Source organism: Trachurus japonicus, chromosome 20 (assembly GCF_045865225.1).
Source record: "Trachurus japonicus isolate A0001 chromosome 20, Traja_1.0".
Taxonomy (NCBI): domain Eukaryota; kingdom Metazoa; phylum Chordata; class Actinopteri; order Carangiformes; family Carangidae; genus Trachurus; species Trachurus japonicus.
Genome location: NC_140926.1, coordinates 11,382,712 through 11,452,934, shown reverse-complemented (window position 1 = coordinate 11,452,934; position 70,223 = coordinate 11,382,712). Strand labels below are relative to the sequence as shown.

The following is a 70,223-nucleotide window of genomic DNA, read 5'->3' as shown; positions in this document are numbered from 1 at the left end:
TCTTTGGGTGTCTCTCTCCCTCCCTCTCTCCCTCCCTCTCTCTCTCCCTCTCCCCTGTCTTTCTCTCTACCTCTCCCGCATAGACAATCGCAAACACACACATCTCTGTCTCCTCACCCCGTAATGGGCTCTGAGTCAGGTGGAGATTGACACTTTTCTTTCTGCCGTGCTCCTTTTGTGTCCAACATTGTATTCATTCCACACAAACCAACGCTGGCCTCTCCCAGAGCGCGTTTCTGCGCACATCAGCTACATTTTGTATCACCAAACAATGAATCTGTGCTCACAACTCGGCATCTTCATCTTCAATTAACTCTGCATTTATGGGAGGCGGGGGGAAAAAGTGGAAGGAGGAGAAACAGAGCAGGACATATTGTGTATTTATTATGTGCGTGGCCATAGCAGCCCCCTGCACCAGCACACCCATGGTCAATCCGCACTGTAACTGTACAAATGATGTTTATAACCAGCGGTCTTTTCTTTCACAGCGTGAGAGGCCTTGAGTGTCTCTGTGTAAAGGACCTTGCATGTTTCATAATTACATTTCCTCATATCATCTCTTTCACAGAGAAAGGAGCGAGAAGCTGTGGAGACCGGTCTTGATACAACAAAGAAACATCCTTCTTTGGGAGTGCTTGCATGAAAGTTGATCCTCTGCTAAGACCCCCTGTACGAGGAAACTGAGAAGCCTCAGGGCCGTCCTTCACCCTGCCTGATTATAAAGCGTTTTAATTTGGGCTGCAGTGGACGCCTGCCTGCCTGCCTCTATGTCTGTCTCCCTTTCTCTTTTCACTACTGCCCTGCCTGAAAGCCTGTTCAGACACCATGAGAGAGCAGTATAATTCATATTTTTTATATCTTCAGACACTATTTCATTTTTGTTATCAATTAATTCTACATAAAAATCATTATGCATAGTATTTGGTACAATTTTAGATTTTTCTTATCTATCTATCTATCTATCTATCTATCTATCTATCTATCTATCTATCTATCTATCTATCTATCTATCTATCTATCTATCTATCTATCTATCTATCTATCTATCTGCCTGCATTGAAGTCTTTCCTATGGGGGCTCTGCTGTTTAAGTGACAAGTATGAGTATATAGCACCAACTTGTTTAACACAATGTTGACAATATACTACATGGATATTATTTCTAATATTCACAGATATCTCGGTGAACAAGGCTCAGGTCAAGTCCACATAGAAGTGTAGTTTTCAGGGCTTTTGTCTGAACGTGCAGAGGTGTTGAAGAAAATAATGATTGGTAGCCACTCAAAAGTGTAAACCGAAGCATTGAGTTTGCTTTCACATCATGTCAGCAACGTTTCACAAAACATCCTCTTAGGTCCTTTTTTATAACATTGTCATAAAAAGAATCAGGAAGGGGAAAAAAACATCTTATGTTCAGCTGTTATTATTTACGTCTGTTGCAGTTATCAGACTGACCTTGAGTTTAAATGTCTCTATTTCCCACGGACTAGAACTGTGCTGAAAGAAAACAATTATATAGCCTATTTCTTTTTCTCTTTTTTTTTCTTGAGTAACAACTCCACTTTGGGCTTCAAAGCCTTGCCTGCCTTACCCCTCCCCTTCACTGCTCCTGGAGCCAAAGCAAATGAGCAAAAATGAGAGTGAACGTGTGGACTTTAAGATGTTGCAGGAGGAAGAAGAAGGAGAAAGGAGGAATATCATTAGTGGATCAATGACATTTCTGCACCTATTGCAGAGCCTCTCCTCTCCATTGACTGCAGAGAGAGAGAGAGAGAGAGAGAGAGAGAGAGAGAGAGAGAGAGAGAGAGAGAGTCAACTTGTGGGAGCTGAGGGACACAGGGGAGCCCGCAGATTTTTCTGGCAACATGTCAGCCGAGACTATAACCTTTCTAACCACAAAGTTCAATTACTCACTTAACTGACTTTGATCCAGGGCTCTGCCTCTGATTGAGGCTTTTACATGTGGACTGAGTAAAATGAGCCTTCATCAAGCTGGGTCCTGAATAAACCATCCAGCAACAGCAACAACAACACACAGCTATAGCATGGTGTTGGCAAATCCTTGTCTGATGGGCGCATCATGAGGAAAATGTAGCCTAGTTACAACTTTGAAACCAACAGGAACACTGTAAGCTACACTGTTACACAACTGGCAGGGAAAGTAATTAACCTAAGTTTTTAAAACGTTGCAAAAAATAAAAAACGAGGTTCATTTCAAGTCGAGATGCATTTGTATAACATATAGAAAGAAAACGGTGATTTAAATATCCTAATTTAGGCACAAGTGCTGTATTGCAAAGGCAAAAATGTGGAACTGAAAAAGACCCTAACCGCCTGCCGTCCTCACACACCGGCAGCAGGGAAAATATGGCGGGTCCACAGTGAGAGTGTGTGTGTGAAAATAAGTGGTAAATAGTGGTAGGAAATGCGTATTAAATGCACTTTAAGCCCGTGATATAGTCGCTAAACTACTTAGGCTGCTCGGTTTGTAGGACGACTCACCCGTCGTGCTCAGTTCGTAGCCGTAGTCCCGCTGAGCCGAGCACGATGTGAGGGGAAGTCGAGCTCCTGGCAGCGGCCGCAGCAGCAGCAGCAGCAGCCGGCAGGAAGCTGCTTTTCACCGGCAGGCAGAGCGAGGAACAGCTGCCCCTGTGCGCGGAGGGAAACACCGACCCTCTCGCCATTTAGGGTGCCTACTAAATACAATATTTATTATAATAAATTAATATAATTTAAGTTAGGCTATATGACAGACATTATAGATATTGTCGTCCAAGCCAACATAGCAAAGATTGACTTTATATAATGTAAGATATTTATTTTTTCATTATTTTCAAAATAGGCTGCGTGTCACCTGGAATCAGCTGAATAGCTATTTCTGACATGATGTAAATAAAATAAAAATAAACAATAACTAATAATAGACTATTATAGACTTGCTCTAATTATATGTTTTAATTGAATTTAAATTTTTAAGTGTTCATATAGCCTACCTAGGTTATATGTTTGTGTGTGTGTTATAAAAGTCTATTTCATATAGCCTAATAATTGCTATTTACAATTTCAAAAAAATATTCAGTGTTTATATTTAGGCTACTAGCATATTAGCCTATTGTTGTATTAGAATATTAGCTGGTAGCCTATGTATATTAAAAAATATTTTAATATGCACTCAATGGTTCACATATGAAAAGGTGAACAGCAGGTTAAGGATTATGAGCCTTTTTATTGAATTTTGCGTCAGGTGACATTTGCATTTAATATCCCTCCGCCACACATTGTAGCAGTGATAGACAGGCTTAAAGGACTGTAATTGCAATCACATTGAACCCCAAAAGAAAGCTTTTATTGTCAGAGTAGCCTCGGAGTGGGCCACACACGCGCGTGCACACACCCACACCCACACATACAGACACTTGATGTGTATAACCAGCATATTTCAGACTATAGATGTATTTTAGGCTATAGTCCTGCACACCACGGAGCTGTAATCGCCCATGCATCTGTCACCTTTAGGTACTTCTGCCCCAGTCTGACCAGTGACGCTGCATGGCGCGCGCCCCCCCAGTCATAAGGTAGGTGATGGTGGGAGAGATGGTGAATTAGAGCGAGCATGCGCACTGCGGTGGAGGTGAACGTGAGCCATTCAAATTTCCATATATGTCCTGTCACAAGGGAGACCCCCCCACACACACACACACACACACACACACCACCACCACATAACCTACCCCCTAAAACACACACACACACACACACATAGAGAGAGAGAGAGAGAGCCTCCCCCCTCTCGCTCTCCCTCCTTCCTTTGTTCCCCTCCGATGATTCCCTGTATGAGCTCCCCACAGGACAGACAGACACACACCACACCACTGCCCCCCAGCGGCCAAGGAGACGCGCGTGCCCGTGCGCGCGTGCTCTTTGTTAAGTTGCCCCGACCTCCATGAATTTCCATCAGTGGTGTTAGCCTGCAAAAAAAAAAAAAAGACACACAGAGAGAGAATAACAGACCCCGGCGCCTGTTCAACTTCATCACATTTTACAAACACGTTCATGTAAAAAGAAAGAAAGAAAGAAAAAACGCCGCCGTATCCCGCCATTTTGCATCCAGGGTGTCGGCTGCAGCTGCGCCGCAACTGACCCGCGCGCCCTGCTGGAGTGTCCTTGAGCAAGACACTGACCCCGGCCTGACCGAGAGAGGAGGAGGAGGAGGAGGAGGAGGAGAGGGAGGAAGAGGGGGGTCTCCTCTACAGATTATCATATTATCATCAGAGTGATGCTTCTGCGCTTCTTTCATGTCATCATTTCTTTTCACCGTCGTCTCTGAATGACTGCGCATCTAAATGATTCAATAAAGCGGGGATATAGGCTCTGCAGGACAATAATTTAATTAGCTCTATATATAACCTGCTTAATGAGGTACTTAACAGGGAGACGTTAATTACAGATTCTATAAGGCCCCTGCTTATTTCTGCAGGGCATCCTTTCTTCTCAGCGCCTGTAAGTGGGATTAATCAATTATATTTCTGCACAATTTTAATCCATCGGCTCCAATTCGCTGATACAAACAGCTTCATGTATTTCTCGCTCGTCTATTGGTTGAGTTTCATCCCATAATTTGTGATTTATGCAGCAAGTATAATCTCACATAAGTGCTGCGGCAGCCAGAAGTGTCAGGAAATGTGTCAGTGAACATGAGAATCAGTCTGCTGGTTCAAAACTGATTAAAAAGCATTTAAAAAAAGATTTGGTATTCAAGGGATTGGGGAGGGTTTTTTTTCCAACAGGGGGCAGAATCACTCTGCAGGAAAATCTGCTTCCCTCGTGGCTCTTTCCCTCTATCAAAACTACACACATGCTTAGACAAACACACACACGCGTTTCCACATTGCAGGCATTGCGAACTGTTGTTTTTCTCTGCAAGCAATTTTCACCTCCTACCCAGCTGCCTTAAAAATTACCTTTAAATAGCCTTGTACAAATCTGAGCCCAGCGTGTCTGCCCCTTGTTTGTTTAACAAATAAACTTCAGAACCAGATCAGATACGTGTGCATTAGTTTCAGAGTTTGTAACATATTTTAGTAAATGAAGCTGAGAGCTTGGTGCCTGTTTTCTCTCGTGTTGAAAAAAAAAAGAAACGTGCCAAAATGCTTAGACTAAATGTGCTTGACAAAGTTTTCTCCCCTGGGAACTGAAATCAAGTTCCTGTTAGAAATGAGTTGAAAGTTTCAGAATAATTTCCTGATATGAATCACAGTGATTTTACGTTTTTGTTGTTTTCTTTCTTTTTCTCCGAGGGGCCTCATTGTTACATCGAGGTCCTGACCCTATCAGAGCTGCAGCTTGCTTGGGACTTGTGGTTTCATGCTCCTCCATGGTTAATTAAGGCTTAATTAAAGCAAAATCTGGATGTGTGGAGCTCATAAATGATGGAATAAAACATGACAGAGCAGATAGGCTGTATAAAGTACTAAACATGTTTGCATTGCTGCTTTTATTTTCTCAGTTTGGTAAATTGTTTTAGACAACAGATAAGTGCCAGCAGCTCATTGCAAGTGTAGATCTGTGTGTATTTGACTTTCTACATTATTTTTTATATACTGTCTCTGGATGAATGTGTGATTTGCTCCACTGATTGAACACAGGCTTGTTGTAGTGTATGTGATTGTGGGCAGTTGTTAAATTAAGGGGAATCTGTAAGAGGGGAAAATCTGCTTTAAAATCCACTTCAGTAAAAAATATCAGTGCTCAGTGAATTCATATAGACATGTGGATAGACACACACATTCATTTTAAATGGATCAGCCACATAATCAAAAATGGCAGGATGACTGTGCAGACAGACTGTTCTGAGTCTCTCTGGACCAGACCTGCCCACTGAATTACACTGGAGCTGTTTTCTAGTCAAACCTGACTGGACAGGGATTAATATCGACATGTCATTCAAAACGATCTTATTGCACGTAACGTTATTTGTTGATCAGAAAAAAAGTGTAGGCTACATTGAAAAGAAGCTCTTCACACTATAGGCTATTTGCTTTTATGTCAAACGTAGCCTATGCTTAGAAAACTATTTAAAAAAAACAAAAATAACATTTTTTGTTCAAACACGTATTTGCAAATGATCATGATTTACACTACAAAGTATTCAAATCTTTTAAATGAAATATTTTTCCCAGAGGCAGATTTAAGTAGGATTTACTTTAGATGCCAAGTAGACAAATGAAGAAATTCAGTATTTACATGTCACAAAAATCTACTTTGATATTAGGCACTTTTATCTCACTAACTACCAGTCACTGCATTGGCTATAGACTGTGCAATGGAGCTATTGAACTTTTATTTTTTATTTTTTATTTTTTAAAGGAGACCAATTATATGACACCACTGCCTTATTCTCTCGATCATACATAACTATAATTTACACGACAGCATGCTGAGCCAAGTTGCCACTGTTTGTGTGCAGTGCAGATGCTGTGCAGCGTTATTGGCACGCGAGAACAATCCGGGTTGAGGTGGGTCCAGCAGGTGGCGGGTCAACCCCCGAATAAGAGGCCACTCAGCTCCTCTGTTTACATGTAACTCCTAAACAAAGATGGAGAGTGTTATGGGATGGACAGTGGAGTAGATTGCAACAGTGCGATGCAACAAAGGTCAGTTATGGCTCATTAAATCTTGAAAACTGATCCACACCCACTGGGAGCTGCTTTGGTTCAACCCGTGGATTTTGACGTGCATCTTTAACTCTCTGGGAGAAAAAAGAGGAAAAAAAAGACACAGACAAAACAGAATCATTAAAAAGAGACCAACTCAAAGTTGTATCTTATTTTACAAACCGTGTCTAGACATAACCTTCACTTTTTAAACGTATTGTGTTGGAAATAAAAAACAAATCAAGCACAAAATCGATATAAGCTCTTGTTGATTTATAATCCCAATGGCAATAAATCGACATCAAACTTTGACAGGGCTTTTGAACAAGTTAAATAAATCATTGTCACACGTGCATCTTGCATGATGTTGCTTTTGAAAAATGTTTGCTCCCTCCTTGCTGACAATGCACAATTCCCAAGGTCATATTACTGCAGCGTCTTCTTAAAGGGATGATCAGTGAGACAGAGGAGGGAAATTATCACTCAAAACAAAGTGTCACTAGTCATTATATCCCTCTCACCTTAAGATAAACTGAACACTAAAAAGATGAGTAAAAAAAAACAACCGACCTAATGAAACGTATTTTAATGGAGGAGCAAATGAGTGTCTCAAACAGCAAAACTTTATTGATGCAACAAACAATGATACAGGAAAAGTTGTCCATATTTGTGTCATATCACGTGTCATTAATAGCCAAATTTAAACTTGGCGCAACTCAAACATTTTCGACTTTTGATAAGGTTTAAAGGTTAAAGGTTATCCATGTTTTTGAATGGGATAGGTAGCAGCCCCCTCGATTTACAATATACCAGTTCATGCTGACAGTTTGATTGACTTCAAGAGATTACAGATTAACATCTTAATCACGCTCTTTCAACAAGTCTGATTTGTGCCAGAAAAATATTAAGAAGAGTAAAAATGTTGAAGGTGGCGTCAGGAACAGAGGCAAAGAAGAAGTTGATACAGGATCACAGAGAACAGAAGAATATGTGTTTACATCTTTCAATATTTAAAGAAGCGACAAAATAATGAAAACCGAAGTTGACCTGAAACCAGAGACTTCATCAGTTTGTCTGCATTGTTTTGGGGATTCGCGTCGTCAGTTTCTCGGGGTGAGTTTTATTTTGAAGGAATTACATCAAAGTGTAACGAGGATGTAAATACTTTAGGTAACGCAACGGCAGCTTATAGGACCAAGAGCACTGAGGGATCCGTGGATTCCTACAGCTGCTGCCTGCGCGTCAAGGCGCGACGGTCTGTTGCAACTCAAGTTTGACGTCAGATCGGTGACGCATGATCGCGCTGGGAAAAAAATATGATGATGTGTGCGAGAAGTGAGAAAGAGGGAGGTGGGGATGAAACGCCGCGATGGTGGAGGAGGGATGCAGTTCGCGATAAGAGACGTATAGACTGTATCTAAAGAGCAGCGAGAGAGTGAGGGGTGATCTGTTTCCCAACCCGACCTGGAGCCAGAGTGGACTTTGGACAAAGCGCGGAGTCAGAGGTCACTCCGATAGCTGCAGCGTGTGTGGCCGCCCTCAGTTTCTAGATAATGAACGACGGGCTGCAGGAGATCTCATATGAAACAGTCTGGAAATTACAATCAGTTATTTATTTATTCATTTATATTTTTATTTATTTAAAGCGACGTTGTTGATGATGCGTAATTGCTGCAATAGAGGTCGAGGAAAATTAAAGACTATATGCAAAAGCTTGCATAGACAATTACAGTGTATAAAAGCGTGTAAAAAAACAGGATGAAAAGAAACAATTGTTCATCAATTTTCTAAAACATTTCCCAAAGAAGGGGGTTTCCTCCACTCCTCTCTTCTCCACATCTTTATTCTAAAATATGCCCCAATATAACCACCCAAAACAAAGGATTAGTAGAATATACAATCAAAACACATAGAGTGCTATAAATGCTGTTATATTGGTTACCATACAAAAAGGAATTTCCTGTCTTTGCAGAGTTAGTTGTCATGCCGTTCCAAGTCTAGACAGCTTTACACACTGATTGCACATATTTTACCCTGACATAATGGAAATTTAAAAATGACCTACTCTGCTCACTAACACTGCCTCATGACTGCCTCAAGACTCGAGCCGGGGAGTTCCCCACATGAGAAACAACTGCAGCAGAGGCACAAATAGTAGAAAATAGTACCAACAAGATGACTGCAGATTTGATGGGACGCTGGGGTGTCATCTAAAGTCAGTAGCTACAGAGCGAGCTGCATGGACAGAGTTACTGAGCTCACACTGGATAAATAGTGCCCTCAGTTTCCTCAAGTCACACGTGCAAACAGTGTACAAAATTTGAAGATCAGATAGTTGACACAAAATCCATTATTTCAACTGTTCAATCAGTAGCCTAAAGGCCCTATGGTTTCAACTCTTCAGTGTATTTTCTGATAAGAGAAGCTAAAACTGAATGAAGAAGACTGATGACTGAGTTGAACTAGAACAGGTTTCAACAGGAGTTGTGATACAACCATTGTTGGCAAAACTGTAAAGACAACATTTGAAATTAAGTCAAGGAGTCCAATGCTGCCTTCACTTTCAACAGCAACTGCACAGTCCACATGTCTCAGCTGTCTTAAATTCAATCTGAAATGAATTTGAAGTCAGCTGGGCATCTCAAAAATCAGACATTTACACAGATTTTAAATCTTCTGACCAAGTGAAAATGTAAAATGTTATTTTTCACAGCCTACTGTAATGATGTTTTGTGCAGCAAAGCTGTAGCCTAGACAAAACTTTGGGAACTGGTCTCTCTATACAAGAGGAATATAGCCTATATTAAATGGACAAAACAGCTGGATGTTGTGTTGTTCTACACTTCACATTTTAACTGTCTCAATTAAAGAAAGAAAAACATAACTAGAAATACCTCCATCTGTTTTTGTCTGTATATGGCACAGCTACATTTTAATAGGGGAACTGATAGAGAATCCAGTTTTCAGATCTTCATTGGACTCAATGAGATACAATCTGTCCAACAGATTTAACATCTGCTGTAATCTTATCTTTATTTGGTGCAGGGCAATAATAAACCAAACATTAAGATATACTAGGCTAATTATATGGTAACAAAGATTTTCTAGAGGTGAATGTGTTGCTGCTTGTGTGGATGATTGGAAGCCTACATCTAGCTATTCTATATTTTATTAAAGACCAGGTGCATTTATTTAAGATGCAATGAGTTCACAACCTCACACGTTTCATTTGATTTATTTATTTATTTATTTGGGAAGTCAACAACCAAGCGTCACCGTTTCAATGACCTCTTTGTGGCCCCTGAGCCCCCGCTGCAGGACTTTGTGTGCAGCCTCTCTGCTGCTGTGCACAGCGGTCGGAGCTGCAGCAGCAAAAGGCTCCGACTGCATCAACAGTAAAAAAAAAAACCTCGATATAGACCAGATCCACTGCTCCCTGCACGTCCTTCCCGGTGATCCCCCAGTGGTTTCTCGACATATGCCAGCAGCAGCAGCAGCAGCCCTCTCTCTCTCTCTGCATCAGAAACCGAGCTCCTCTGCTGACTGAGCCAGCCCCCCCCCGTGCCTCTTTCCTGCTGCTCCACACGCAACATCAGCTGATCCGTCACGTGGTCTCGTGTCGTGGGTCACCCGTTTTGCAAAATGGAGTTGTCTGAGTCTGTGCAGAGAGGGCTGCAGTCTCTCGCCGACCTGTCCTCCTTCGACCAGAGCGGCTTCCAGGTGCTGCTAGACGCGTCTTTCCGGAGCCTGCTCTCCTCTCACGCAGACCCCGCGGTCCTCGGTGAGCTGCCGCCTCTCCCCTCCGCCGCACACAGCTTTTGTCTCCGCCGCTGCTTCCGGTTTCTCTCCGTGTTGGATGTGTGGAAAACATTTGCGGAATTTTTTTATTTTTGTAACTGCGCTTCCGGGGTCTCTTCACCCCCTTTGGCTCTTTCTCGCCGCTCTTCGAGCTTCTCTTCTCGGCATCGGTTCTCCGGTGTTTGTGCATATAGCTACGGTCTCTCGTGGGGAGCGCGCAGCCGCCTATAGCCTAGTATCTATCCACCAGCCGCACCACAGCGGTCTTAGCTCTTTTCTGCTGCCTGTTTAACATTCAGCAGCGGTCACACAATCACACGGCCACTCGGGATTCCCTTTGTCATTATAACTGGCATCAGGTCCACTCAGCATATTGAGAAAGACCATGTTAGACCATTTAAATCCACATCAGTCTGGACTAATATCGCACCCGATCGCTCGTTCTGAACCCGGCAGTGCTCTGCGTGTTGTTGTGCTCCGTGCTCGCCTTTGCATGTTAGCAGTAAACAGCCTGCAAGTTAAATTATGCATAAATAACAACAGAGTTTTGGTAGGATGCCTCGTTGCCTACAGCTTCCTAGCCTACTCTAGTCATGGCTGCTTCTCCTTGCTTCCCACACCCCATGTGTCCAGATTCTGCAGCATCACAGCTCATTTTAATGGCACAATTATTCAGAAAGTGAAATTTTCACTACACAAACAAACAAAGGACCCCCCCCCCTCTCCTCCTCCTCCTCCTCCTCCCCTTCCCCTCTATGGGTGATGCAGCTGAGGGACCCATTCACATGCAAATCATCATTGATTTCCATTCCACATGTCAATCTGGAAAACCCAATATGGATCGCAAAACCATAGGCTACATCATCTCGACCAATAAAAAAACTCATCCCCTCCGTCCACAGGAGGTTGGACTGTATCATAACTGCAGAGCGGAATCCCTGTCACCTTTTTAAATTATTATTATTTGATCTATTCATTTATTTACTGTTATTTTATGGTTTTCAGATCAGCCCGAGCTGAAGCGGATCGACCAGATCCTGCTGAAGCAGAGCCACGCAGCAGCGACCACCTTCATACTGGAGGCGGTCAAACAAAACGCAGACAAGTCAACCGTAAGGTAGGTGACAGAGGGAGGCTTCCTGTAGCTACCGCGCGCTGCTCTAACCCTTAACATGTGCACGTGGTGAGTTTATAAAAATAGGTCCATTAGCTGTCAGTGTAACAACCCCACAATAGCCTACACAGTGACAGGAAACACGTTGCAGAATTGTAGTACAGTCTACACGTCGATGTTATCTGTTAATTGCATCTCCATAGAGACCAGGGACATGTCATAGATTTGCTGCAGGAAATTAAATTAATTAAACGTGTGACATCTATTTTTTCCCCCCACAGTTTCACTCAAAACTACAAGAAACTATAAATGAACAGAATATTACTCACAGACTGATTTTAAGCTGCAGTGCTGAAATCAGTTGTTAAGATAAGTTGTTGTGCTCTTAATGTGTTGACAGATGAGATGCTCTGCTTGTGTAACAGCAGCGGTCTTCCTGTAGCCTAGTTTAAATACTGGGCCAAGTTTAGAGGCAGTTATGAGGAATTGAGATGATCAGATAGTCTGTAAGGTGAGGTTGCTTGTGAGTTTTACAGCAAATTGATGCATATCAGTTTAAAATGGTTTCTTTCTCTGAGTGTTTTCATAATTAAAGAAAGGAAAGTGTCAATCAGAAGTTTAAACCTTTATTATGTGTGTGTGATCACCAAACAAACAAGCACCAATATACAACCAGTCCTCTAGACCTCTATGAATTTTCCTCTGATTTTTTCATTTCTGTTTGATTTCTTAAAAAAACAAAAAAACTAATGCTTTTAGATTGTTCTGTTTTTTTCCAACATTTGAAGACTTTGTGTGATTGTTTCTTTGGATAATGCAGATGTCAGCATGAGACTAAAGCAGGGCTGGTGCCTGTAATCTGTAATTTTCTGGAAAGGCAAAAAAAAAAAAAAAGTTCAGGTTGTAATGTGTGCTAATTAATTCTGATGTGACATCAACTGATTAAAGTGTTTTGTTCCTGCAGCTCCTGCCTCGAAGAACTCACATTCAGTGCAGAGAGAATAGAAATATTCTATAGTGCATATCAGGTACATTTCAAGCAAAGTTGCAGAAATACAAAAAAAATTTAAAACACTATTTTCAGGTGGTTTTGCAGTTGTGGCAGACTCACCCACAACACAATGATACTTGTTTTGTTTTACAGAAGCATAAAAAAGAACTGGACCATCTATTAGCAAGGTAAGCCTGGTGCTGCCTGCTGCAGGGAGCTGTCAGTGGCACAGAGATTTGTGGAGCTGATGTTATTTTGGGGGGTGAAAAGGTTGTTTTGCTCAGATCAAGACGACACTGGGGCACCGGAGAGCTGGGAGTTTAACACTGCAGAATTATTAACTCAGCGATTTTGCACGTTCACGGTTTATTGAGGATTTCAAGCTGGAGGTCAAACGTTGATCCAGTTGTTTTAAGAAAACCATTCATGTGGGAGAAAGAAGAAAAAAGAAGCACGGGTCAAGATAAAGAATTAACAAGATTTTTGTCCGAATCTCTTTTTATAAAAAAAATAAATAAAAAAAAGTGGGGAGGAGGGAGCAGCCCTGAGCTAGACAGACAGAGAGGGTCTTTCTGAATTTTGTCTGTCCGGTGGAAAAGGATAAGCAGCATGAGTGAACGCAACGTAAATGCTGCTGTATTGACGCGCATTAAACAAAGCGTCTTTGTGACCACAAGTGCCAACATGTCGCCAGACTGATTTTAAAACGGTTGCAGGCAAATTGTCTAATTAAACAGAAACCGGAGAAAATACTCTGATCACTCCCAAATATTCTAGCACACACTCAGCCATGGAACATGTGTGTAAATAATCTGAAACCACTGGTTTATAACTGTTAACATCTCGAGGAGTTAGATGGCAGTGTATTATCCACCTGAACTTTTTTTGCTTTACTATCTTGTATTATCAATATGTTCTTCTTTGTGTGTGCTTTTTCTGGAACTGAAGAAATGTAGCACTTTATAGCAGAGGTACAAACTGAGGAGGAAAAACAGAAATGAACTCTAAGATTGATGCCAATGAATAAATTCATATATATGAATGCCCTTTGCAGCATAATCCTTTGACTTTACAGAAGCAGATGCAACAACGTGTCTTGTGTCTTTTCTTCTGTAGCATAGGAAGGCGCGCACCTCAGATAAACGACGTTTCCTGGCGTCTGCAGTACCAGATGAAGGTATAGATCACACAGCTCGCGACCTCGTGCAGCAAAAATGTTTTAATGTGCCACAGTAAAACTGAAACCAAAGTTTGCTAAAGTGTTTTTTTTTTTCATCTGACAGAACGCACAGGTCGATAAGGTCAACGAGCCTTTCTACTTGATTTCACTGAACACGGAGGTAACACACACTTTTATACACACACACCTCCTCTTCTTTGGCTTTCCCCTGGTGTGTTTTGTGACCATGTCTGTTCCCTGTTAGAACGAAGGAACCTCGGAGGACATCGACTTCACCTGCACAATGGAGCAGCTACAGGTAGGAGAGACGACTGCACTCTCTCTCCTGCTCTTGCTTGTTTGTGGACGCACACATGACATCAGTTGTTGATCTGTTCAGTGTCGGACTTTTCTTGCAGTTGCGTCATGGATGGAGTCGCCTTTACGCACCGCATCCAGCCGGCACAAACAAAATAAAAAAGAAAGAAAGAAAGATTGTTGGGCTGATTGCTGTAGGGCATTTCTCCTCTTCTTTACAGAGGATCTCCCAAAAGAAATTACACGTGTGAACTTATTTATCAGTCAATCTATGGGTTCCACATTAGAAATGAAATTACTTTTCAGTGACTTTTTGCGCATTAAAGTCATTTTCATCGCTGCATCATCACAACAGCCCCTGTCCTCGGGTTCAGTCACATTGCTGCATGCAACTCAGAAAGATAAGACCGAGAGATTGAACTGATGGCGCTGCATCCAGCCCAACTATTAAGAACAAGAACTGCTCCTTGAACAAACACTATACTGATGCGCATTTAAATCATGTGGCTGAAGTCGGATTCACGATGTAGAACAGTTGGTGAATTCAGTTCAGACTTCATCTTCAGTCTCGATGTGAAATTAAGGATGCAAACTTATTAAAGTCTAAATCTTATTTATAATGAGCAGTGTCCATTGCATATTTTTTTCCCCTTTGAATATTTTAAGTTTTCCCCTCTGGGTATGTTGCATCTGCGTTTTTATTCCCGTTGAATTTGACCAGTGCTTCTTTGTTTTCAGGATTTGGTGGGAAAGTTGAAAGACGCAGCCAAGAGTGTGGAGAAAGCCAGTCAGATGTGACGCCGGTGCCCTCAACTCAACTCCACCGGCTGCTTCTTCTTTCTAACTTGTTTTGTTTACCTGAGATTGATATGACATATATATGAGACGATAATTATTCCAATTTATGTATTCTCAATTAAAACTGAAAATTTTCTAAAGGAAAAAAAAAAATCCCCCTTGTGCTCTGATTTCTCACCTCAGGCTCCTTGTGTTTTTGAAAAAAGTCCCTTCGGTGACATGGGAGAAGTGTTTTTAAATGATGTCGTTGTCTTATAATGAATGTGTCGGAGAGGGTGTTTGGATATGGAGCCAGTAAAGTAACTGGTGTACATGTGTTTTGTCAGCACCTAACCATCCTGAATAGGATTTTTGCCATAGTTGCGTGACAGCAGTCTATTTTGTGTCCTGCAGCATTTGGTACAGGCTCAGTCCAGCTTTTTCCGAAGGGCTGGGGCTGATGGGAGTTTTTTTTTTTCTTTTTTTAAAGACTACACACACATTTTTTTTCTAAACTTTGTTCACTTTGTTGCACTATAAAAAAAAAATCTACTCCCCCCCTTTTTAGACTTTCTCCTGCCTTCTGCATCCACCTCGGCTCTGAGAGTTTTCCCTGAGCTGAAGCACCACAGCGGCTCAGATTCCATAAATATCCGCGATGCCTTCATGTTGTGCGGCGCTGGCTGGAGGATAAGGGCTCCGATTCATTCAATTCATCAAGTGGAAGTTGAGGCGCATTTTTTTTCCCTTCAGATGTCAGGACAGCCTGTGACAAAGGTTTGACACCAGAGCCATTTGTCACATGGACGCATTTTTAGCCAAGTGTGTGGCTCCTGAAAGCAACGAGCAGCAGAGATGAATTAGGCAGCTGCCCGGTTCTCCAATAGACTTCACGTTGGAGTGAAGTGCATTGAGGCATTTTGACGGCCACAACGACACGACCGTGTGTGTGAGTGCGTGGGCGTGCTGCCGTTATTTTTAACATCAGAGAGACGAGGGCACACCATCAACCGCCTGGTCTACTTTTTCTCTCTGCATGCCCCCGATCGTGGAGCTGTTGGAGCAAAGAGGAGGAGGACTCAGGTTATCCGTGCCGTGCTCGTGGCGTTACCTGGTTAAAGTGCAACAAACTACATGTGTGTTGCAGCCTATGGCTTATTTAAAATCATGCGTCATACATTAGAAAGAGCAGAATACACCGACAGGAGTTTTTAGGCGCCTTTAAGCAGCTGCTCGGTGTCAGAACGACTCAAATAAAACGCAAACCACCGAGTGGTTTATTGGATTTCGCGGTTAAAAACATATTCACGTGTACATGTGTGTGTTTTGTGTGTTATTTTATGTCGTGCGTAGTAGATCAGGAGAAACAGCGTACACCGACAGTAATTCCTAGGCACCCTTAAGCAACGAGACCACGTGACCAAAGCGGGGCGGTCGAACTACAAGCCATTTTGGGGACGGTGTCAGTTTCCACTGAGCACACACACACTGCTGCATATTACTGGGGGTGAAGCGAATGTTTTGGAGGCAAAGTTGTCGGTGCCGAAGTGGGAACCTTTCCGAGCCGAAGCCGGAGGAGCGGGCTCTCTCGAAGCCGCGGATCGGATACGCACACGGCGCGTAAGCGGAGGAGAAAAGAGGGAGTTTTTATTCGCACATCTGAAATGCGCTCTGGTCCGCCGTGCGCTCTCCGCCACTGACAGCGTCTGCAGCCTGCTTCAAGATGGCGGCTCGGCTCCTATTCATTTTCTGCTGATCGCCTCCCAACTTTCATTGTCTATTCGCCTCAAGACCCACGGATTCCCAGCCCAGCCTCCAGGTACGTCTGCTTCAATATCGTCTCTAACTAACGGGGGCAGAAGCGGAGGTTTGGGGTTTGTGCTTTTGTGTTTTTCTACGCACCGATCCAGCGGTGGATGTGGAGGTTTCAACGGTGGCTGCAGCGATCACCGACGTGGAGCTCCGTGTGTGTCTGCGCACCACTTTTTTTTTCCCCGTTTGCAAAATATGTTCCCCGCTCGGGCACAAACGTGAATTTTGACCCACGCACACCCGATGTTGCATTATCCAACCCACAGTAACGTGTCCGTATAAGTTGATAGCGGTTGGCTTTTGCATTGCATCGTATGGATTTAGGTAAAGTGGGAGATCTCTGGTGAACCAGGCTGTGTTGGCTGAGATGTTAACAGTAGCAAGTGCTCCAAACGGTCCTTGTGAGCTCCAGTGTCCACACAGCGTCCTCAGGTTATAGAGTTGGGATGTTTGGGGTCTTAGGAACCGGATGTCGTGATGTTTTTCGGTCAATATGATCAAATGTTGGATTTATTAACTTAACTTGGATTGGTCCCACGGACGTGACAAGGAGGCGAACCAGTTTCAATTGTGCATAAATGTTTCATGCCTGCTTCTTTTGGAAACACTGGCTTTATGATCAACACGCACCGTGGCTGCTTGTGTCTTGGTGCATGATCATGTGGATTATGAAGGATGGTTGAGTTTCTGAGAAATTAAAAAAAAAAAAAAATGCAAGCCTCCATATGGGCGAGTGGTCGGCCAGGGTACAAAGAGGTGGCTGTGTCTCACCGAGCTGCCACAGCATCGACCAACTCACCGAAATTCACACGAGCTTCGTCCACCACAGATCTGTTTGTTGACATTAAAGCTCATTCTGGATTTCCATATTTCCCCCTCCAGTAGCCCATATAGCCTATTGAATGCTGGTGCATTGTGTGAGGCTGGTGACACACACACACACGAGCTCAGGGCTTTTCCCTTCATGAAGGGGGGGTGGTAGTGGGGGAAAAAATTATCATTTTCCTCATGGATGCAGTTGTGAAGCCTTATGTGTGGTTAATGATTTAAAATTAATGTCCACCACCAGCAGCACCACCACCCTGAGCTTGGACTGCAGGTTGACAGACTCACGGGTCTGTGAATAGAGGTGATAACGCAGCTCATGGCACAGTGGATGGATCACAGTGTGTAAGTCTGCAGCAAGCTGAATAAAAGTTCCCTCTCTGTGTTGACTTGGAGAAGTTTGAGTCATGTGGGCGATTGGGAATCTCCGCTCAGGCTCTTTAATTCGCGCTTTTCTCAATTCACTGACAACGAGGGCTCTTGGTTTTTTCCCCCATTGCTGATTTTAATTGGGTTATTTCCAGCTGCTGTTGATTTAAGCGTAAGGGGAACCTTTACAAGAGGAACTGCTCTCGTTTGGGGAATAAATGAGGTGGGCAGGACTGTGGGTCACTGCGAGAGCCTGGAGAAATGTCTGGATTACTTTGAGAGAATTAAAGGCTCAAAATAAAGCTGGCCAGAATTAATTGTGCCATCATCGCTGGATCCATAATTAAAACACACAGCTGTCTGTTTTAAGTGTGCATGTGTGTGTGGTGTGTTGTTTTACATATATGTGCAATCAGTGTTTCTGGATCCATCACACAGCTCTGCAGCGTTGTGTTGCCTGGTTGCTGCTGCAGCTTTCGTTCTCACCACAGATGATGAACTTCTCTGAGGTTTTTTTTTTTTTTTTTTTTTTGATTTATGGAGCGATTGACTTCAAGTCTTATAAAGTGAGCATGAACGCGGCTCCCTCAGGACAGAAGGAGAGCAGTTGTCCAAACACCAGTCAATCGATTAATGGCGCAACAGGCTCCCCTGCATATATGTGGACATTATCCATCATTATCCATGTGTGAGGCATCTCTCTCTCTCTCTCTCTCCCCCGCTGCCTCTTCCAACTCTTTTTGAACCGGGTCTCTGTCCAAACTCTCCCGCAAGTGGTCTGTTCAGAAGCGGCCAGGAGAGGTCGGTTGGAGCATTGAGACCGGCCGGGACTCGGGCACGGTGCCGGCTGTGGCTCCATAAAGTAACAGTGCGGGTTCAGAGCTGGGCTGGCTGGCTGTCACCCAGCCTTTAAAGAGGGTCAGCTCCTCGCGTCCAGTCCACGGGGCTGCGTTTCCACTTTTTTTTTTTTTTAATGGCTCTGTTTTTATTTCTCCAAATGACAGCAAAGGGCGCCACGGCTCAGTCTGTAGGTTAGAACATAATTATTATTATTAGATTATTGTCGTGCAGCCTGTCCAAGATAAATCCACCTCGTGGCTCATTAATAGTGAGATACTTCAGCTCTGTGTGACTTATTCCACAGTTTCCGTGGCTGTGAAGAATCATCGGGTGTGTGAAAGTGAAATGGCACAGGCGCTGTTGACGTTTTACTACAGGCTCCGTGTGTGTGTGTGTCTCTTTCTCTCTGTGTGTTAGTGTGTGTGTGTGACTCCACTTTGACAATGGCGCAGAATAAAGAAGTATGATCCAGTGTGAGCTTCAACTTCGGCGCAGTCGCTGCTGCTGTCTGGCCATGTTGGTGCTGCGCGGCGCTGGTTATCGCGCACTCGCCATGAAAAACACGGCGCAAAAAAAAGAGAAAAAAGCGAACGAGTGTAGAGCAGAGAGAGAGAGAGAGTTGGATACACACACACACACACTCACACATAAACACGCTCTCCTCGTCGCGGTCCGTGAAGATGTTGGAAGCGGGTGGGTCGTGGTTTTTATTCGCCCCCCGTTTCGAAGGAATCCCCGCAGCCCGTTGAACCGATACGGGCTTTTTTTTTTTTTTTTTTTTCCTCCACAAAATGGCAGCCGTGCTGTCGGCAGCCTGGCAAGTCCAGCCGCTGTCTGTCTGTGCGCCGCGGAGGGGGGACGAGGAGCCTCCGGTGTCCCCCCCCCCCCTCCTCCCTCCAACCCCCCCCTCCCTCAGCACCACCACCACCTTCAGCTCTGCTCACCGGCAGCTCGGCAGCTTGTTACTGTTGTTGTTTTGGTTCTGACATCCTGCCTCCTCGTTCTGGTCACTGGCGATCAACCATGTGGGGCTAAAAAGCAAAAGGAGTTGCCATAGAAACGCTCAGGTCCCCCCCTCCCCTCCTTACAGCCTGTGTGGCACACCTGACGCGGTGATCTGGTGTCTCCTATCACCCCCCCAACCCCGCCCCCCCTCCCCTCTCTCAGCCCGGGGCTCCACCGTCCCCACGCGCCAGCCTATTAATTCTCTCCAAAATATGGGTTTATTAACGGAAGCGACCACCACCAGATCAGTCAGACTCATCTGAAACACAGATGTTTGTATCATCCTATAAACCTGTTGATGCCGTGTCCTAGTGATGCGTTTTATTTCCACAGGTTTCTGTCAATCACGTCGTCTATAATTTAAACCCGAGACTCTCGCGCTTGAGTCCAGATTTAATTTAAAATAAAATTAAAAAAAGGTGCCAAAACGATGAAACTTCTCCGATGTGCCAGGCTGTGCCCAGATCTGCAGAAATGAAACCACTCTGCGCCTTTTCTCTTCTCTGTTGTTACTCATTCCTGCGCCACAGAGACGCTTTGATCTGACGACGGTGGCAACTGTTCGATCTCTCATTGCCAAATGATTGATTTATGATTACTAATTCTCCCTGCGCGTCTGCGGTCAGGTAGCCTATCAATCCGCCACCAAGCACAGTCCCCTTTGCTTATTATGGGATTAGCATAAAAGATGATGTTGCTTTAACACAGTCAAACAAACAGCGCGCTTTTTCTTTCCAAATGGCTCAAACCTGCAGCCTGCTCTCCTGCCCCCTCCTCCTTTTCTCTCTCTCTCTCTCTCCTCCTGCCATGCACGCATTGTTTTGACTTGTTCTGTTGTGTGTGTGTTTTTTCCCCACGCAGGATTGTTGTTGCTTTCCCTCACCATGCATCGAACCACCAGGATAAAGATCACGGAGCTCAACCCTCACCTTATGTGCGTCCTGTGTGGAGGATATTTCATAGACGCGACCACCATCATCGAATGTCTCCATTCATGTAAGAAACAACATCACCAAGGAACTCCTCTTTGGCTGTAGATGGAAAAATTACAAAAGGAAATGTTGTGGCTATATGTCTATATATTCTATGTTTGTATTTTATTCCATATTTTCCTGCATATGTACTTTCATTCAAACCTAACCAGTTTTAGCAAAAAATAAATAAAAAAATCCCTTGAACCAGATCCACCAATAGCGTGCCAGTTCAGCTTCAGGATATCCTTTCAGATTAAATCTGATTTTCTCTCTCTTTTTTTCTGTCTCTCTCTTTGTTTATGGTTTTACAGTCTGCAAGATGTGCATTGTGCGCTACTTGGAAACCAGCAAATACTGTCCCATCTGTGATGTACAAGTGCATAAAACCAAGCCTCTGCTCAACATTAGGTGAGAACTGTGCCTATTATGGGCTACACTGCATTCTTGTTTTTAAATGTAGATGTATGTATCTCCTGTTCTTCTGTGTCGTAAATCAACTTACTAAACGTTATGGACTTTTGAATATTCTTTCTTATATATGAAGGATTTATTTTTTCCACATGTAAAGCTAAGCAGAGGTGATAAAAGTTAGATCCTGTTTCTCGGTCCTTTGTGGTTTCCCCCTTTTGTTTTCCCCACTGAGCAGCTGGATCAGCCAATAATTGGTTTATAATATTCAGACATAAAGAACAATTGCAGACCACTTATGTAATATAACAACATGAGATTTCCCACAGCCTTTAATAGCTGCTGTGGGTGTCTTGTGTGTTACACAGAGATTGTGTGTGCGCTGTGATTAGGAGCATTTATCTTAAACGGCATGTACAAACAAGAAAACCAGCCTGTCGGTCGTAAGCTGTCATTTGTCTTTTTATCCAAACACTCGGCTAAACCGGGAAAATTCAACCAGCTCAATCACTTTCTTTTTTTTCTCTTTTTCTAGTCTTAACTGAAAACGTTGACATGTCAAATTTGTCATTGAGCTGACTGAAGTTTCTCTTCCTCTCTACAGGTCTGACAAAACTCTACAGGACATTGTGTACAAGCTGGTCCCCGGCCTCTTCAAAAGTAAGAATGCAACTCTGAGGAAACCTCTTCATCTCCTTCACGCTGCGTTTACTTTCACTCTGTCTCTGTATTTGCAAGTTTTCTCGAAGTCTTCCTGGTTAGCCGTCTCTATCACAGTCATGCACCATTGCATCAACCATACACACCTCTGTGAAATCACAGATATAAATAAACGCTAATGAACCCAAATAATATCAGAGCATGTTTCAACATGGATGCACTGTGTTGGTGAACTGTTGTTTAGTGTTGCTATTAATCCAGCGGTGTGCGTGCTGAGCTGTTCCATGCTGTCATGTGGTTGTTACCTTCTAAAGGACTGCTTTTGTTTTGTGTTGCTCTGTATATGCTGCTGATAGAAAACCTGTCAAACTAGGTCAGGGAAATCTCCTCCTGTCTCATTGCCAAGTCTCACATTTATTCCACTTCCTGAAGGTATGAGAGTTATGGTTAAACAGGAAGTGGAATGTATGGAAGGTGGTTATAGGGAGAGAAATAATCTGTGATGTAATCAAATATATTGAGCCAAAACATTAATTTAGTCAATCAGTCCATCCCTGACACTGTGATCATGTCATTTGTCTGGTTGTGTTGATCAAATGAGTTCAGATTAATTGCTGCAAATCACATGGAGAAAAACAGAGCATGATCAAATGTTGGATGATAAAATATTAAACACACAAAAAAAAGATATTTCTGTGCAACCTGAAAATGGGCACACTCTTAATTTCTCTCCTTTCTGGATGTCCTCAGATGAAATGAAGAGGAGGAGAGACTTTTATGCAGAGCATCCTGTAGATGGTGAGTATAAGAACACATCAGTTTCGATTTGTTCACCACAGTGGAGATTGAAAAATATTATTTTGTGTGTGTTTGTGGTATTGTCATTCAGCATTGTGTTTTTTTCTGCAGCTTCAAACGGATCCAATGAGGATCGAGGAGAGGTGGCAGACGAGGAGAAGAGAATAATTACTGATGATGAGATCATCAGCCTCTCTATTGAGTTCTTCGATCAGAGCAGGTAGGCTCATCTCACTGGCATGTGTGTATATTAAAGCAAGAGATTATTTTTAAGATTGTTGCAGCCACATTTTCCTTCATATTTGTGTAGAAAAAAGGAATTGGAATCAGTTTGGGAGGTTATTCTGAGCCTTAAAAAACATGAGTAATGGTTGTGCGTTGGGTTTATGTGTTAGAGTTATTCTCTTAGCTAAGATACAGACATACATTCATGGTATTAGTGTTTATGGACCAGTCGTTTACTCTGGATCAGGAAGTCTTGTTTCCCACCAGTTTATAGCTCCAACTGTCAACAACATATTACACTCTTTTCTTTTCTTTTTTTGTAAGGTTGAAAAATTGGCTTTTTGTTCCAGTTTGTTTTTGGTTTAGTTTATTCCAGTCTTTAGTAAACCGTGCCAAGAGACTGTTCTTTATTTTAGCAACTTCTTACAGATACTGACTGTAGTGTCCTTGCACTAATATATAACAGCACACATGCAACACAACAATGTGGACATGAGTAAAAAGCTGTGCAGTCACTTAACATCAAAGTAACGCAATCAAGTCTCTTTTTACAAAGTACATATTTTTTATTTTTAGATACAGTTTTTTTTTTTTTTTTTTTTTTACATTAAAATCAAATATTGGTAGTGCATTTCAGTGCATGCGCATGAAAATGAATAATATTACAGACTTGAGAAGATGTTAATGTTGTTTGCCTTTTGTTTCTGTGCAGACTGGGAGTTGGACTGGAGGAAAAACAGTCTAAAGATCAGGTACTGAAAGTTGATTTTGATTTTCTAGAATTTCTCTCTGAACATTATATCACTTAACCGGGTAATGATGAAACATCCTGCAAACATATTCTTTTTTTTATTTGGCCACTAATGAATATTTAGTTTCCCACCTCTGCTGAAGTGTATATGGACACTGTTGCTTTTCTCCTGAGACACAACTGCGTTGTTTTTGTCAAGCAAACTCTGTTCCTGATTTTAAGGTGGACCAGCCTCTGTGTCCTCAGCACCAATCCAGATGACTTATATCAATGTAATCTTATACAGATGAACTGTAACATTTATCATTTTGGATGTATATGATGTGCAGGTGGCTAACAAGAGGTACCTGCAGTGTCCGGCAGCCATGACAGTCATGCATCTGAGGAAGTTTTTGCGCAGCAAAATGGACATCCCAAATACCTACCAGGTCTTTTTTTTTTTTTTCATCTTAAATGATTTATTTATCCACAATATTTTTAAATGGAAATCCATCTTTTGAACAAAATTGTGATATCAAAATAAAATTTTCAGTGTCTTACTTTATTGCAGGTGTATTAACTGTGTTATTGTGTTTTTATTTCCCTCTCTCTCTCTCCAGGTTGAGGTCATGTATGAGGACGAACCTCTCAAAGATTACTACACATTAATGGATATAGCATATATCTACACTTGGAGACGGGTAAGGCTTTCTGGGGGCAAATTGAAGACTTGATTTCAATAAGTTTATTATAGCCTAACTACTGACTCCTACATCCTGAATGTCTTAAAATGTATCATTGATAATTCTGAGTTATTTGCTTTGTCAGATAACATTTAGTAGACCTATGTCCACTTTCATCAGATGGTTAGATAATATCTGTTCATTCAGAGTAGTATAGCCTACTTGGAACAAAAAATTGTCACTCAGTTTTTGTTGACCACTAAAATGATTACTGTCCAGTCACTGCAGAGAAAGTAGTGAATTTAAACTAATTTTATTTGCACCATTGGCAGCAGTTTTAAACATGTAAATGTACTTATTTACAATTATTTATTTTAATTCTCTACCTGTGTCGAGCCAGATATCAGTGTGTTTGATTTCAAATTGATTAAAACCACAGACTGACAGGAGGCTGGTAGAGGCTTCTTAGCTCTGAAAGTTTTTAACATCTTCCCTCTCGCCACCACAGAACGGCCCTCTGCCCCTGAAGTACCGAGTCCGACCCAACTGTAAGAAGATGAAGGTGAGCCACGCGCAGCAGGAAGGCCAGAACAGCACGAGCAGATCCGGACCAGAGAGCGACTCAGCCAGCGACAAAGCCGGAAGTCCCGCGGGGGCTCCGTCCACGTCCTCGTCTCTGCCGAGCCCCGGCACCCCGGCTCAGTCCCCGCACCCCCAGCTCCCCCTGCACGGCCCCAGTAATAATAACAACAACGTCAACGGGACCCCTGCCACCGCCACAGCCACAGCCGCCCCCCCCTCCTCCACCCCGAGCCGCTCCTACAGCCAGTTCGCCGGCAGCGGAGGCACCAAGCCCCGGAAGGTTTCTCTGAACGGCTCGTCGACCTCCTCCGGATGACGCGGGGCTCCGGACCAAACCGGACCGGACCAGCCAACGCCAGACTCCCCGCTCAGCTAATAATACCGTTTTCATGCCAATGTAGTTCCATTGTGTAGACAATGTTATCTCTCTTTCTCTCTCTCCATTTGTTGTTATAAATATTACGGCATCATATGTAAGTTTTAAACGTAGTGGAATCAGAGACATTTCAAAATAAAAAGAATGAGGACGTTTTGGTGGCGTGGGGATTTTAATAAGAAAGAACATTTTGATGTTGGGTAAAAAGAAAAAGGAAAAAAAAAGAGTTGGACAGCAGAATGGCAGGCAGACATTTACCCACTTTTTAAAGCTACATCTTTATTTTACAGAAATGACTGAAAATAGTCTTTTATATTTTCTTTTACATTTTTCAAATTCAGCGTGTTTATCATGAATATTTCATGTGTGTTGGGATATTTTTGAAGCTGTCAGTTTAAACATGCATGCTCATGAGAACACTTTTCTTTGAGGAGAGAGGATCCCGCGTGGTTTTATCTCACATGTCGGACGGGTTTTTTTCGTGGAAGCTTTTCAGGCATCGATCATTGTTCCAATGAAAGTTATAGGCCTAGAGGCTAAAATACATTTGTATAGCGCTGTTGGCTTCACGGGAATTTAAATGCCTTTGGAAGTTTTTTTTTTAAATCAACTTTTCTTTGCCTTTTACTGGAGAAAAAAAACAAACTTTCTTGTAGCTGCAGTGGAATCGGATTGCTTATCCCTCACGTCTTTAGCACGTCATAAGCAGTTTTAGAGAATCCACGTGTAAATAGAAACAAAATGCATATTTAATCAGCGATGTTCTTATTCCCCCTTTTGTTCTGAAGGAATGACTTGGGCTCCTGTTCAGCTCCATCTCATGCTCAGTTGACAGATGTTTTGATGTCTCCCGTGTTTCCCGTATTTGTATCGCTCGATTGTATGGACAACTTATTGTATTGTTACTGTTGCACAGTATAAAACATCTAAATAAAAACATTTTACACTTACGGAAGAAGTCGGCTCTATATTATTATTATTATTATTATTATTATTTATTCTAATTTCTATTTTTGACAGTTTTATTTGTGGTTACGGAAGCCCATTGGTGAGTCTGCTGCTCTGCATTGAAATGAATAAAGGAATAATTGAAGGGGCAGACGGTGCAAAGCGCCAGATGTCTGTCTGAATCAGCGCTGATAGATAACGAAGTTACACAGGAGGAGGAGGAGGAGGAGGAGGAGGAGGCTGGGCCGGGATCAAATCAGCTTCCTCAATAGGCTACATTCAATTAAGACAGAAGCCTTTATCATTGTTTTCTAGTGATGATTTATCACGCGAGTCACTGCATCTCACTGCACTGAAGAAAAGTCCGCATTAGTGGAAAAATTAGAATAAAATGAAAAAGAAAATCTGTAGTCCCATGTGTAGCCTATCTAATGCGTCAACAACTGTTTACCGATTTTAATAAATTTTAATTTTCAGCCTTAATCAAAATTCGCATTTGTTCATATTTCGGAATCATTATTGTGATTTCAGGTATTTATGATTAGATTAGATTAGATTCTAACGATTTCTAACGAATTAATGATTTTTTATTGGCTAATTAATTCCACTTTTATTATCTATTTTTCATAATTACATAAATGAGATTGATTATTAAGAGTAAAAAATGTGATGATTAAATCTCTTATTTCTGATAGATTTGTCAGGCTAATCAGATCTATTTCAATAAAATTAGATTTTACCTGAATGAATCAGAAAAAGTGTCAGACTTTGATAAACAGGTAAAAGAGGCTATTATCATGTGATTATCATGTGATAACATTTTAATTTCGCAAATAAGGTTTCAGAAAAAAACTTCATTATTATAGGATAGGCTATAACGTAAATATAAGTTGTAAAAGGGAGAAAATGTCTCTGGATTCAGTACATGGAAGTATCTGCCCATCTGGGGCTTATTTACCTGAGCAATAAACCTCTTTTTATGTAATGTGATCATAGCCTACCTCTGCATATAATTAACAACGTTTACATCCGAAGTGAGGAGTCGAAAAAAAAAGAGAATGAAATTCATTGAATGCCATAAAAATAAATAAACATATAGGCTACTATCGGAGTATGACCCGATTTCACAGAAAAATCTAACTGTGTTGGTGCAGGGTTTAATATTTATCAAAAATGAAATCTATATTGAAATCTTAAAAAAAAAAAAAACTGATCAGATAAGGTAATTGTGAGGAAAAAATGTAGCACAGATATCGATGAATAAGCTTTGAAAAAAAAGAAATCGCTACCTTGTCACCTGAATCTAACACCTATAAATATCTTACCTTTCACTCAGCTGTTCAGTCAACAAACACTGTTGACTAATGTGTCAGATTGGACACATTTTTGTTCATTTATAAATTATGCTCTTTATATAGGCTAGTCTATAAGCCATCATGAATATTTCATACATCACAACTGCCGCTATTTTCCTTTTACCCAGCCCTCTATTTTCTGCTTATAAAATAAGATATAGGCTACAACGAAAAGATAACCAATAATCTGTTTACCAATCATTTGAATCTTTCATGTTTCCGTTATATTTTATAATTTTATAATAGGAAATCGCGTCATTAAGTCATATCACTCCTTTATAAAATGCTCTAGTGGGTTAATAATAACTGGTCCAGACGGGTCATTTGAGGACACACGCGCCTCCTGCAGCCAACACACTCAAATAGCTATCATAACGAAACCATGACTGCATAGGCTGCTGCAGAACTACACTTACATCCTGGACTGCGCGCCAAGTTTGATTCTGACCCAGCGTGGTGGTGATTAATGATGTTGTGAAAGTTGCGGGTGTCTTTTAGCGGGAACAAAGAGCTGGGGCTGATCGCAGGAAGCGGACAGGACTCTCACTCCGGATGTTTCTCCGAGCCTGAACACACCGGCGGCGCGTGCGGAGCAGCGCGCGGCGGAGTGACTCCTCCCGACGACAGACGATCTTCGATGGGAACATTCTGCTTCCTGTGCGTTGCCACGGTAACACTTAACAACAACAGTAGCACCTAACCTGAACCTGGGGAGAAAACGCTGCGGTGACTCCTGTCCTGTGGTAAATTCACGGTTTATTTCTGGTCTGTTTAGGGTGTGGGGACTGGGAACAACGCTGGAGAGACGAGTTTTTTCTTCAGGGCAACAATGAGTCAACGGCAGATCATCCAAGGTGAGATTCCTGAGCTGTTTTGATTCAGAAAAAAAATGAGAGTGAACTGGTGTTGGCCTATCATCACACTATAACAATTGTCCCTGTTTGTTTGTGCTTTGTGCAGTTTTCGAGCAGTATCAGAAGGCGAGGATGCAGTTTGTGCAAACTGTTGCTGATCTTACAGCCCGACCACAAAACATTGAAATCCTGCAAAAGGCTGGTAAGAAACTAAACTAAAGCCTCAATAAAACTAGACAACACTGGGGTTGGTGTCTCTTGGAAAAGCTGAGGCTGAAGTGTCATGTAGAGAAAAGTCTGAAAATGTGCTTCTTTTTTCATTACCTGCAACAAACTAAAAGATAAAGCTCTAAAATGGATACATATGTAATGAAACATAGGCTATTTGCTGTGAAAACTGCTGATATGTGACTTGTATTCAGTGTTTGACAGAAAAGTCATTTGATCAACTTTAATCTGCTTTTTATGCCCACCCCCTGCACTCAGTGGGTTTTCATATGTTTTTAATTAGTTAATTTTACTGAGTGAGACAGGGATTCAGTTGAAAAGTAGACCTACCCCCCAGACTCATGGCTTACCAGTAAAATCTGGTAACGGGTAAGGTGTGGTATGTATGTAGGCCTATTTGCTGAGAGAGGAGACATAATATCACATTTGCAGCTTACCAATCTATTAAACTATGTATCATCATGAGATTTCTCTCCTCTCCTCTCCTCTCCTCTCCTCTCCTCTCCTCTCCTCTCCTCTCCTCTCAGGTGTGATGTCCATGCTGCGTCCTCTGATGTTGGACGTGGTCCCCGGCATCCAGCAGACAGCAGCTCTGGCTCTGGGCCGTCTGGCCGACCACAGCGATGACCTGGCTGAAGCTGTGGTGAAGGAGGACATCCTGCCCCAGCTGGTCAACTCTCTGGCCTCGCAGAACGTCAGTAGCCTATCTCCTCCTATAATCTGTTGCTCATCTGGACATGTGGATATCCTGGTTGTCTCCAACCCTGAGAGGGAAGAGAGAGAGAGAGAGAGAGGCCTCAGGGTCGACCTGCTGAATGTGACCGTGTGTTTTGAGCCAACTTGGCAGTTCGCTTGGGGGCTACTTCAAAACCTAAGAGCCCTTTACCAATAGTGCAAGCAGACCCTTGTTCTCTTTCTCTCCCTCAAGAGGCTCAGGATAGAGGGAGTCAAGGTTTACTTCTTGTTGTTAAAGGGGCATCACAGTTTCATGTAATAATCTGGTAATCTCACAAGAATTCAGAGTTTGCAGGATTTTATTTTATTACAGTGTAACAAATATTTAAAAAAAAAAATGGGAGGAAATTAAGATTTAGTACAGAGTTTCTAAAGAAATTCTGGAATACCCAAATAATCATAGTATATAAACATGAACAAATATTTAATTATTTGGCATTCTAACAAATGGAAAAGATAATTTATATGTAAAAGAAATTACAGTTCACCGTTCTGAGCCCTTAAGAGATTAAAGAAATCACAATTAAACAAAGTTGAAGAGTCACAGAGAAACTCTAAAATACACGAGTTGTTTAAACATTGCATGAAAAATAACAGAAATATATAAAGAAAAGACTTATAATGACAGATAAGCCTCTCCATTTAGTTACAGAACAATAAAACTGCACTGTGTCTCATTAATAAAAGTGTAATGTGGGTTAAATCCTCATATTCTGCAGAGCCATGACAACTAATGTGTGTGTGTGCCTGTGTGTGTCTGTGTGCAGAGGTTCTATAAGAAAGCAGCAGCCTTTGTGCTGCGTGCGGTAGCCAAACACTCCCCGGAGCTGTCCCAGGCGGTGGTGGGCTGTGGGGGGGTGGACGCCCTGGTCCTCTGCCTGGAGGAGTTTGACCCCGGGGTGAAGGAGGCTGCAGCCTGGGCTCTGGGCAACATCGCCAGACACAATGCATGTAAGAGGGAGGGACACACTGGACCGGAGGGGTTGGATTTCCATGAGTTTTTCCACATCTCGGTTTCTTGTGTTCATCTTTAACTCGTATTATCTTTTCATTTCTCCCATCATGCAGCGCTGTCCCAGTGCGTTGTGGATGCAGGCGCCGTCCCCCTGCTGGTCATGTGTCTCAGGGAGCCCGAGTTGGCCCTCAAACGCATCGCTGCCTCCACCCTGAGCGACATCTGCAAACACACACCAGAGCTGGCTCACACTGTGGTCGACACCGGAGCCATCGCACAACTGGCAGAGATGATCCTCAACCCAGACGCAAAACTCAAGGTGGGCAGCAGCTTTCATCTCATCATGTATGATGGCAACAAAGAGAGAAACAATTACTTTAGATATTTGTCTTTATGTAAAATGTTAATAAAGACACTATAACAATCACTTTCATGCTAAATAGGCTATAGCCTAGAACTTATGTTGTTTTGATTACTGAAGCTTTATAAGTTAAATACTAGGCTATTTGTTTTTGCATGTTATTTCTCTGTCAAATTATAATTGGCTGCTGTTATCAAATAATGAATGAATGATTTTAACAAACAAATTTAGCAATTTATTAATTAAAAATTCAACTTTATGGTGAATAATGTTTATGATTTAGACTTTTTTTGTTCCTTATATTTATATGATATTAATATACATTTGTAGCCTATTTCTCCCCCCAGTCCTGTCTTAAACCTTTTGCTCTGTCTTGTTATGAATTAAGTTATTTAGAAAAATTCTCCCTGATATCATTTTATTTAAAAACACTGGACTGAAACATTTCTGTCATTTATAATTAACATTTCTCACTATGAACTTTATAAAAATCTAAAATATTCATCTTTAAAAATCTATTTATTTTGGTTAAAAATTAAATTGTGATTGTAAATGACTAAATTGTAGTAATTTAGCAGCTTTAAATTAACATAATTATTATTATTACTATTTTCAGTTACAAAACTTGCCATGGTGAAATACAGTAATAAAGCTGTATTGACATTTTTAGGATCCTGCACAAACACTATAATTAGATTTTATCAATCTTTGAAAACCTGAAATTATGATGAAATGCAAAGATTTAAATCAAGACATTTAAAATGTAATACAAAGATTAAAGTGTGGTTAAAGTAGACAACTGACACTCCAATATATTTGCTGAATAACATGAAGCAGTCATTCAGTTTTATACCTGGAGATGTTGAGACATGTTTGTGTCTCTGTGCAGAGGCAGGTGTTCTCAGCGCTCAGCCAGATCAGTAAACACTCCGTGGGCCTGGCGGAGATGGTGGTGGAGGCCGACATCTTCCCTGCAGCAGTGACCTGCCTCCGGGACCCGGACGAGTACGTCAGGAAGAACGTCACCACTCTGATGAGGGAGGTGGTCAAACACACACCAGAGGTAGGCTGGGTGTGATGGGCATCGTGCAATACAACCTGTTACTTTAAACTGATGTGGGGCCTTGTGCAATACTATCTAGCACTTACATTCTTAGGGCATCGTGCAATACAACTTGGTATTGCACTTTAGCACTTGTCACTTTAACCCAGCACTTATGCACTTTATCTCCCAGAAACTCCCCTACCCATGGAACATGTTTGTTAATATGTTTTACATTGTCATAGTCATCTTGTTGTCCTTCTGTTGTCTACATTATTATGTGTATTGTCATTGAACTGTTTTTATGTTATGGGACTCCGGATGGAAATTAGCACTTTTGCTACAATCCGGCACATTTACATGTTTTTATGTCCATTAATGTTCACTGTCCCATCCAAATAAACAAATAAAGTAAAGTAAAGGCTACTGCACACACACATTTGTAACCATGACAGTCAATAGCAGGTAGTCAGTGTATCATGTGTGTGTTTCTAGCTGTCCCAGCTGATAGTGAACTGTGGAGGCATGGCGGCTGTGGTGGACTACCTTGGCGACTGCCAGGGAGGCCTGAGGCTGCCGGGGATCATGATGCTGGGATATGTGGCAGCTCACAGTGAGAACCTCGCCATGGCTGTCATTCTCTCCAAGGTGCGTGTGTGTGTGTGAGAGAGAGAGAGTGAGAGTGTGTGTGGTTAATCTGCACTTCATGTGACAGCCAAACCTAGACACATTCCTTCAGGTCCAGTATCTAGGTCACACCAACTCAACCAGTCCCGCTGTGCTGCGTCCTCCTGTCCTGCAGGGGGTGCCCCAGCTGGCCCTGTGTCTGTGTGAGGAGCCGGAGCACCACATCAAGGCGGCCGCAGCCTGGTCCGTGGGTCAGATCGGCCGTCACACGCCGGAGCACGCCAAGGCGGTGGCCGCGGCCAACCTGCTGCCCAGGCTGCTGCAGCTCTACACGGACGCCAGCAGCTCCGAGGACCTGCAGCTCAAAGTCTGCTTCACACCCACACCACGCACCATCACACTGTAGAGGTCACAGTTTTTAATCACACATTTTTACTTCTCAAAATTAAAAAAAAGCTCTTTTATTTCTCGTTTTTTTACTCACCTATTTTTGGCACATCAATAATTATTAAATTAGGATATTGTGTTTTTTTCTTTTACAAAGTTGCTCACATTTTTTAAATTTTTTTTTAATCATTTTACATTCTTAAAAGACACAGACGGTCGGTATTGTCAATAGAAGGGAACCTTTAGTTTATTCCAAGTGCACACTTTGACAGGATAAAACAAAGTGTGAAAGCCATAGAGAAAGTCTGAGCAGGGATTAAAGTTGGAGGTTATTCAGATGAAGGAAAAAATATTTATGTTATTTTTATAAAATAATAGCTACCTTTCATTTATTTGATGTCCTCCTCTCAGAGTAAGAAAGCTCTGAAGTGCGTCCTGCAGAAGTGCACCTACCTTCCTGCTCTGGAGCCGCTCCTCTACGACGCGCCCAGCAACATCCTCAAACACGTCGCGTGCCAGTTCAGTAAGGTGAGAGTGTGTGTCTGCGATCGCGGAGTTTTTAATTTAGATCGATGCCGGCGATTTTGTTTTTTTTAAATTATTTCATTTTCCCCCTAAATCTGATCGCAAAGGCCCGTGACCACTCTCTGTCCTCCTCCTCCTCCTCCTTCCCTCCGTCGCAGGTGCTGCCTCACGACAGCAAGGCTCGGCGCCTGTTCGTGACCAGCGGGGGTCTGAAGAAGGTGCAGGAGATCCAGGCCGAGCCCGGCTCCGCGCTGCAGGAGCACATCACCGCCATCAACAGCTGCTTCCCCGAGGAGATCGTCAGGTAGCCTATACACAGCGGCACGAGACTTTCCCTCCACACCCAAACTCTCTCTGTGTGTCACCGTCACAGAGACAAAGGCTAAGCAGCAGTAATCTTGAACTGACTCATGCCAGCACACAGTCATTTCAGAGCTCAGTGCTGACTCAGATCTTTCCCTCCACCGTCAGATGAAAGTTGCTTTATTCTGTTGCATTTCTCCAGCAACAAAATGCTTCAGTTTAAATGGTCACAAACGAAACCAACGAGAAAAATGCTGATGGAATTTTAATTAAAGGGTTTTATATGAATAATTACAACAGGATCACATAGTTTAAATAGTTTCTGAAAAGTGGGCAGAAGTGGATTTAAAAAGGAAAACTCGGCATTATCAGAATAATAGTAGTGAAAAGACTTTTTTTGGTAGGCTATATATATTTACATTGTGTGTGTGTTTTTGTTTCAGATACTACTCCCCTGGCTACTCTGAGGTCTTGTTGGAGAGGTTGGAGAACTACCAGCCATGACCAGTTAGAAGAACAATTCCTGTTATTTGAACAATGAAGTTTTTCTTTCTTTTATATTATAGCTTAGTGTCTTAAAGATGCAAAAAATAAAAAATAAATTAAAAAAAATCTCTGAATAGCCTACATATTGATTGTGACTGCAGGTACAGCTTACATTAGGTTTGAGCCAAAATAAAAAACAGCATCTTTTTATGCTGCTCCACACTTTTATCATGTCAAACAACCTCCACAGCCAAACCAAATCTCTTATGCTGACTAGTACAGAGAGGTCAAAGGTCATGTTCACTGACAGAGCCGCTGTACTGGAGGTGTTGGGGGAGGTTGGTGTGTTGCTCAGAGACACTTCAGCAGCCTGTTGACACGTGGATTAGAAGCAGAGCCGTCCTGTTACAGAGCAGCTCCCTCACAGAGCCACATGGAGACCATCATCACACCACAGGCTGACAGACAGTGTCCCTGTTTCACATCTGAGCAGGAACAGTGCGACAATACAACACGTTTTTCTTATATTCATCATTATTTTAAAAGGCAAAAAAACCCCAACTAAATCAACACTAAAACTCGGCATCGACTGTAGTTTATAATACCTGCGATAATGAGTCTCTTTCCGCCTCAGTGTGGTTTGCAGAGCTCATACTGCCCCCTGGCGGTCGTGACCTCGCACTGTGGCTCAGCTGTGTGCGTGTGCACGTTGTGTGTATGTGTGTGTGTGCGGCAGCTGCAGCGCACACGAGGCGACGCTCTTTGTTTGTTTCCCCCGCATTGTGGGCTACCGCCGCCCGGTGCGGAGTCAGACAACCCTCCGCCGCTCACCGCAGCCCGAGCCGGGGACACGCAGCTGCTGCCGAGCCGCCCTCCTCTCCTCTCCTCTCCACCACCAGCCTCATCGGAGCTGCTCCACTCCGCTCTCTCAATAACTGTGCTGCGTCGCCTTCAAATGCCGTTTTCTGCATAGTAAATTCAAGTTTCAGTTGTAACCGCGTGTTAAATAAATCAAACACGGAGCTCACATGTGAACTATTTAGGCTATTTCCGCTTCTAGTGTGGAATAGAACAAAAATGTATTTATTTTATGTTATAAACAAAGCGACATGATCGAAAACAAACTATCATGTTCCTCCTTCCTTCTGCAGACGCAGCCTCGCCACCTCGTGCACTTTTTGTCTCCGAGATTTTTTTCTTTCTTTTTCTTTTTTTACTTTATTCTGATGCGTAGATGTTGCGTGGGAACTTGTGATCATTTCGTTGAAATTAAATCATTGGAAACGGAAAACACTGACTTAGTGAGACTTTCGACATTATGACAAAAAAAGCGAAAATTAGGCTTTTTGGGATGAATCCAATTTAAAAAAAAATGTGTGCGGGAATAAGAAATCATCTCCTCAACAACTCAGATTTGGGTTTAAGTGATTGAGGGCGTTTACAACTGCAGGGAATTATTAAAATATGTTTTAAATGACTGGGAGGAAACTGTCTCGTGCTTACTTCAACACAAAACCTTTTGTTCCAGATGAGAAAAAAAATACAGTGCCAATATATTTTAGTGCTATAAGAACCAGCGCATCAACAACTAAATATCCTCATCATGATGATTGGATTAAAAAATGGCAGATAAGTTGCGTGTGTTGTGTTCAGTCTCCTCATAAACAGAAAACAAAATAGCCTAATAATTAAAAAAAAAAATCAAAATCTTGAAATTCCGTTTTCCATTTGCAGACTGTTCCTCTTGTTTGAAGTGAGTTGTGCGGTTTGCTCACACGAGGAAAGTACTCATTTATAAAATGACACTGACCTTAGACAGATTTGTCAGATTGTTATTACGCTTTTGACTTTTTTTTCCTCATAAATTTACCACTTTCACTTCCTGTTGTTGTTTGCCCGGCAGCTTCGTGCGCGTCATTTTGGCAGTGACCTGTTTTAATTTTGTCTACACAGCATTTTGTCGCGTTTTTTAAAAATGTATCTTATTGCATTAATTAACCTCATTAATAAAAAACAAAAAACAAAACAAACAAAAAACGGACAGAGAATAAACAGAAAATCACAAATATTCAAAAATCTTTAAATCTTAGTTTTTGCAGCAAACTAACTAACACTGTAATAAATCTGTATTCTTAACCAGCTATTGATAATGATGATCACGTCACAATGGGATGAGATACTACAAAAGGTTATATAAGGTTAGATATAAACTGGTCTGTTTCTTTCTGAAGAAAAAAAAGGGGGGTTGGCTAAATGACTTCAGTTTCATCATAACCTTTAACCCCTCCTGTTTTCTCCTTTCTTTGCAGATACTAAATTACTGTGGAATATATAAGATCTCAAACATACAGCAGTTATTATATTACATTTACAAGGAGGGAGGAGATTTGACACAACAAAGAACAAACCATCAGGAGTAACCTTTGAGTTAAGCAGAACAAGTGCTTTAATTGGTTTGAGTGAATGCTTATGGAATGGAGTGTATTATTATTATTATCATCATCATTAAATGTGAAGAACAATAAACATACAACATCATTTTGGCCTTTCTGCCACTGAAAGGGAACTCTCACCAACCATTGTCAGACAGCAATAAACAAACACACACACCCACGCACACACACTCACATACACACACAATAATGCTTGAGTCTTTTAGAGGAAGCCTAAAAGTACTTGTGGCTGTCCTGAGGCCAAAGCACATTCTGCAGGGGAGGGGATTTCCTGGCAGACTGGTGTGTGTTGACTAGATGTCTACATGCAAATTGACTAGATTTAACCAGTTTTTGAGCACTTCTCAAAAAATATTTACGTCCACTTTTTTTGTTTTTGTTTCGGTGTTTTCAATTTTAAAGCCAAAAGGAAACGTAACCAGCTCTGCAGGATCTTGCCTGGCCTCCGCTCATTTGCATTTGTAATCTAATTTTCCCTTAACACTTGACAAACCACATGAACACAGGGGCCGTGTCCCACAACTCCGGACATATTCACGTATGAGCGACACATCTCGCTTAATCTCCAGGTCAGAAAAAAACAAATTCAGTTTCAACAGACACATTACACAATACACAATGTTCTTCAAGCTCATGTAGGGGTAGCTCTGACTGCTGGAAGATGCTTTTGGCAAAAGTTAACGCTGGCAGCAGGTTGACTGGTGGGTGGGATTAATGGGCTCATTCATGAGAGAAGTCCTGAAAGCGAGGACTCGCTCACTTCAAGGTACAGCAGCAGGCCGCATGTTATTATTGTCTTTAATTTGCATCAGTTTGAAGTCTGGCATTTTCTTCCTTATATGATATCCAGAGTTATTATTCCAAAAACAAAAAAACAGGAAAAAACCCCACTCTCCCAGCATGCACTGCTCTGTTTTTCGACATTTGCTCATGTTGGACTACAGCAAGCTTCCAGGGCCAAACAGAGCAAAGCAGACTAGAAGTTTAATGTGTTCCCTCAGTCTGTTTTCCATATGACACAACCTATTTACATTAATAACAAAACAGGCCATTGATAGTGAAAGAACACAGAAATACCAACTAACTGCTGACTCAGAATGAACTATCAGCTGATAATCTCCCCGACAACAAACAGGTGACCTGGTTTACAAGGAAAAGAAAAAAAAAAAAAAAAGGAGGTCAGGAAGGAAGAGAATGTAAACCAGTTTTGAGAAATGAAATGGGAGTTGAAGTGAAAATTTGGACAAAAACACTGAAAATGATCACATTCCTGAAAAGTGACTGCATATGTGATTCGTGGGGTGAATGTGATGAAGATGGCGACAGACTCCTGAGGTGGAGGGGAAGCCGTCAGTTAGCGAGGACGCGCGTGACAAAAAGCACAATCACAACACACATACTCCACAATGCACTTCCACACACAGACGTTCGTTATAAAGGCAGGACCAGCGCGACCGAAGAAGAAGGGATTACTATCAGCAGACCCCGACTCCAGTCTGTGGAGCGGGGCCGAGGATGCCTGTACACACTGAATAATCAGAAATGGTGGATCCGAATGTAAAGAACTGACACAGATCCAGCATTTTTTAAAATTTAAGACAACTATATTCACTTTTTTTTTTCTTTTTGTCAGTTAAAACACAATCATAAGAAAGGTTTCGTTTAACTGACTGAATAACATGAGCAGATCTAAACACACAGGGACGTTGGGGTGGAAGAAGGTTGAGCAGGGGATTGAAAATAACGTTGGAAACAATGCATGTCAAAGTAAACACCCTATTATTAAAATAACCTTTTACCTTTGTTTTAAAAAAAGATTACAAAATATAAAATTAAATAATTTTGGAGTATAAAGGCACACATCTTGCACAGTGTATACAATGAAGAACAGTTATTTAAAGCATGGTAGGGAGTATTTTTACGCTGAACAGCTCACAAATGTGGTTAAAGTGGAGGGACACAAACAGAACCTGAACAGCCAGCAACACAGACTATAGAGGGCGAAGGAAACTTAGTCCTGTGACATGCAATTTTTTTTATGACTTTTAACTTTTAAAAGTACATATATATTTATATATATACTAAGCATTGTATCAATTCAAGCAGTATCATTCTTCATTTACCACAGCACCATCATTCATTCCCACGGGTGGCTCCTTTTTTTCTTTTTAAATACAACTATATTTCATGACTAAAATCCAATGTAAAAATATAAATGTGAATATATTCTATGATATCTAAACAAACATATCGTGATGGAAGCTTTTTGCATGGGTAAGAATAGTCAAGGAGGACGACTTGTTTTTAGTTGGTTATCCAGAGAATGTCACACGCACAACAACTTTTCTCACGTACATACATGTATATTGCATTTCCCTTATTAAGACCATGTCGACTAATTGGGATCGTATTCGTAACATTTGGTTCCTTTCCTCTTGTGCAAAATATACAAAAAAAGAAAAAAAAAAATCAAGAACAGAAACCAAAAAATTCTTACCATGTCAATTCAGAAAACCGCCAAATTCAAACACAGATAAACCACCTTTAAAAATGTCAACAATAATAACACAACAATGTATAAACAGACTCACAGCTGAGGTTGGAGAAGAGAGCGACGCTGGAGGTGTAAATGATTTAACAACATGTATCTTTACACCTGCAGCTGCTCTTCCAAACCTCCCTCCTCCCTGTTCTCTTTTTCCCCCCCTACACAACTTTTGAACACTGACACACACACACCGTCCACCACCACTGGGTGTGTGCTGGTACGATGCTGGAGGTAAAACCAATCTCCTGTTTGCCCTGAACGCTCAAGCACAGTCACAGTCACACTGTTGCCTGGTCCCAAAGCCCACCACGACAACACTACAGAGCATTTCTGTGGGGATCAGATAAGCGAGCTCACCGGAAGCCCCCCGTGGACAGAGCTCGCAGTCTCACTTTCCTGGTCTAACGTTGTAGCGAATTCCTCCCAAACAGTCCCTGTAAGTGGTACCAGTAGGTGAGAAGTGACGGAGGAAGATCAGGCTTCTAGGATTCAATTCTACGAGAGCTGAGTTCATTTTTTTCTCTTTGTTGCAGCGCATGTAACAAAAACAAGAGCTCCTAACCTCGAACAACAAATAAAAGTGCAACATTTCTTTCTGTTTTACTCATAAGGTGCTGATGGCAACAGAAAGTGAAGGGCTGCTGATGTTTCAATCTCACACCCTATACGAAGACATAACAAGGAGCGACATAACTCTTAATCGCTATATAGCCACAAAAGACTTCTGGGTCATTTCCTGTCGCAGGGACAGAAACCATGACTAACTAACAATGCCCAATAAATTCAGAGAGGAGCTGTTTATAACTCCAATCCCTCTTCTTCTAATTGAAGGTACACGTTCTAACCTCAGTCGTTCTTAATCACTGTACATCACAACAAAGCAAAAGGGACGAAGCACTGAGGGACGACTGAGGTGCAACTAGTGCTGAATACAAGCATTTTTAATTTATTGCAACGAGTGAACTCATCTCAGATAATGAGAAGTGTTGATTTGAATGTGTGGCAAGAGGATAACCCAGACTCTCCATTCATTCACTGTACACGAAGGAGCTGGGAGGGGAGGGTGAGGTCTCTACAGGGCGGGTGATGGAGGAGGAACCGAAACGGGACGATTTGTTTGGCTGAGTACTCGTATAGCATTTGGTAGGGGTCTGGCTGTATCGGCCTATTGGAAGACTGCTCCCTACTTCCTGAAATGAAGCAATTGCATTAGCCGAGGCTCAACATAAACTTCCTCTTCACATCCCACTCGAGCCGTACGCTGAAGGCGGGACCTTGTGCTGTAATCTGATCTCTGCATTCCCCCCTTGATCTCGCACTACACCACCTCATACCCTCCCCGGCCTCCCCCTGAGCCTCATAAGGGAAAGACAAATACAAACATCAAAAATAAAGAAATACATGGTGCTGGATGTTATGTTAAGAGGCAATAAAAAAAGCCATAGTCCCACATAAACAACCGTACAGACAAAACAAATTATATTAAAAAAAATGTAATGACTAGAACACTTGCTTTCAACACCCTTATCATCCAAAGTATCACATGAACAAAACTCAACAGAGGAGAGGTTAAATGTAAACGAATGATGTTTGTTTTAGCTGCAGAGCATGGCACCCCACTGAGAAAGAGAGAGAGAGAAAAAAACGGGGAGGAATGAGGAAAATGGATGAGGGAGAGTGATACAAAGCCATCACAGCACCTTATTAATTCAGCCTCTCGATGGTTTGTCTCTCCGTCACTTTTCTTCTCCGCCCCACTCCCCACTTGCCCCTCCCTTTCCCCATGTGCCTCTGTGCCCCCTGTTCCTCCTGGAGGCTATGACAGGATAGTGGTGATGAAATCATAAAACCTCTTAGAGTACTGCTCTGGGTTCACCGTGGAGATCTCTGCTCCAGCCTGCAGGGGGACACAGAGACAAATGACATTTAGAGGATATTCTGTCCACAGTGTGTCGTGATTCTTCAAACAGACGCAGTTCTCCCAAAGCGGCTACACACCCCATGTTTGACAGTCTTGGCAGCATGAGCAGCTTTCTTCTTGGCATCATAGTGCTGCAGGATGTCTATGACGGCCATGAAGTAAACTTCCTTCCTGGGAGCACCTGAAGTTTAAAATAAAGTCAATGAAAATCTATATATTTAAAAAAACAAAACAAAAAAAACCAGCTACAGTTGATTATGACAAACAAAATCCTCAGAGACTTTTGACTGCAGCAGATTTGACAATTTGACAAACAGAGGAACAACATCCAGTAGGGGGAGCTCTGAGAACTGTATTTATAATCTAACTGTTAAACACAATACAATAAGCCTGAAAAGCAGTTGGCTACTCACTTTCATTGCTTTTGATGGCGTAGACGTCGATGGCAGGATCAAACTCTCCAGGTGACAGAGGCTTGTTGCTGTCTAGGGTGTTGCTGGGGCTGTCGGGGGGCGTCCCAATGCCCCCTCCGTCGCTCTCCCCCTCCTCCTCAGCCTCATTATCCTCGCTCTCCACCTCCTCCTGCTCGGATCGCTCCACGTCGTGGATCCCCACCAGCAGACTGTAGTCCATGAGCTTCAGCTGGGCCAGGAACTGAAGGCAGGGAGGAAAAGCATGTATGAAGATGGGAGGAGAATAAACAGCAAAGAATAGAGAAGAGTGGAGGGAAAGATGGAAAGATGAAAAGAGAAAGAGGAAATGCATCGACCAAAAGAGATTACACTGTATGATGGGTGGACTTTACAGCTGCAAATTTAGAAACAGATCTATCTTGCTTGTTGATACATCAAATGCATTCAAAGCCACTGACATCAAGGTAAATTGTGAAGCTAAGCAAGTTCACCTAAACATTTTTAATAGTGTTCACACTGAGCTTGCAGGAAACACATACACATTGATTTAATTTCTGCGACGTACCTCCACATCTTTCCTGAGTTTCTCCAGGAACATTTTCTTGTTCTCCTCGTTAATGTAGATCTTCTGCCCGTCATTGATGAAGTCATTGTCCTTGTAGGTGGGCAGCTCCTTGGCCTGCCCATTAGTAGTGGAGATTAGCGATCAAATGAAAAACAGTCAAAACCACAAGACTAAGCTGTTCAGCAGTGGACCTCCTGGGCAAAAATGTGTCAGAATTCTGGTGCTTAAATCAAGTGTCAATTTGAACAAATATCAGTTCATCCAATCTCAGAGTTTAAATTCTTAAATACATTTAAATATTGGTTGAAATATTTGAGATAAAGCAGAAACACTAGCATCAGCGTTCTTCATCCTTTTTTCCCCAGAATAAACATTAACATTTTTAAATACTGTACATATTATTACAGGAGGACTATAAGATAGCATACAGCCACCTTGTTCAACTGTAGGAAGTCAGTGGGTATTTCAAAATGCATGATGACAAAGATTAATTTTGATACTAGGAATGAGTCATATCAACGACGTTGTGCTTAAATGCATCTTCCTGACGAGACAATCCTGCATGTTGAAAAAGCCCACTCACATAACGAGGTCTTGAGCCTGTGGTTTGTTCGATAAGCCTGTCTGATGCAGCCAAAATACAACATATATTACTGGTAAAATCAGTCGGCCAACAAAGTCCAGGCAGTCTGTCCAAACCACGGCTGACCTCTTTTCAAGCTAAATGATTTGACTGTAGAAAACAGTACATGCAGCATGCTGACAGCAGGGCACAGATCCATCTGATGCACCGATTCTCATATTTTCCATATTATTTATAGTGAACTTTTATCACGTCTCAGTACCTTGAAACACAGGGCACTCAGCATTTTTGTGAGATTTTTGCATTAGGAATGCATCTGGTAGATCCATACACTGTCTGATAAAAAAAAGCTATCCAACTCAAAGCCATGAAACATCTTTATTAGCACTCGGCTGGACACCGAAAAGCATCCATTTTTATCATTTTCATAATATAGTATATTTTCCTTTTGACAAATCATACTGACATCGCTCATCTAAGATGCTTTTCGGGAACCAGACTGTTTGAAGCTAATATAAACTATGTCTCATTGCTCCGTAAAGCCAGTGTATCTCTCTGAAGGATTCCCACTATTCAGCCTACAACCAGAATGAAGCAGTTTCCTATTTAAGTGTCTATCTACTGGGATTAACCGTCTTCTAAACCAGGCTGCAAATCTGCCGGCAGCCTGTAGGGGGAAGAGGTGTTATGTGAGGGGTGAAAAGAGCCTAGTTCTGAGTCACTGAGAAAAAAACAGAAGAGAGCAGGAAATGAGGTAACAGGGCAGCAGCAGCAGTTTAGCTACTACAGTGGTTCTATGGCAGCAGGAGAAGAGCAGCGACACATAACAGCACTTGATAAGACTAGAATGAGCTTGGACAACACACACTGACACACATACAGTACATACACATACAGAACACCTTTACACATGGACACAGGAATACATGTCACAGAAAGGGACGATCGATTTGAGCATATATATATACAGACATAGACCTCCAATTTGCAATAAGTATGGGATGAACAACTTGCTTAGACTGAATATAGATGCGACATAAAAAGTAAATGGAGGACGCAAAGTAAGGCTGACCGCGAAGAGTGAACATAACCTGGAAGCACGGGAACAGGCCTGTCACCTAAGCTGCCACCTCAGCTCGTACACATTCATCCATCTTTCTACAAATCCATTTTCAACTGTTTTTCATCTCCACATAATAGTCGTTCATTAGGTCTTGTATTTTCTTCCAGCCATGCATAGGACTCCATTTGTTGTTCGCCTGGTACTGATTTTCTCCATTAGACTGACTGCGATGAAATGTGCCTGACTCTTGAGTGGCACACTATATTTAGGTAGTAAGCAAGAGAACAGAAATTTGTATTAGAGGCAGAAAGACAGAGTGGGTTGTTGACAAGCCTTACAAAGGCATGTGACAGAGGATTGACCTGCCCTGTTTAGAAAGTGAATCTCGTTTCTTTTCTTTTGTTTCTTGTCTCCCATGAGCTGGTTTGAAAAATGGTTCTTGACCTTTGACAATGTTGACATCTTTTCTTTTTTTTTTTTTTATCTCAGAGGAACAAAGCTGTGCCTTTCTGCTTTGATAACATTGCAATGTTACAAGACCATTGTGTCCTGTTACTGTATGTTTCTCCTGATGCTGCTGGGTGCAGATTAACATCCACCACTGGGTCAGTGAAATCAACCATGTAGGCATGGCAACATGAACCAAGCACTTCATGTGTTTATTTAGGACTGTTAAATGTGAACACACACTGTGTAGATCAGATTTGGGTGTGTACAGGTACAGTTTGCTCTTTTGTTTTGGCAAATATAAAGAAAGCATAATCAGATGTGCTTTAAGAAGCTCTCTATAACGACCTAACTGTTGCTACCTCTGCATTAAAGGCAGTGTATCTAAAGCCACTGTGTTGAGTTTTGGCTTATAGTTTTGGGAACCACAGGCAACGTTTCCAAAAATCAGCAACAAACTGCAAACACAGGTATATTCTTTACTCACTTAAGGATGCAAATATGCATCTTTAAAGGCTGTGGATATTCTAAAGTAAAAAAAAAACTGAGTTAGAGCCCTGCTCCCTCCACAAACAAACCTGAATCATCTCTTAGACTAGCTTTCAAATAATGTCCTAAGGCACCTGCTCACCCACTTACAAAACAAAGTGCAGCAGTGTGCAGGACAGAGCCAGGAAATCATTTCTGCACTATATTTCTTTTTAAATACTGCTTCTTTTCATCACAGCCTATTATTTAATCTTGCCTTGAACTCTTCGGCAACTATTTTTCGCTGGCTTAGAAGGTTGGTTGATGTCTTTTCCTTATCAATTTATCCTGTGGAAATGTCTCATTTTGTGTGGTTAGTTCTCATTTTTAACCAACAAACTAAAACATTCTTCCTCTGACATGAATAATCTTTCTAGCAGAGTAACCATTTCCTCTTTCCATCTTTCGTTCTTGATACTTTTTTTTTGTTTTCTGTGCCCCTCTCATTAAAACCACCGCCTTACTCTTTCACTTCTTGCTCTCCAGTGTTTCACATACATGTAGGTGCTGTTGAGTGAATGGTGGGAGCAGAAATGGACTGTCTGGCAAACTAAAACCGAACTGGCTGACAAGCTGAGCAAAAGGTGACTGTAGATGGATGGAAATAGTGAAAAATATGGTCTTGAAAGAACCGTGTATCAGCTTGGAGAAGACGAGAAAACGAAAATGCTCGGCCGTACAAATAAAATAACAGTAAAATAAGATTGGTTTAATAGATCATGCCTGGTATATGAGCCCTGGTTCCTTACATCTCTTACGTGTTTCATGGCGCAGTAAAAGCGCGTGGCAATCCGCAGTGTTTGCAGCCTTTGCTGAACGTTACCAGATTTGGGCCGCGGGGGCACATCCTCTGGTTGGGGCGGCTGCTAGAAAAGGGGGAGCGAGGGAGGGACGGTGGGGGAAGAGGAGAGGAGAGAAGAAAGGAGAGAGGAAGGGAGGAAGGAAGTTGGAAGTAAAGGCAAAGTGTTTAAAATGTAACAACACAATTGTTTTTTTTTCCCAAATTGGTAGAGGGTTGGAAAGGGCATCAACGCGAAAGATCCGTATGACCAGTCTGAAGTTTTAGATGTTTAGTTCTCAGATGACTTTACAATGGGCTGCAAAGTTCAAGGTTGTTCAATGATAATGTAAATAAATGAAATCTTTTTTATACAGTTTTTATACAGTTTCCCTGAGCCAAGATTTTAGACCCTGTCCCAAAAAATTGTGACTCAAAAATAAATTTAAGACTTGTAATCTATGCATGACTCTGGTCTGTCTGCTCTTGTACTAAGACTGGTAGGGCGAGGAAACAGCCTGATAAGGCTACTCGGTGGAGACTAGGAGCTACGGTAGAACTAAGCAGAGCAAGGAGACTAATCGGCATGAACCTGTTTTCTGCCAAACATCTAATTCAGGTGTGGAACTATTTCTACGAGCTACCAATGCTGGGAGAGGGACTTCTAATAAAATATCAAAGCACTTCACATTCAGTCATACCGACACATTAAAGCCATGTGCCCTCAACGGAGAGACCAGCCGGCGCTGGTGTGAGGAGAGAGAGGAGCATAAACAAAAACAACAAACAACTGTAGCAGAACGCTACTGAGCAGAGACCTATAGGAGACACAGGAGAGACCTCACAAACCAAGACCAGTAGCTATATGAAAACATAGAAACACAACCTCTATATTTTCCAGGTCACGGAAAAAATAAAATAAAACACTGCGAACGCAAAATCACCGCAAAATCAGGTGTTTGCTAAATTGTGGGTCAGTGTTGTAAATGGGTCATGGACTGATCATTGCTGGGTAAAATGCTAAACAGTAAGCCAATTATTGTCGTTTATTTACCCAAACCTTGGGACAGCAGCTACGAGAACTGCTAAATTTACTTTATTAAAAGAAAAATACATGTATATGTGGGTAGAAAAGAACATGTTTACAATGTGCAACAGAATGGGGGTTGGTGTTCATACACATTGGAATGTGTTAGAAATAATGTAACTTCAAAAAAGATGCAGAACAACATTATATACCATGCAGATGCATGCATGAAAGGGAGACGGTCATGCAGTCAGGAGAGAACCCTGCCATGCTTGTTGTTTGTGTGTGTGGAGCAATTTGTATACACACACACACATACACATTGTACCATCTGAACAGAAGACATTATTTTCCTCTTGATGCACCTCCTTAATAATTCACTGACCAGCTGCAGTGTGTGTGAGTGTTCACACGAGTGATAGTGTAATAATCACAAACTGAACTTCATTCATTCATAGTCATCGAGCATTTATAGATTGTAACTGCAGGTTAATCTAAGCACATCTCTACGTGAAGGCATGATTCATGTGGAGATACCAGCATGTTTCTAGTCAGAGCCTTGGCTTTAATGTCTGAGCCTTGTTGTGTTTCTAAGAGCTGTTTTAAGTCAGGTGTGAATGTATGTGCACATTCAGATGTATTTGTGAGATCATTTACTGTATTTTGCATCCTGCATGCATGTATAACAGTAAAGGCTTCTTCTGTTGTGGCGATTACTGAGCCATGCTTAATAGCCGCATTTCATTAAAAATAAAATAACGACAGACTTACATAATAAAAAACTTGTAATAATTTCTGAGTTAAGAGTGGTAGTAGTTTGTTAGCATCTTCATGTATGTTGTTAGCTTGGGAAATTTATCCTGTAGCTGCAGATAAAAACAAGTGACATAGTCGGCTCTCAGCTACTTTGTTCTTCCACTCATCGCGTTTAAACCCAATAATGTTTTGTCTCTTCTTCCATTTACAGTGGGCTATATTTAGTTAGGAGATTCCCTCAAGTCTGCCATGCCTGATTGCACGGTGCCACGCGGTTAAGCCCCTGTAAAACCTGGTGGAAAGTTCAAACCCCTCTGGGTCAAAACTGTGGAACACTCCTATAACTTTTTCATGGTCAGTCAACCCTTTGCAGCGTGATATGTGGAGACATGCAATGAAAAAAAATCACTTTGTACAGCCATCCTCTTCCAATAACGCAGAGCTTACAGGTCAAAAGAACAGTACTTCGAAGTCAGAGCGTCCAAGGATGCTGTCAGCAACTTTCATCACACAGAAGGTCAAAGCATTTATCTAAAAATATACTGTCTGTATCTGCCAAAATATCTATTTCAATTCTTAGCTGATACAACAACAGAAAGCAAAGTGAACCATAAGGTCATTCACAGTTTGAGTGACACAACTTACATTTGACTCTGCCCAAGAGCCACAAACTCAAAACAGCTGGTCTCTCACGACAAACAACATCTCATCACATCACTATCAAACACACAAAATCTTAAACCTCGCACATACTGCTCACGCACATACGGACATACACACGTGCTACACCCAGTCAGATATACAGGTATACACAACACACATCGAGCGCAGGACTACTCTAAATCAAAAGACAACATCTGATTGAATTAAACTCCAAACCCGACACTCACACAAACGCACAACCGACTCTCAATCTTTCACACACAGACCGCAAGCAGGGGAACTGATGGAACAGCAGAAGCGAGGTTAGAAGGGATGAAGCAAATTAAAGAAACACAAAGAGCGTGCAGGGGCTAGAAGGGAATGAGGTGATGAAGTAGGTGCTAACTGAAGGAGATGGATATGCTACTGTCATCCCCACCCAAAGGGAATCAAAAGCAGACACCAGAATTGTGTTAGTTGGGTCATTTGGGCGATGACAGTAAATCTTGAATAGTTTTAAAGCTGTGTTGGTTATTGAAACCACTGGAAACACAGATTGTTCTCTCTCTCATTCTTTAAGTGTCCACATGGCTTTTAATGGACATTGGGTTCTAGCTGAATAACTGACTCAGTTTTAGGACATTACATCAAGTGTTTAAATGACCTGAAATTTAATTCATGTTTAGTGTACTTGTAAAACAATGTTCCCTAGTTCCTGAGCGCTTTTTAACTGCCCTGATTCTTTATACAAAAATGACATCAGTATCAGGATGTCAGCGGTGCTAGAGTGCCCATCTGTTCAATCCACACATTACTCCGACTTCCATTGTCATCAGAACCAGCTGTCGTTTCAGCAGCATGCGCCCTGACGCACCAAAAGGACAGTGGTCTCTTTAAACGGGCAAAAATAGTTTTCTAGTAAGCTGTGTGAGGATTAATACAAAAATAATTAGGATGTTATTTACGGTAACGGATTTTCTTGTTTTGTGTGGAGATGGCTTCACTTAGCGCAAAAAAAGTTGATTGTTATTGACATGGACCAATACACTTATTATGCATCAGTTCTAAGTCGCAAGAGGAGTGAATGCCTTAAATATTCCAGAGATGTTTTAAAATCATCATGCTGATGTTGTGGACTGTCTTGTTTCATTTGATTTGTTTGTACATTTATGGCATGTCTCTAACTGTTGTTGTGTTAGCTGATACACATTTAAATTCTAAGTCTGGTTTTATTATGTTATTATTTAATCATTATACCAGTATAATCATTATTGTCATTATCATATTATTATTGTATGTTTAAAGCATATATTAGAAGGTCTGACTGCTGAAGTTTTAACTTGCGTATATAACAGGGGATCACGGCTCACGACAGGCGTCTGTACCTTCTCCTTATCACTGGCCTCTCTTGCCACAGTGGAACCCTGGAAAAAAAACAAAAACAAGAAAGGAAACCCAATTGTAACTAGAAGCACTGGAAAGTCTTGCTTTAGTCTTTTTTTCTCCACTCTTCTTACACTCATTCCTGCAGATACTCATAACCCTTATGCATGCCTGAACACAGAGGCTCACCTAGCGAGGCATGCAAGGTGCAGTGGCTTCACTCTGTCTGAAACAGCTACCTGTCAGCCTGACACTCTAAACTTTTTTTTACAACATCTATTACGCAATGGCTAATGTCTGTTATGTTAAAAATGCAACCAAACCTCATTCTGTATATGATTTACTTATTCAAACTACAAACAGGCCTTCTTGATTTCTTGAAGGAAAAACAAAAAAAGTCAAATTCACTTTGATTTGAAAGGAGACTTATGTTCTAATTAAACATAATTTTTCCACATGTTCCTACTCTATCTGATGACTTTTCCTTTCCTTGATTCTACTTTTTTCTTGCTGGCCTCCCCACCTACCCTTTTACCTTGAGATCATATTTTTTGTAGACAGAAAGGCGGTGGGAGAAGACGTTGCGTGTAACAATCATGTAGGTTTCATCTCCATCCACGGTGAGCCGGTACATCCCCAGAAACTGAGGCAGGAGTGTGTTGCCATGGCACTCCACAATGAACTACCAAAGAGAGAGCAAGGGATATCAGTTTATTACCCTTTTATAGTCACAACAGGTGATAACTGTCTGCAACAGAGGGCAGATAAGAAAAGAAATAGAAATAAGTTTGGAAAAACACAATGATTTATTGTTTAGTGAGAGTCAGGCAGGAAAGCCTTAATGGTATGATGTCTACCAGGGGAGCCACCAGGGCTCACACTTTCTCCCTTACCCAAAATCAATATGTACAACAAAAGTGGTAAAATTGCATCATTTAAGTGGACAAGATGCCACCGGCCAAAAAGCTGTGAAAAGTGCTTGACTTATGTGTTAATGCAGTCTTTTCTGTTTCTAACTCACATTGAAGTTATTAAAGACACATGGTTTTGAGAGCTTATTTAATAGAAGAATCATGGCCTGAATTTATATATATTACTGCAAGATTGAAGGCTGTTATCACCTGATGGTATTTCTTTAAAATGTTATGCATTTCGGCCACATCCTCGCTGCTGATGGTCTTGATAACGTAGCGTTTGTCGTAAGAAGTGTGGAAGCGGGCCCCGCTCCGTCCTTGGGCCTCGCTGTTCAAGGGAGCACTACGTGTCAGGGAGTTCTGCAAACACAAAGAGCAAAGACAAAAAAAGGAAATAATAACTATATTCATCAGGATGTAAACACTGACATATCAGCAGTTTGTCTTCCTTGCTTTTTGACAGTCCTTGCTCATGGGTTTATCTGCAGTTCGCTTCAAAAAACTAAGATAATGTCTTCATTGCTTACTTTGTTCATCTCACTAAATATAGAAAATATTAAAAAGTCAAATCTATATTGACCTCTTGTGTTTACATAGCTGTTGAATCTTCTCATTTACTTGAATGCTTGGAGTTTTTCTTTCAGTGCAACTGAATGAAGCTCACCATATACCATTCTCTAGCTCTGCCTTCTCTGCATCTGACCAGCTCCCAGCCTTCACTCTAAACATATGGGATTCTGACCCCTACGCCTGCTGCCTGTCCAAAGCTACACACAGACACAAACAGCTGCTGTCCAGACTTTGGAGCTCAAAAGTAACATGATCCAACACCCCTGGCTCAATGCCTCATTCTCCAAGAATTCCCGATGTCCTCTGCCCTTAGTTCCCTCTCTCCTCTTCAACCCTTAGCATCAGCAAAGTTACAACTAAATGTTGGGATACCTGCTAAAACAGTCAGCATTTCTTTTTTGTGTTTAGACCCAAGAAATCATTGCAGTCTTGTTCTTGGGGGTTCTTGAAATCATAAACACAAAGAAGTCCACCTATAGTCCAGGTCCTGGTGGAACACTGAACTGGTTTGTATCACAGGCTGAAAATGTTTAAGAGGCCCTTTGCCTGAGGCTGGCATAGATGAAAAGCTTTCAAAGTAATCCCAATGTTTTTGTTTTAGTTGGTCATTTTCCCCATCATGCATTTATTATAATGTGGGGGGAAAGTTTAATCTGTTTGCACTTCTGTTACCCAGGCAAAACTTAATTTAATACTGCTCGCACTGCTCATTAAAACTAATGATTGCTGCTGCAGCTCATCAAAAGAGCAGCTTTGCAGCTGGTGATACCCATTGGCTATAATAAGGAATATTACCAGTGCAATTAGAAATACTGCCAATAGGCTAGTTTAAGAGCAAGGTCAAAAAGGAAAAAACCTGACAAACCAGTAAACCATTTGATCACAGTATGACTAGTGCCTTGTGTAATAAAGTAGTTTAATGATGAGAATGTCGCAACATTCCTTCGCACTGGCCGGTGTCTTAACACCCCTGACTGCCCACTCACTGCAGCCATCCGAACCCCAACGTAAACATGTGAGAAGGACAGCTGCACTGAGCTGGGACACAATGACCTCCAAATGCTGCCAACTCACTGCCTGCACTGGGAATGGGGATTTACTAGGAAAGAGTGGAAAATAAAGGCAGACACGGAGTGGGCTGAAACAAAAGAGGGAAAGGAAAAAGAGCAATAGAGCAACACTTTCCTAGTTAAGACTGTGATCCCGTTTATTTTGGAACGGTTACAGGAGTTTGCTTCCAGTATGAGCTGGCTGTTTTTATTTGGTACTGTACTGCCTATAAATTGTGTGGCTGTCTATAGTAGCTGGCATTCTCGAGTGGCGGTCCACACAAATCAAGTTGTACAAAAAAAATATGCCCAAATGTAGGAATTTGATCCATAAATGAGAATAATGTTGCTGGACTTGTCATTTGTGACACTATCTTTTCATACCAAGAAGTCCTGATCGTCGATGCCAAACCTCTCTCTGAGGTTTCGAAACACCAGAGGGCAGTACTCCTTGAACTTGAAATGGCTGGGCATGTTCTCCCTGTGCGCAAACAGACACAAAAATCAGCCAATAGAAGTTACATATTTTTCAGGGATGCCGTGAGTATCAAAAAATTATTTCAAGAATTCACAAAGAAAAAACATTTAATATGATGCCACGCGTTTGGTGAAAAACCATAATTATAAAATATAATCAAAAGACCTTACTTGTTGAAGAGGTGGTTGTCCACTTTGATCTTAGAATAGGCTTTGAAGTCATCTGGCATGAGCATGATGGGAATCTGAACATGGCTTAATTCATTTATCTGGGCAGAAAAAAACAAAACAAAAAAAGCAGAGATCAGTGATTTATCTAGGATGACAAATCAGTCTAAAACATGTCAGAAAAATCACATCACATTAGTCATGCTAAAGGTTTGAGAACTAACATCCTTGGAAAAATTGAATAGATCACTGAAGCAATAGAGACAAAGCACTGCCAAAGATCATCCCTGCTGACGAACGTAATCTGAATATCGGTGAGAAGAAAAAAAACACATAACATTAACTTAATCTGGAGAGCACAGCGTCTGATGCAAACCTGGTGGTGAAGCTTTGAAAACATGACTGGACACTGCCACTTCAATTAAAATGCAGAATACCAGGTTTCTTTTTTATTAACCTCTACAAGATGTTATTCGAACCTCTCAAAAATGTCAACACAGGGATTCTGCAAATATCAACCACATGCTATCTGTGCGCTTCACAGCTCAACTCATGCAACCTTTTTCACAATGCAATACTATCCAACACAATACGGTGCATGTTTCTGCATGCGGGCTCCGGCTGGATGCTAAACTTCACCACCTTGCTGTACAAAGGTTAGCCCCATCACTACTGTCAATTTTGCCCATGAAGCATTTTAGATAACTGAGTTTTAGTTCCCAAATTACATCAATCTGTTATCAGGATTAATTTACAATTCAGGTCAAGAGTTCCGGTCCAGGTTATTACTTAGTACAAATCTTTAGCAGCAGTTTACAGATTAGCTTTTTAAGATGACGCAGCCTTCAAGGTAGAAGGGTAACTGACTGTAGAGGAAAGGCAAGTGATGAAGCGGCTGAAGCTTCGAGGTGTTTTAAAAGTGCAGCTAAAGACAGGATGCGACAAACAACTGAGGTGAGATATGCTTGCACACTCATGGCTGTGATAACCCGTCAACAAAATGCTACATTACTGGAGGCTTGAATAAGCCGTGAACAATGCATAAACAGTGGGGCTTCAAACACATAAGGTACATTGCAGGAGTTTCCATTCGGAGTTGGCCATGCATCACATTGCTGCAATACATAGACCTGACATTTGTTATGACTCAGGCACAGCTTGATACGCATATGAAGGGTGTGTGTGTATGTGTGTGTGTGTGTGTGTGTGTGTGTGTGCTTGCGTATTTATTGCTGGCACGAGGCAGGGCTGCTGGCAGGTTGCTTAAATCTATTAATAGCCTGTCATTCCACCAATCACACTTGTAATCTAGGTGCACTGAATAAACTCAAATATTCAAATAAAGCGTGTGCCTCTCTCTACACTGCAGTCCCACATGTATGTTTTCTACATTGCTCACAGGTACGATTGTGCAGACAAAGAAGAGCTGGTGTCATATCGCTATTTCAGCTGCTGCGTTTGAAGAGGTCGCCCATATTTCTTCTTGCCGTTGGGGATTGTCTATATCCCTGTAATACTGCAGAAGTGTTACAGCAGATGGTGTGTAGAGATTGTCCTCAGCATGACTGACCCATGAAGGCATTTGGTATGCTTCAGGTGGCCATTAAGAAGGGTGCTTTGTAAGACAGGCCATATTAACCAAACTATGAATAACAAAATGATGCAACAACAGGATGAATATATTTTGTTTTGGGCCAATGTAAACATATTGCACTATAGCACTTGTTCACAGTCTTTACAGCCAGCATATACCAGCTCATGTTTTACATTGGTTGAGTCTGGCATGTCTATTTATGTGATAGGAGAGTCAGTGAACCACTTTTCTGCCAACATAAGGGCTACTCACTGCCAGCTCTTGGGTATTGAGTGTGTTTAATTGTTTGTGCTTTTAAAACCGAGCCAGTTCAATCTGCTTTACTTACAGGCTGCCAAGCAGTTCAGAATTGATACAATTTTCAACACAGTACACCATCATCTCCACAATGTGATGGAGGAGAAAATCAATATTAATTTCACAATAATTTCTGTAGTGCTTTTACTCCCCTGCCTCCTTATCTACTGCTGTCCATCCTCGGTAACACAGCACAAAAACTACATAAATCATGAGAGCAGGCCAGCAGAACAATGGAAAGGCACTCAGCCACTGGGAGAGAGTTTACACCATGGACTGTTCGGGGAACTAGTCCCAGATTTATAACAGAACAGTTCACTCACATGAATAGAAGTCTTACGAACTATTGAGCCATCCTTGACATTAAAACTCCAGCAGCGATTGGGTCACTGACATTTACTAATTTAAGAGGCTATGCAATCAAGTAGATAGTCGTCCAGGGTCCGGCTATTATACCAGTTAACGCTTCTCTTCAGAGAATTGTTTAATCCCTTTTTTATTCAGTGAATACAACGGTTAAAATAACTCTGACCTTCTGGCTTGACTGGTCAAGTGTAAAACAACCTGCTGAACTCGGCAAAAGCTTGTCCAGGGATGTGCAAAGGTCTGCCTTTATTCACTATTTTAACTTCTTGTTTAACCAACTCAGCAACAAACATTTACTCACTGAGTCCAGTATCGTTTCAAGAATGTTTATTTTGGCTGCAACAATATATCGCTGCCTAAAAGCAGTCAAAAGAAAAGGATAAAAAAACAAAAGGAGGATGAGAAAATAGCATTACTGTGAATCAGAAGTGGGATTAACAACAGAAGAGAATTTTTTTTAGGAAGGAAACCTTTAAGATAAAGACTATCGCAAAAGGGAAGAAGGCATGGAAAAAACATTCAGAATACGGTAGCCTATATATTTTTAAGAAGGGCATAAGCAAGACAGAGCAGGCAGATGATCCATCTTCACAGATGTCATATCCAAGTATGTTTAAGTGCCCTGGTGTGACAGGCACCAACGTCATGGTGATGCTAAAGGCAGCACAGATGCACTCTGGGTACTCAGTGGGGAGATGTCGCCTCGTCAACAAAGCTGTGTTTCACACAAGGGCAGAGACAATGCCAGCACACACACACACAAACACACACATCATGAGGTAACTATGCTGAATGTTAATGCAGGTCACAGCAACAAAAAATATGAGCATGCATGCATGCAGACATAAACGTCAGTTAGATAAAAGATACAATTTGCATCAGGCTGAAATATCCCCAATCTCTACTCCTGCACCTATATTAATGTTGCTACTGTTTTGGTGGCAAATGGTTTTTTTCCGTCTGCAGTTTGATGTGTGCGCCTAAAAACTGTAGGGGAGAAAATAGATTTACATTTTACATAAATAATGGTTTTGACAATTATTATTCTAAAGGCAGAGCTCTGATTTTGAACATTGTGCTATCGCCCTGCAGCTAAACATTTATTGCCAGTGCCAACACAGAGGTGCAGCTAATCCAGTACACTGACCTGACCATCCGTTTGAGCACCTAATCCTCATTAATACAGCGTGTAGTGCTTCTCTTTTATCTGCTGGGGCTCTTGTCATAATTTCTATCTTGAGCATGGTTACGTTTTTATGTTTTGTTTAATCAGAAGTAGCATATCTGCTTATCTTCCTGGAGCTATCAAACTTGCAGACAAATTTCACACCACCGCTTCCTGTTTGTCTCCATGGTGATGAAGACTGGTTTTCCGGCCCAGAGTGAAGCAAGTGTGCGCTGTTGCTCCGTTGGACAGGAAGCTGGTGAAGAGAGCATGCTCTGTCAGCAGCATGGCACAGCATTATCTCTCTGAACAATTACAGATGGATGACTTGCTCTTAGCAGATGACAGCCCACTAATAGTGTTGACAGCGCAGGGATTGTAACACCTATAGCACTTGGTACAGAAATCTGGATCTAACGGCACAAAGGATTGGGTCATTAAATGCGAGATATAGAGGGGTAATGGAAATATTAGAGTGGAGAGGCACTGGACTAATCAGGCATGCTATCAGGATGTGCAGCCTAGGGGAAGACATTTGAAAATGAAGAGGAAATCTACGACTATCATCTGTTTTATCTTTTTGAATTTCTGATGACTCTGTTTCAGACCTTGAAGCTACGACTACAATATGTTCCTCATGTAAAAAAAAAACTTACTGAGATGTCGCAATGCTGTCAAGTTCCTCTTGAAATGTACCTCTGTTAGTAAAAGTCAAAGATCATAGATATTTCCACCCACTCCAAAGAGTCCTTCAATAACTGTATCATCAGACGCTGCCCAATCCAGTCTTTATTTACTTTTGCTATTTTATTAGGAAAATGTCTTTTATTGTTTGACAAAAAAGGACGCCAGCATCAGGTGGATAAGTGCACGGACCGGAGTTGTCCCAATTCTGATTCTGGTATCTGAAGTGTTTCAAAATGTTGGCGACGTATCAATTCTCTATAAACTGATCCAATACCTTGCAATGTATTGATCAATTTTATAGTTTCACACCCAGATTTAATGTCAGTTTTCCAAAAAATCTGTTCTTCTGTCCCCCAACAGTCTACATACAGTAAATAGTTGCACTGTGTAGCCACCAGTAGCTGCTGCTATAGAGCAGTGAAGAATGGATTTCTGACCAATGGCTGCTATGTAATAAAACAATAAAAATGAACACTGTAAACAAACTCCTTAATTGCTGAGCAAATTAATTTAACAGTATTCATGTTGTTATGACACTATTCTAAGCTCCCAGTGTTTCCCCTACCGTTCTGTTTTGTTCTTTCAGAATAAAATCAAAGCTGAGTCGTTTCCCCCCCTTATACGTCTTAGTTTGGAGCCTAAATCGAAATGTGTCTGGCAAGTCTGGGCAAATTCAGAAATATAACATCCGACAAAGTGCTGTCTTTTTAAAGGGCAACTTCGGTTTTTTTCAACCTGGGCCCTGTTTTCCTATGTTTTTCTGTATATGTGAGTGATGGATAACACTTTTATTGAGGTGGCTGCAGTATTGAGCCCGGCAGGCAGCCTGCAGCCCAGCTAACACTCTTACATGGGGCAAGTGGCTCCCGTCAAAGTTCGCGGTATAAACAGGCATTTTTTTCAAATTGACAGGCTCAGATAGTTACAATGAGTGTCCGACAACATACCAGACCCTGTGGTCGGCACGGCCTCGCTGAAATTGTCTGCCGCTGCGCTGGAATCTTGATTGAAACTCAATGTAGGCTACGGTATGGAAGCTCAGCGGCGCTGTTTTCAACTGGTTCAACTCGACCGCAACAGGAGGGGTGTGTTTGATTTCAGCTCCGGGCCAGACCGCAAGATGCCGTTGATGCGCGGCTTGCTTGTGTACCTGCGGGGGCGGGGCTCATTGGGGCTCATAGACTCCGCTCCGTTCAAACCTGGTGCTGAGTGTAAACACACCCCACCGGCACAGAGCGTGAAGAGAGAGAGAAGGAGACGGAGACGGAGAGCTGCAGCTACAAAGGTGGCTGTTTAACCCGGATAGATCTCCATGGTAATTTATTATTTATGTTCAGAGTTTCATCCTAAAATCAGCTGTAAAAACGCGGATGTTACACTATTACAGCTGGCGGCACCTTTACCTTGCAGTGGATGTGGATCAGGACGGGGCGTTTGACCGGAGGGAGAGATACGTATCCCTGCGGCCGCCTCAACCCAAATTTTGGCCAGAAAAAACCCTGAATACGTTAATTTCTCCTTTCTAGTATGTTGTCGGACATTCATTGTAACTATCTGAGCCTGTCAGTTTGAAAAAAAATGCTCGTTTACGGCGAACTTTGACGGGAGCCACTTGCCCCATGCAAGAGCATCAGCTGGGCTGCAGGCTGCCTGCCCGGCTCAATACTGGAGCCACCTCAAAAAAAATATTATCCATCACTCACATCTACAGAAAAACATATGAAAACAGGGCCCAGGTTGAAAAAAACCGAAGTTGCCCTTTAAGCATGACAAATCAGAGGTGTAAAGACAGAAAGAGTGGGTGAGAAAAACTTGTCGCAGGTGACAGTCACAGAGAGACAACATCAATATGTGAAACTGTACATTTTCCACTGGAGTCATTTTACGGCATGGCCAATGTTCAAGAGTGTAAAGCTGTCAATCATGTGGGGGAAATGGGATGCGTTCTAAAGAAGCAGCTCCTAGACTGAATGGCACACTACCATGCACTTCCTCTAAGCCTATTTACAAAATGTTAGAGTGTAAGTGGCTCTAATTGAAATGTAATCAAGGCTGACTGATCATGCAATTAACCAATATGTTGGAGTGTAAATACACGAGGCGGGAATGTGGTTTTGTAATCTGGCACAAGCTGAACTCAATCAATTCACTGCAACTGTTTATGGCATATTTCTACACAGTAACACCTCCTGAATTCATCAACATGCACTTATAACAACAAGACACTCATACACTTACATGAGCCACCTCCAACATCAATAGTCTTCCACTTTTCAGGGCTTGGCTACAAAAGACAAAAACTGCTGAGCCTTAATCAATTTGTCCATGTGTGTTGTACTTCCTGACCACAACATGACAGATTACATTTGTACACCACAAAGATAATCATATATAGTGTAGTTACACCCAGCTAAATGCACATTCGCCCTTTAATAATTGCCCAGTGTGCATCAAAGGTCACATATAGCTGTAGTAGATTGTACTGAGTGTGGATTTGACCTTTTACAGACCACTTAACAAGGCAATTACATCATTACCTGACCGGCTATGAATCCCAGAACCATTTTTAGTTTTAAACAACTCTAACAATAACCATTTGAAGACAAGTACAAGAACACAGTCGTAGCCCTTTTAGGAGGACAGCCCTAAACACAGCACAACAATGATATCAGGGTGTGTATCGGTGATTCATTGGCCCATAAAAAGGAAAGAATACATATGGCAAGTTGAAAAAAAAAACTGTAGAGACTAGGAAATTTCTCTCCAATAAATGTAGAACCTCTAGGAAAAATCTTATAAATCACACCTACGTAAATAACTTATCAAAAGTACTTTGTTCAAGATGTTTAACCCAGAAAAAGCCGGCCATGAATTTTAAAAGAAAAAACCTCAGCACTATGGGAAACACCTTGCTTTTTATGTCTCACTAATTTCACAAGTGGTGTAGCAATACCAAAAGAAATATTTATATAATTCTAAGTAAAGGTGAGTATATCTGCTGCTTTAAAACACACACAGTGATCAGCCTTGACCGTGACAGACCGTATGTGACCTAATTCTGTGGAGCACCTTTGACAGCTTCAGTGTCAGGGTTAGTCGTTCCTCCTGTGCACAGCTAAGAGAGGTCAGCCATAATGAGGACACACTGATGATGATGAAAAGTGGAACAGTGGTCAGGTAAATGGGCTGCTGCACCTGTGTGTGTGTAAGTGAGAGTGACAAAGACAGTGGGAGAGAAACAGGGCCTAGGGCTAATGCAGTCAACTACCTGAGTAATACGCCTTCAGCATAATTAAAAGATTAAGATGGTCATTCCATGAATTGTGAGACGTCAGCATTCGAAGACACGAACAGATCATTCACGTCTATTTTAATCAGTGCCAATCACACAAGTGGTGAAGGAAAGAAACACATATTTCCAAGTACACTACAGTTACACCAAACCCCAACTGTGTATAATTGGTTTAAATGTTGCTCAATGACTGTGTGAATGATCTCCTCAGGGGGCAATTCCTTTTGCACCAGACATACTCCTGTGTGTGTTGAAACAGCAAATGACAAATGACTTAGGTGGAAAAAGAAATTATAGTTCTAGTAACAGCATGTCTGCCTGAGCGCGCGCGCACACACACACGCACACACACACACACATACACAGCTCAGCAGGTCAATTGTAAATGCTGCGAAAGGCCAGCTATTAAAGGATAAAGTGTTTTGGACTGACGGTGCAACAAACAGGCTTATGATATATGACCTGTCCTGCTGAGTGAATCAAGCAACTCAGCAACACGTCGCATCACATTCTGCAAAGTGGCGTGCCGTGGCAGCGACTATGGTGAAGGACACACAAACAGGATCACGCAAACACAAGCAAGCCTATGCATTACTGCATTAACACATGACCAAACACAAAAGAAAATGTTGCATTTAAAGATTTTTTTTGTGACGCACACGAACCAACAAACCACAAGACGCTTCCACAAGTTCCTCTATCTGTCACTGCCTGAGGGTGCCAGGATGTAAGGCTCCAGCTTTTCTGTTTTCCTCAACCATAATCATCACACATATTAGCTGTAGGTCACTCCTGTGGATATTTATAGAAACCCCATCTTATGCAATCCACAGAACCAGACTCAGCTCCTCTGAGTCAGACATAGAGGCAGGACAGAACAAAGAAAGGGGAGAGAGATGGGCAGGGAATGAAAGTGAGCCAGATAGACAGAAAAACACAAAAAGGAGCTATGACAAAAATAGTGAATGAACCTGGAGGGAGGGGAGAGTTTAATGGAAGCATGGGAATCTAGGCACTCTAAAAAAAACTAAAAGTAAAACCTTAAGAAGCCCAAAATAAAATGGGGAGAAAAGACTTTAAATTTAGACTTGCACAACATTTTCCTACGCCAAGTCATTTTGGAAACTATAGAGAAAGATAGAGTAGAAAAAAGAAGAAGATGAAAATTTTCCATTTCCTAATGGTTTGCTAAGGAGGGAAACTGAACCTGACAACAAAGTCACACTTCAGCATGCGCTGCTGAATAATATGAATAGTCTGAAATATTGAGTGGAACCATACTTTACTGTCTTTAGGCCAGTTATCGTGAAATCAACGACTCCGCACAATACTTCAAACCGACAGGACCTGATGATGTGACAACAGGTCAACAGCCGCTGTAATCATAGCTATGATTAATCAGTAGGTGTAGTATGCTGAGATGATGCAGCTTTTCAAACAGTGGCAAATACACAACACAAACTGACATATTCCTATTTGGGAATCCTGAGGACTTCTGGTAGAATTTACTGTAGAGGCAAATCATTGTTAAACTTGGGTTTATACTAACTAAGGGAAAAATTTGTGGACTCAATAGGTCCTGAAGACACCAGCTCAATCTTTTTTAATTGTAATACAGTGCTGGCTTAGAATGAGGAAATGCTTTTGTGATGATGATGACTTTGAGACTGATCTTGTAGACTCTAGTTTGAGCCTTCGCACCCTCTAAGCTTCAGTGCTACTTACAGTTGAGATTTCCAGTGAAATTTTTTTTTAAAGCTTTGGCTTCAATCCATTTCTATAAAACCATGAGCTGCGTAACCCCATTTATGGTCTGTGGGATGCAAATAAAATTTTAAAGTATTAAGATTAAATAAAGTGTCAAAGGAGTTTATTTCAAGGTAAGTGGCCTCAGAAATTCCAAGATACATAATCCTGATTTACTCAGACATAACAATGATTCCTTCTGACAACATACACTGAGCCATATAAATGTCTCATTTATTTCCATGTTTTTTGGTGCTCTGGTTTAGTCATTCAACACTACACCGACCCTCGCTTCATTAAATCATTCTCTCTAATCCCTCTTGCATTGTCCAGAAAAAAACTAGCTGTATAGTCTCTCTTCTCTGCAGTTTCAACAGCATTGCAATGAGTGTTCAAATGACTGACAGGCTACAGTGGATATAAGGTGTAGAGGTTACATTCTGCAGCTCCTGTGGGGGTGTGCATGTGTTTGCCTATTGCCTCAGCCGTCTGGTTGCATCCTTAGGCCTCCGCCGCTTTATTCATTACTTTGCAGCGTCCTTTGATTTATACCTTAACGTTACTTTCGAAAATCCCATGCTGTTAAGTAACCTTACAAGCTGCAGCAGTAACACAGTTGCTCAATCTGTTGACCTGGCATGGAATGTCATTTTTATGTTGCCAGTGGTATGAGAAACAGAGTACCTTATTAAGTGATGAGAAAAACAGCAGGGGAGGTAGCCTAAGGCATAAGAAGGAAATGTGCTGGCGGCAGCTCTGCTTTGTGTTATGCAATCCAAGAGAACAGTTTGAACATGTAGATTCTCCAAACGTGTAGATTTTTTTTTATGGTTGAGACTCAGCTGCTTATTAGTCCACAGCTCTGTGACAGTTCAGAGAGACAGAGGGAGTTTATGGACGTCGAGGGACAAACACAGGAGTATGACGTAAATGACAACAGTCAATTAAACTTTGAGTTTTAAGCTGATTCAAAATGAAACATTGTCAGTCCTGAAAGACACTGATGACACATCTGTAAGTTTACAGTGAGCCAAAGTCATTAGCTTCTGTCACTCACAACAATCTCACCATTCAGCATTTTATCAGTCCTTCTGTAAAAAGAAGAATTGCATTCCAGGGATACTCCGAGTCGAGACAAATCTGAACCCACTACAATCTGCTTCAAGAAAACGTAAACTGTTGTGATTTCAATACGTTAAAAAAATGTTTACTTTGTGAAGAGCAAAAGACCTACAGGTCCATTAAAAAAAACAAAAGAAGTGATCTCTTCTAAGTTGTACTGTCAGCTGCCTTGAAACATCCACAGCGCTCTGTCTATGTCCTGCTGCTATTACAGACATGTCTGAGCTGGCTGTGACCCCTTGACTCGCTCTGGGACTCGCCTCAAGAGTTGCGAGTGGTGATGTTTAGCCCATGAACATCTAGGGCGTATGGGAAATGGTCGGGAAATGATTGTTCCAAATCTGTGTTTTACCTCTTAGCATAGTTTCAAAATATCACTGGGATTTTGAGGGGGGTTTTTGACTTCTGGAACAAAACCCACATATTCTCACAGGTCTCTATAGTCAAGTATTTTTTGTGTTTACTTGGATAAAAGTCTTGCTAGTAATATGGCTGATGATCATACACAATGTTCATGCTTCTAAAGCATTTTCAAGTGACACTTGTGTGTACCTTAGTTTACCCCGCAAGCTTAACACCACAGCCAGGTGACAGTAATCCATCCGCAGACGACAGCTTAGATACAGAATAACAGCTTTGAATCTTTAGCTGTCTTGGCCTCACATACACCAGGCTATCTAGAGGCTGTGTAATCCATAACAAACTGCCACCTAATCAGTAAGCCAAAATGTTGCTGTTTAAACTGACAAACCTGCATGCTTCATCGTGACCATTAGTGACCCCTGAGGGACTGTGTATCTGTGTGTATGAAACACCCCCGGACTCAACCATCCACTACAGAAAATGAATCTTCATTAAAATACTGAGCTGCGTAACCCATTAATGGTCTGTGGGATGCAAATAAAATTTCAAAGTATTAGGATTAGGAGTTTATATTAAGGTAAGTGGCCACACAGAAATTCCAAGGTACATAATCCTGATTTACTCAGACAATACACAACAATGATTCTTTCTGACAACATACACACAGGCTCCTGAGCCATATAAATGTCTATGCTTTTTAGTGCTCTCATTTAGTCATTCAACACTACACCGACCCTCGCTTCATTAAATCATTCTCTCTAATCCCTCTTGCATTGTCCAGAAAAAAACTAGATGTATAGTGCTAGTGCTTTCTTCTGCAAAGAAATGCTGCAGTTTGGCATAATCTCTTCACTGATGCATCAAAATGAACACAAGAGTAAACGCACCAAAAAGAATATGTCAGGCAGAGCACACAATCGGTGAAAAGGTAAACTTTTGGTGACATTTACAGAGGCCATTTATTTATAAGTTTCACAAAGTGTATAGGTCAACCCCATTAAATCTGACCCATTAACCTAAAACCTAATAAATATTAATGTTCAAGTGGCACCTGTTATGAAACTAGTCCAAAGATTAATTAATTCAGAATTAATTTTCTACGGCAGCCAGCCACTGCTCGCTGTACTCTGTCATACCGTCCACTGACCAGTTCCACGTGCAACAAAATCAAGAGGACAACCTCAGGCTGACATGAATAACAGGCAAGGACACATAGCACCACTCCATATCAAAGCCAAAAGTCTTTTCAGGATTATATAAACTATACTGTTGTCATCCATTACAACGTGAGTCCCACTGGAACAATATCATACAAACCTATAAATAGAAAAGTTTGTACTGAATGCATAAATGAGTGCGGCTGCTCACTTACTTCTCATCTCATTTGTTTACATACTGGAAAGCAGTTCCCTTCAATCTACACCAGATTAAATGTTCAGTAAACAGGCTGGCTTTTTTTAAAAGAAACAAGCAGAGTAAAGAATGAAGGAGAATGTAAGAATGAATGAATATTAAGTAAAAACCACGGATTGTATAGCCTCAGTCTTCTCATCAAGCATCAACACTTTAAGTGTTTTAATCATATGTGTAAAACATTTGTAAAAGATTTAATACTTGGGATTTGGTGCAAAAAATATTTGCATGTCCTCTGCCTGCCAAGTTTGCTCTCTCTCTCCAACATATGAGCATTATACAAACAAATATTCACTAAAGGAAGAGAAAGAGAGCAGAGAGCAGAGATAAGCTGTCTTGCATGGGAAGATCTGCTCTCTCATGACACAGAGCCCTAGGAGCTTATCCTACATGTACACAACAGGAAGCCAAAGAAGAGTTCACTGCTCTCTCTCTGTCTCTCTCTCTCTCTCACACACACACACACACACACACACACACACACACACACACACACACACACACACACACACACACACACACACACACACACACACACACACACACACACACACACACACACACACACACACACACAGTGCAATACTAATATCATGGGAGTTGTAACTGCACTGCAAGCTTACTGTAGAAAACATGAAACATGAAAACACTTGCAGCCACTCAAACCTTCATAGTGACAGCACTGTGGCCAACCGCTGGACAGCTGTCATCTCGTACTTGTCAATCAACTTGCGATACCACAAAGGGCTGACAGCTGACAGCAAGTAGCTGAGGTTTAATGTGGCACATGAAAAAAAAGGGACGAGAAGGACATAACTGTGAATCATAATGTGAGGATTAGATTGTGTGTGTGACTCACCGAATGGTTGACTCCCCACATAAGCACGCTGAGCAGAGGGTCGCTGGCACGGAAGAGCTTCACTTTCTGAGCCACGAAGTGTTTTTTCTTGGTCTTCGTTTTACTCGCAATGGATGCGGCAATGCTGCTCGCCGAAGCCATCTTAAAGCAAACTGACTGGTTAATGCAGTCTGTGCGATAATCTCAGACAAGTGTCTTCCCCTTGAAAGCTGGCACAGTGGCCACCGGCGGCTCACGATTCACCAAACGCCAATACTATTCATTTAGCCCAGCTCGCAAATCAAAGTGCCCCCCTAAATCTCTTTTCTTCATCCAACGTCCCACACAGCTTGACTTGACTGGCGATATGGCCCCTTTCTTCCTCTATCAGGACTGATATGGGAACCAAAAAATATATATATTATATAAAATGCGATGTGTTTAAGTTAATACTGTTGCTCTCCTTCGCCTAACAGTTCTCCGCTTCCCTCAGCCCACATCACAAGTCACCTCTCTTCCTTCCTTGACTTTCAGCCTGGAGCTGTGAGATGTGAGGTCTCACTGAGCTGGCGTTAGCATAGCCGTTAGCATAGCAGAGCTTGCTAGCTAGCAAACATCCAACGATAAATTTCGCATAAATTAAAAAAACCCGTAAAACTGGGGGAAAAAATGAAGAGAAGCCCGGTGAAAATGTAAAAAAAAAACTACAAGGTAGCAATTGCAAACAATTTGTTGAAATGACACGTTTTATAATACCGAATTAGCTGACAAAACGATCCTGTCTTACCAGCTAACGTCGGCTTTGTAACGTTTAGCCAACCGACGGCACAAAAGCTACACGGGATCCCGTTCACCAGCCAGCTACCGTTAGCCTACAAGCTAACCGTTACCATTAGCTACAGCAGCTCGGTCGGCTACCCCTCCTACGCGTTTGTGGTCAGTCAGTCCGTAGAGATGACAGGGGTTTATCCTGTCATGTTCTTGCCCTCTCGTTTGAATTAAAAAAAACGCCGAAGGGGGCAGATATTTAAAAACGTGCAAATCAACGGGTGGTCAACTCTGTCTGCTGCAGCACAGAGGTTCATGTGTGCCGCTGTCAAATGACAGCTCGACAGAGGGGAGGTGACAGCCTGCGCTTTGCAGTGTCTGCTGTGCTGATTCGCTGCAACCCTCCTCCCTTCACCGGGCCTATGCTACTTCTCTCTGCTTTTTTAATCGCCCACTTCAGCCGTTTTATGTGACTGAATTTGAATAACTCATTGACACTTGAAACGTTCAGGATTAATAATAAAAGAAATGTCTTCACAGTGTGTAAAAATATGAAATATAATTAGATGGCTATCATTTTCAAGTGCAGATATTTGCTTATAGCCAATTTTGTAGCTCATGTAATAATGCATAAGAGGAATAACCTGTACATCAACCCCATCCATCCCCCCATCCTTGCCTTGCTTTAGCTGAGATTAATCACAGGCTCATTCCAGGCAGCAGAGTGATAATGTCCCACACCACCAGAGGTAATGTCTTTAGAGGACATTTGATTTTCTGGTGCATACTGTGCTGTTTCCACTGGCACATTGCTGTGTCAGTGCCTCTCTAAGAGCAGCAGGCTTCAGTATGCTGATGCTGTATAGAGCTCATTTGTTTTATGACTCATTCTTCACACAGCAGCACTTTTACCTTGTTGCTGTTCCTATATGACCTACACAGGACAGACACAGCATGCCCTACAAATTCCCTTTAGATTTATTCCCTTATTTAATTTATGAAGGATTTCCATCTGTTTATGCAAATGTGGTTACATAAATTGACGAGCACCTAAACTTGGTTAGAAAACTGATCTCAGTCTATCACAGCTTTCTGCGTGGTCTCTGAACACCTGCAAAACTCAAGAACTGATCATGGACTTGAGAAGACACTGTGAAGAACCTGCCCCTCTCCATATCAATGGGGACAGGATGGAGAGGTTCTCCACCTTCAAGGTCTTGGGTGTGCACATCTCCAAGGAGCTCAGCTGGGCAGCTGCTGCATTGAAAAAATCTCAGCAGAAAATCCATTTTCTGAGAGAGCTTTGGAGGAACAGACTGGACCATGCCATTGTTGAGAGCGCGCTGTGTTACTGCATCTTGGTGTGGTATGCTGCCTGCTCGTCTCGACTGCTAACAGAAAAGCTCTGCAGACAGCGGAGAAAATCATCGGCTGTCTACTGCTGTCTCTGGACGACATCTCCAGTTCTAGGGGCCTCAGTGGTGCTCAAAAAAATGATGAAAGACTGCTCTCACCCAGGTCATAAACTGTTCTCTCTCCTGCCCTCTGGTAGGAGATACAGAAGCTTGAAAATGCAGATAAACAGACTCAGGAACAGCTGTCAGACTGATGAACCAGCAGTCTATAGTGCAATATGATCTTTAAAAAAAAAAAAAAAATTATTATCATCTATGAATGTTGTTATTTATTGTTCGTCTGATGCTGTCTGTACTTTTTTTTTTTTTAACCATGCAGCCATGAGGCTCCATGCACCCACATTTTTGTTGAAGGGTAGGCTATTCTATTCTATTCTATTCTATTCTATTCTATTCTATTCTATTCTATTCTTTACCAAATGATTATTTATGTGTGTTACTCCCTTTTTCCTTAGCCTAACACACACATTAAAATCAATAGTGTACAAGTCAATATGCATATTATTGAATCTTCAGATGTTTTTTTGACAACAGGTTCAAAATAAAATTTCAAACCCCAATTCAACGTGCCCAACGTGGCAGCCGTTACCTAGCAACGCAGGCTCACCTTCCGTTTCCAAAACACTAAACTTAACATTGTGGTTCCCTCGGTCGGCTGGCACTAATGAATATTATGACTGTTTCGTAGTGTCGAAACTTGAGGTAAGTTGTAATGACTGAGTTTGAGATATTGAACTACAACGCCTGTTTGTCTGTTTGTTTTGTTAGCGTCATTTGTGAACACTGTTGCTATAGCCAAACCAAGCTGAGCAGCAGCATGCTACAGCCCTGTGGTTAGCTTTGTTGTTGAAGTTGCTAATACAGGTCGTGACTGCATTCATACTGTAGTTACCAATTTGTTGCAATCATAAAACACTAGGCACAGTAAGTTATAAATTCAGTCTCTCTCTCTCTAGGACCACACAATGAGCAAGAAAGTGAAGAAAGAGAGCGAAACTCCATGCAAGGAAACGGTGAGACATTAATGTGATGAAAGCCTATGCTCTTTAAAGCCCAGCTAACGTGTTGCTTACAGATACACAATATTATGTCCAATAAAACAGACGCACACCTTGAAAGTATGTACCGTGCATCTCAGGGAAAAGCCTCTAAAGCATTTACATCTCTCTCTCATTTCAGTTTGAAGCACTGCCTTTTGAGGGCAAAACTCCAGCAACAGTAGTCCTGCTGCTGAGTTCACCAGAGGAGGACATCCTGCTGAAAGCCTGTGAAGCAATTCACATATTTGCAGAGAAAGGTACAGTTAGCAGGTCCTCATTGCTAGCCCTTACAGTACACACTCACACATACTAGATGTTTTATTTACAATCATTCTACTGCTGAAAAGCACAAATTGTAATTGTGGCTTACCACTTATCTGATCCCATCCTCTGCTATGTTTTTAATTCTACCCCCAGAAAAATATTAATACTAATATATGTCAAAAGCTGCTGTATTTAAAAAATAATTATATTATGTCTAATAAGACCTCTTTTAATGATAAATATTAATATTTTGAATATTTTCCTATTCACCTTAAGACCCACTTCTGCTTCTTCTTAAAAGCTAACTCACATCATTGCTATTAATAAATCCATGCAGACACTCAAATTGAAGTTTTCTGTTCACTGTCTCCCCCTGTTGCTAGGAGATGAGAACAAGGTTTCTTTGCTGGAACTTGGGGCATTGCAGCCTCTGTGCCAGCTCATCACTCACAACAACAAGCTGATCAGACGCATAGCCACCGTGGCCCTGGGCGTCATGGCCATCAATGGTGTGTCAGACAGCACATATTATCAATGAAAACTTGCCCCCTTAAGGGATTTGATGGTTTAAAATGCAACTTATGTAACTAGTGGCTAAGCGAAATGAGGATTTCCTGATAGTCAATTGACTCAGCTGAATGATTTATTGACTGCATGGCTTCAGTTTTGATAGCTTTGTTGACTTATGAAACTGGCTGACTGGACTGGTTGACTCACTGAGTAACTAAATGGTTAACTTTGTCTCTCGTTGTCATTGAAAGGTGCAGTGAAGAAAGCTCTGAAAAAAATGAATGTCATTCCTTTGATTTTAGACAAACTGTCACACGAAGGTCAGTCATTTTTGATTCTGAGGTGAATAGACTATAAAGTATAGATTTATTAAATAGTAACAAGGCACACTTGAAAGATATGTTACAAACAATCATTGCCTACTTCTGCATTTATATTTCTCTGTTTTTAACCCTTTATGTTTCTCATATTTTCTCCTCCATTCAAGATGATACAGTTGTCCATGAGTTTGCTACACTGTGCCTGGTCCCTCTGTCACAGGATTATGTTTGTAAGGTCCAGATCTTTGACAACAAGGGCTTGCCACCTCTAATTCAGCTTCTATCCAGTCCAGACCCAGATGTTCAGAAGAACTCCCTAGAGATCATCTTCAACCTAATTCAGGTTAACTCAAAATCATCAGTCTTTATGAAGGTTACAAGGTCAATATGATTTTAGGGCTTTTCATTTCATACAAGAAGAAATTAGTACCACAAAATACTAATGTGTCATGGATTTTTAGATCTTCAAATTGTTCCAAAATTCTCATCATGATCTTGTATTCCCTGTTGCACTGGGTGTGAAGGACTACCGATGTCGCCTGGCAGTTCATAAGTTGGGCGTGATCCCTCCACTTCTGGAACTGTTGAAATCAGACTTCCCTGTCATTCAGCATTTGGCTTTAGATACACTGCAGGATGTTACCACAGATAAAGACACATGCAACACCTTCAGGGAGGATCAGGGATTTGAGAAGCTTATGGATATCCTTAATAACACGGTAGGTGTGCGAGTTAGAGAGAACATGCTTTTGCAGGAATGTGTATGTCTTTATCCTGCCCCCTTAGTATGAACAAGAACAATGTGTGGTCTAATCACTCACAATAGCTGCCAAAAA

General features: G+C 41.7%; 5 protein-coding genes and 1 long non-coding RNA gene across 11 annotated transcripts in view; 4 read left to right on the top strand and 2 right to left on the bottom strand.

Annotated features, from left to right (window-relative positions):
• The window catches only part of LOC146966483 (uncharacterized), a 3,840-nt gene extending 1,156 nt beyond the window's left edge, over positions 1-2,684 (bottom strand). The window contains exon 1 of the long non-coding RNA XR_015034493.1: positions 2,502-2,684. This is a non-coding gene — a long non-coding RNA (uncharacterized LOC146966483). The remainder of the gene's footprint in view (positions 1-2,501) is intronic.
• A 7,534-nt stretch (positions 2,685-10,218) lies between these two features.
• commd3 (COMM domain containing 3) lies at positions 10,219-14,983 on the top strand. 2 transcript variants are annotated; one of them, XM_085763271.1, is made up of 8 exons: positions 10,219-10,433; positions 11,456-11,567; positions 12,529-12,592; positions 12,709-12,743; positions 13,672-13,732; positions 13,839-13,895; positions 13,980-14,033; positions 14,771-14,983. In XM_085763271.1, exons 1-8 carry the CDS (start codon positions 10,295-10,297, stop codon positions 14,828-14,830), a joined length of 582 nt encoding a protein of 193 aa, XP_085619397.1. In that variant the 5' UTR covers positions 10,219-10,294; the 3' UTR covers positions 14,831-14,983. The 2 variants fall into 2 exon arrangements, with proteins under 2 accessions (XP_085619397.1, XP_085619398.1); XM_085763272.1 differs by lacking the exon at positions 12,709-12,743 and having other exon boundaries at positions 13,637-13,732.
• Positions 14,984-15,689: 706 nt separating this feature from the next.
• bmi1a (BMI1 proto-oncogene, polycomb ring finger a) lies at positions 15,690-26,057 on the top strand. 2 transcript variants are annotated; one of them, XM_085762806.1, is made up of 10 exons: positions 15,690-15,892; positions 20,522-20,656; positions 20,946-21,042; positions 21,647-21,702; positions 22,453-22,500; positions 22,612-22,720; positions 23,438-23,477; positions 23,806-23,904; positions 24,076-24,156; positions 24,647-26,057. In XM_085762806.1, exons 2-10 carry the CDS (start codon positions 20,545-20,547, stop codon positions 25,034-25,036), a joined length of 1,032 nt encoding a protein of 343 aa, XP_085618932.1. In that variant the 5' UTR covers positions 15,690-15,892; positions 20,522-20,544; the 3' UTR covers positions 25,037-26,057. The 2 variants fall into 2 exon arrangements, with proteins under 2 accessions (XP_085618932.1, XP_085618931.1); XM_085762805.1 differs by lacking the exon at positions 15,690-15,892 and adding an exon at positions 16,275-16,628.
• A 2,003-nt stretch (positions 26,058-28,060) lies between these two features.
• Positions 28,061-34,043, top strand: spag6 (sperm associated antigen 6). Its single transcript, XM_085762751.1, has 11 exons — positions 28,061-28,253; positions 28,360-28,455; positions 29,009-29,175; positions 29,984-30,167; positions 30,285-30,490; positions 31,422-31,595; positions 32,070-32,222; positions 32,377-32,568; positions 33,000-33,116; positions 33,272-33,417; positions 33,860-34,043. The coding sequence occupies exons 1-11, from the start codon at positions 28,229-28,231 to the stop codon at positions 33,918-33,920; spliced, it is 1,521 nt and encodes a 506-aa protein (XP_085618877.1). The 5' UTR covers positions 28,061-28,228; the 3' UTR covers positions 33,921-34,043.
• A 6,444-nt stretch (positions 34,044-40,487) lies between these two features.
• Positions 40,488-66,183, bottom strand: pip4k2aa (phosphatidylinositol-5-phosphate 4-kinase, type II, alpha a). 3 transcript variants are annotated; one of them, XM_085763402.1, is made up of 11 exons: positions 65,092-66,183; positions 52,191-52,288; positions 51,927-52,023; positions 50,131-50,283; positions 49,545-49,691; positions 49,012-49,050; positions 45,173-45,289; positions 41,803-41,916; positions 41,238-41,478; positions 40,902-41,005; positions 40,488-40,800 (listed from the first exon to the last, which is right to left on the bottom strand). In XM_085763402.1, exons 1-11 carry the CDS (start codon positions 65,230-65,232, stop codon positions 40,720-40,722), a joined length of 1,332 nt encoding a protein of 443 aa, XP_085619528.1. In that variant the 5' UTR covers positions 65,233-66,183; the 3' UTR covers positions 40,488-40,719. The 3 variants fall into 3 exon arrangements, with proteins under 3 accessions (XP_085619528.1, XP_085619529.1, XP_085619530.1); XM_085763403.1 differs by having other exon boundaries at positions 45,182-45,289; XM_085763404.1 differs by lacking the exon at positions 45,173-45,289.
• A 1,644-nt stretch (positions 66,184-67,827) lies between these two features.
• armc3 (armadillo repeat containing 3) overlaps positions 67,828-70,223 on the top strand; it is an 8,089-nt gene continuing 5,693 nt past the window's right edge. The window contains exons 1-7 of one of the 2 annotated variants that reach the window (XM_085762604.1): positions 67,828-67,955; positions 68,210-68,266; positions 68,433-68,550; positions 68,941-69,066; positions 69,319-69,387; positions 69,555-69,730; positions 69,912-70,106. In XM_085762604.1, the coding sequence (XP_085618730.1) occupies positions 68,219-68,266; positions 68,433-68,550; positions 68,941-69,066; positions 69,319-69,387; positions 69,555-69,730; positions 69,912-70,106 (732 nt within the window). In that variant the 5' untranslated portion in view covers positions 67,828-67,955; positions 68,210-68,218. Of the gene's footprint in view, positions 67,956-68,198; positions 68,267-68,432; positions 68,551-68,940; positions 69,067-69,318; positions 69,388-69,554; positions 69,731-69,911; positions 70,107-70,223 lie in introns of both variants that reach the window. The other variant, XM_085762605.1, reaches the window with a different exon arrangement.

Bases quoted from the DNA above. Each gene is read 5' to 3' on its own strand.
- commd3 (XM_085763272.1), top strand. From the start codon at position 10,295: ATGGAGTTGTCTGAGTCTGTGCAGAGAGGGCTGCAGTCTCTCGCCGAC. The intron at 11,568-12,528 runs GTAGGTGACAGA...TTGTTCCTGCAG, and splicing joins GCAGACAAGTCAACCGTAAG to CTCCTGCCTCGAAGAACTCA. The intron at 12,593-13,636 runs GTACATTTCAAG...TTACAGAAGCAG, and splicing joins TATTCTATAGTGCATATCAG to ATGCAACAACGTGTCTTGTG.
- bmi1a (XM_085762806.1), top strand. From the start codon at position 20,545: ATGCATCGAACCACCAGGATAAAGATCACGGAGCTCAACCCTCACCTT. The intron at 21,703-22,452 runs GTAAGAATGCAA...GGATGTCCTCAG, and splicing joins GGTCCCCGGCCTCTTCAAAA to ATGAAATGAAGAGGAGGAGA. The intron at 24,157-24,646 runs GTAAGGCTTTCT...TCGCCACCACAG, and splicing joins ATATCTACACTTGGAGACGG to AACGGCCCTCTGCCCCTGAA.
- spag6 (XM_085762751.1), top strand. From the start codon at position 28,229: ATGAGTCAACGGCAGATCATCCAAG. The intron at 32,223-32,376 runs GTGCGTGTGTGT...CCTGTCCTGCAG, and splicing joins TGGCTGTCATTCTCTCCAAG to GGGGTGCCCCAGCTGGCCCT. The intron at 33,117-33,271 runs GTGAGAGTGTGT...CCTCCGTCGCAG, and splicing joins TCGCGTGCCAGTTCAGTAAG to GTGCTGCCTCACGACAGCAA.
- pip4k2aa (XM_085763402.1), bottom strand. From the start codon at position 65,232: ATGGCTTCGGCGAGCAGCATTGCCGCATCCATTGCGAGTAAAACGAAG. The intron at 49,692-50,130 runs GTGATAACAGCC...TCTCTTTGGTAG, and splicing joins TTTTAAAGAAATACCATCAG to TTCATTGTGGAGTGCCATGG. The intron at 49,051-49,544 runs GTAAAAGGGTAG...TTTTTTTTCCAG, and splicing joins ACAAAAAATATGATCTCAAG to GGTTCCACTGTGGCAAGAGA.